This window comes from Leptodactylus fuscus, chromosome 8, assembly GCF_031893055.1.
Source record: "Leptodactylus fuscus isolate aLepFus1 chromosome 8, aLepFus1.hap2, whole genome shotgun sequence".
NCBI lineage: Eukaryota > Metazoa > Chordata > Amphibia > Anura > Leptodactylidae > Leptodactylus > Leptodactylus fuscus.
The window spans coordinates 9,473,627-9,545,715 of record NC_134272.1 but is presented as its reverse complement, the minus strand read 5'-3'; the positions used below and the strand labels follow the sequence as shown (position 1 = coordinate 9,545,715).

Below are 72,089 nucleotides of genomic sequence, written 5' to 3'. Positions count from 1 at the left end.
ACAATTTGCTCCATAGACTTACTGGAAATGGATGACTTCTATTCCTTTCCAGATGACATATACAATGACATTTGCTAGAAGAAGAGCGGAGACATGTCAGCATTACGCCGATTCGGAATCAAAGGAAGAACAAAAACTGTCAAAAGAAAAGAGCAGAAAATTGCAAGTCCTATTAAAGGTGCGCGTAGGTAATGAAGCCGGAAAGGCGAAACTAGTCAGACGCGACTCTGAGGCTTTCTACCGATATGCAAAGTGACGAGTTATACATTTGTAAGTTTTGCAAATAAAAGTGGAGAATCATTGTTAGCAGGTTGTACCCAGCGTCGGCTCGTTCATTCCTGTAATTCTTCTGCCAGTAGTATGGCCGTCCCATTGGAAACAAGTTTGATCTGAAAGATGTATCTATAGACGGACAGCATCTTTAAAGGGGTTGTCTAGGGGAGTTAAGATTACCTTAACTGATCTGGTGGGTACATGATGATGGACTTGAAGGTTCCAGCCTGGCTCCAACTCCCGGGACACTTGATCAGAACCAGCCCATGATCCCAGGTTGCTCGGCCCGGTCCTTCCCTTGGCGTGCTGGCGTCACTATAGTCAACGGGCCCCCTAGTACAGGAAATTTTGCCTGCAAGATAGGGTGCGAAGGGAGGGTAAGGATCAAACTGGATGATGGACTCCCAGAAACCAGCATCCGGGTTGATCCGTACCCTCTCTTCGCCCCCTATCTCACAGGCAAAATTTCCTGTGTTATAGGGCTAGTTGACTATATGTTGGTTCCCAGGAATCCACCATCCAGTGTCTGCTGGATCAGTTAAGGTACTTTTACTTCTATAGTATATAGCATTAGTATCATGCCATATCTAGGTTACAGCAATATAAAACAGTTGTCATCCTTCCCACACCTGCTGATCATGTCCCAGTCTACACAGCAAAGCTGACAAGTGAACTGCAGAAAACAGGAAAATGCCAGCTTATTGTGCGCTCTCTAGTGGCCAATGTGAAAACTGCAAATCTTCTAGACAAAAGCTAAGCAATTTCCTAGCTTTAAACAGGAACTGCCCAAATCCTGCCCATTAGGAATATACATGGTCAAAAACTGGGGACTAATGTCAAAATATATTAAAGAAGTTGTCCAGGAATGATAGGAAACTCAGGGACCTTCTGGTGACTCCTGGCATGGGAGAAAATGGGGACATGGAGTGAACAACAGTGCACCAGGGATGGGTATGACTTTTTTTGTGCTATACCCACCCTGTCTATCCTTAATTTCCTATCATTCCTGGACAACCTCTTTAATATTTTGACATTAGTCCCCAGTTTTTGCCCATGTATATTGCTGATGGGCAGGAATTTGGGCCGTTCCTGTTTTGCAGTTTTCACATTGGCCACTAGAGAGTGCACAATAAGCTTGCATTTCCTGTTTCTGCAGTTCACTTGTCGGCTTTGCTGTGTAGACTGGGACATGATCAGCAAGTGTGGGAAGGATGACAACTGTTTTATATTGCTGTGACCTAGATATGGCACAATACTAACGCTATATACTATAGACTCTGCTCTCCAGAGACAAACTTTACTCCATCAATACCTGGAGACTGTAATAATCCACTACATTGACTCCCATTCATTTGAGCTGCCTTAAAGGACCCCCCAGCTGTGCCGTCTATACAGTTACTGCAGGAGGCAAATCTGTCTCCAATATGGCTGCCAGTAATTGGATACTGTTATTGCAAGATCAATTCTGTTGACTTGTGAATCGGTAAATCTTAGCCTAATGTTTACGTCGCCTCTTGTCAGGCAATGGCACACCATTATTATAAATCCATCGCCGCTGAAGGCAAATTCCTCCCCCCAACATGGACAATTTTTATTTTTATGGTCTTCTTTATTTATCTTCTCCTTCCAAGAGCCATAACTTTTTATTTCCCCATAGACCTACAGTATCTATAGGAGGGTTGTTTTCCGCGGGACAAGCTGTAATTTTTAATGCCACCATTTAATGTTCTCGATAATGTAAAGACATAAGGATTTGTGGGGTGGAAAGGGAAAAATTGTGACAATTTTGTTGGATTTCATTCACTTTACATTAAAAAAAATAACATAGAATTTTTTTTTGTTTTTTTGTAGATCAATTACCAATATAAAATTTATATATTTTGGTTCTATTTTTTTGTTAGGTAGGTGTGCCAAGATGGTGGCCCCGGGGAATCTTTACCAGGCGCTCGGCGGCCTTGAGAATTGGTTGGCATCCCAAGACTTATGGTTTACAGTTACAGTTACTGTTTTCCTAACTACATCAGGGAAGACAGGTTTGCACATTCCAGTGAGCGCCCTCTATTGGTTTGAAACACTGAGGCAGCAGCTGACTTCCTAATTATATCATGGAAGACAGATTTGCATATTCTGCCCATGGCTTACAGTTACGTCAGATATTGGGAATGGGCTAAAGGGATTGTCTCAACAAAACAGAAGACGGACCCTTTCTAAGACAAACCCCCCCAGTGATCATCTGAATGCCATGTGTCCAGCTTCCCGTTCACCTTTTATATCCAGGAAGAGCTTCAACCAACCACACAGTTGACCAAAGACGGCACCTACTGGATAACCATTAGCGTTGGGGGGAGCTTGAATATTTGCAAGGTTTGCTTTAGCTTAGGTTCAGGGTTGGTGCCGAAACATGACAAAACAGTATCATGATGTGGGCACACGCCACTGACAGGCCTCAGCAATCCTCAGAAGCCATCAACATCATTCTGGAGGTCGGAAGAATCCCAAAGATGATGGAGATGATCTGCACCAGATGCTGCACCGAGCCCAGGACAGGGGAGTATGACTATTTGTCATGTCCACACAGCTCCTTCGTCCTCTGCTTATTATACCTGGCGAATACAGGATAGGTTGTGGTTGGTGAATACCAAACGTTTTTACCAAGTTTTTGGAAAATTTGTAGCGAACCTGGCTTATTACACACTGGTTTGCTCATCCTATAACCATGACATGGTAGGATCAAGAAGGGCTGTAGTGAGAAGGTGCAGGGGCATCGGTGGCATCTGGGATCTGGTGCCAAAGTTGGTCCAGATTCCACTTTGCCCCTTTGGTAGACATTTTGCATTGAAGCCAATGTAGCATCCGTATATGTAGCTATTATCAGTGACATATATTATAGGCAGGTATATTGCTCTATTATACATGCTGGGTCTGATCTTCACAGGGCATTGATTGGTGTCTTTATGTGATAAGTTTGTTACGACTTCTTGAGCGAATTGTTGGAGACTTTTTACATGATGGGAGTTGACATTGTACTACGTTCGGTGTCGTTCCATATCCTTAATGTACATTAATTTACCAGTGTAATATGTATCAGATGACGGCGGTGGTTAACCCCTTAGAGACACAGCCCAAAAGTGACTTAAGGACCAGGCCTATTTTTTCAAATCTGACATGTGTCACTTTAAATGGCGATAACTTTGTGACGCTTTAACTTACACAAGTGATTCTGAGATTGTTTTTTCATAACACATTGTACTTCATGTCAGTAGTAAATTTTCGTCGATATGTTTTGTCTTTAATTATGAAAAAATAGGAAATTTGGTGAAAATTTTGAAAAAAATGCAGTTTTCAAACTTTGAAATTGCAAGCCTTTCAAATAGAAAGTCATACTACCCGAATTTTTTCATAAATATAATTAACCATGTCTCTGATTTATGTGGCAATCAAATTTTAAGCACCCTTTCATTTTTTTCAGATATTATAAGGCTTACAAGTCAAGCAGTAATTTTCCAAATTTTCAAATTTCCAAAACACATTTTTCAAGGGACCAGTTCAGTTCTGAAGGGAACTTGAAAGGCCTCTCTAATAAAAAAAAACCCCCAAAAGTCACCCCATTCTAAAAACTGCACTCCTGAAAGAATCCAAAACAGCAGTTAGAAAGTTTCTTAACCCTTTCAGCATTTCACAACAATTAAAACAAAATGGAAGTCAAATTTACATTTTTCAATTTCTGTCACTAATATATTTATTTAGCCCTAGAATTTACACATTTACTAAGGTTTAAAGGAGAAACTGCACCCCACATTTTGTTACACAATTTCTCCCGAACACGACAATACCCCATATGTGCTGGTACCCTAATGTACGGGCACACGGTCGCTCTCAGAACGGATGGAGCGCTAATTGGATTTTGTAGGCCAGATTTTGCTAGAATATTTTTCAGGCGCCATGCCCCGATTGCAAAGCCCCCAAGGTGCCAAAACAGTGGAAAACCCCAAAATGTCACCCCATTTTGGAAACTATACCCCTCAAGGAATTTATCAAGGGGTATAGTGAGCCCTTGGACCCTACAGGTGTTTCACAGATTTTTTTACCATTGAGGTGTGAAAATGAAAAATTACTTTTTTTTATAATAAAATGTCACTGTAGCCCCAAATTTTTCATCTTCACAAAGGGTTAAAGGAGAAACTGCACCCCACATTTTGTTACACAATTTCTCCTGAACACGACAATACCCCATATGTGCTGGTACCCTAATGTACGGGCACACGGTCGCTCTCAGAGTGGACGGAGCGCTAATTGGATTTTGTAGGCCAGATTTTACTAGAATACTTTTCAGGCACCATGTCCCTTTTGCAGAGCCCCCAATGTGCCAAAACAGTGGAAACCCCAAAATGTCACCCCATTTTGGAAACTATACCCCTCAAGGAATTTACCAAGGGGTTTAGTGAGCCCTTTGACCCTACAGGAGTGTAACAGAATTGGCCCAACAAAAGGAAAAGTGACATTTTTTGCTATAAAATGTAGCTTTAACCCCAAATTATGCATTTCCACAAGGGGTTAAAAAAGAAAATGCACCCCACAAATTGTCAAGCACTTTGCCCCAACTACAGAAATGCCCCACATGTGGATGTAAAGTGATGTATGGGCACACTGTAAGGTCCAGAGCTGAAGGATCGCTATTGGGATTTTGAAGGGCAAATTTAGCTGAAATCTGTTTCAGGCACCATGTTGCATTTGGAGAGCCCCTGAAGTGCTAGAACAGTGGAACCCCCCTCCCCCAAAACGACCCCATTTTGAAAAATAGACCCCTCAAGGAATTTATCAAAGGGTTTAGAGAGCACTTGGACCCTACAGGTGTTTCACAGATTTTTTTACCATTGAGATGTGAAAATGAAAAATTACTTTTTTTCCAATAAATCGTCCATTTAGCGCCATATTTTTAATTTTTGCAAGTAGTTAGAGAATTAAGAGCCCCCCCACAGTTTGTTACACAATTTCCCCTGAACACGGCAATACCCCATATGGGATCATAATCTGCTGTATGGGTACATGTTGGGGCTCAGAATGGAAAGAGCGCTATTTGGATTTTGGAGGGCATATATTGCTGGAATAGTTTTGAGGTGCCATGTCGCATTTGCTGAGCCCCTAAAGTACCAATACAATGGAAACCCCTCAAAAGTGACCCCATTATAGAAACTACACCTGTCAAGGAATGTATCAAGTGGTATTATGATTTTGAGACTAAAAATGCTTCCCAAAAATTGAAATTTTTAAAGAAATATTCCATTTTGGTATCCAATGCATTGCACCCACTTTGTGTTGTCAGAGACCTGCACTCCTAAAACTATTAAGTGGGCCTTCCCGAGGGGCAAAAAAATTATATATGTGGGTATAAACTGCTGCTTGGGCGCACAGCAGGGCTCAGAAGCGAAGGAGCACTGTGCTTTTTAGCTTTTGGGGTACAGATTTAGAGGGACTTTCTGGGTGCCATGTTGTTTTTGCAGAGCCCTGGAGGTGCCAGTAAACTGGAATTCCCCAAGAAGTGACCCCATTTTGTAGGGGAAATTTTAGAGTCTCTGCAAAAGTGCCATGGCATCCAAAAACCAAACCGTCTAAGTCTGTGCTCCAAAAACCAAATAACCTTCTTCCCTTCTGTGTCTGGCTGGGCCCTAATATCAGTTTATACCCACATATGACATTACATATGTTATCCCGGGTACACCAGTGTCATACATGTGCCCTAATATCAGTTTATACTCACATATGACATTACCCCGGTTACACCAGTGTCATACATGTGGCATACACTGCAGTTTGGGCGCACAGCAGGGGGCAGAAGGGAAGGAGCGCGATGCGGCTTTTGGAGTACAGTGTCAGATGTTTAGTATCTGGACGCCATGTCATGTTTGTAGAGCCTGTAAGGTACCAGAAAAGTGGATTCCCCAAAGGAGTGAGCGCAGTTTGAAAACTGCACCCCTAAAAGAATTTATCAGGGGGTGTAGTGTAGTATTAGTATCCCAGACGTGACTGCACAGCGGATGGCGAAGAGTGAATATATAAGCGGTGCGGAGGACATTGCAGACACTAAATTCCCTACTATGTCCCAGTAGCTCCTATGATTGGGGGAGTCACTCTGGGGGTCACTTTGGGGGTCACTTCTGGTGTTTTTCGCTCATAAGCTGTAAATCTGGGGTGTCCCCTGATATTCGCTCGCACAGCTTATATATTCCCTGCCTGCCGCACCCAGTTGTGTTCTAATGATTTGGCGATTTTGCGTGATTTTGTCTTCACATTGGTAGAGGCTATATTTTCTTTATTTTTCTGCTGACGTGGCCATATAAGGGCTTGTTGTTTGCAGGATGCGATGTATTTTGTAATGACACCATCTTGGGGTGCCTAAAACTTACTGATTACATTTTATTAACTCTTTTTTTGCTGGATTTAAAAGAGAAAAAATCAATTCTGGTATTGAGTTTTACCTTTTACATTTTTCGCCATGCAGCGTACAGTATAAGTAACATATTATCTTTATTCTGCGGGTCGGTACGGTTACGGCGATACCTCATTTATGCTATTTTTTTATGCGATACTAAGTCTTCAGAACAAAAACACATTTGGAGACATAAATCAGTGATTTTTGCATCGCCATCTTCTGAGAGGCGTAACATTTTTATTTTTCGTTTGACAGTGTTGGTTGAGGGCTTATTTTTTGCGGGACAACCTGTGCATTTTATTGGTACTATTTTGGGGTGCATATGACTTTTTGATCACTTTTTATAGCACATTTTGTAAGGTGAGATGGCGAAAAATCACTACTTCCGGCGGGTTTTTTCCGTTATTTTTTACCGCCGTTCACTGTGTACATTAAATATTGTTTCAGTTTTGTTGTACAGGTTGCTACGGACGCGACAATACCAAATATGTATTGTTTTTATTAATTTTTTGTGTTTTTTTTTACATAATTCATTTTTTATAGAAAAAAGGGATTTTTGGGACTTTATAACTTTATTAATTGTTTTCAAATACTTTATTTTTTTTTTTACACTTTTTTTTTAACTTGTTCTTGTGTCCCTATGGGACACATGGATCAGTGATGATTGCATCACTGATTCTCTACTATAGAATGAGACACAGGCTGCAGTGACAGCCTGCACGTGTCTCATTCGAGAAACAGGAAGTGAGCTGTGCGGACGGCACAGACTCACTTCTAGAAGACGCCGGGAGCATCACCAGGTAAGTGAGTGCTCAGGGCTGTCTGGGGTCACTAACCAGACCCCAGACTACATATTACAGATACCGGCACCCCCCGATCTCGCCGCGGGGGGTGCCGGCGGGGGGGGGGAGGGGGGGGAGATCGCGGCACCCTTTGTTTGCGGTGGTCATGTTTGACCATCGCAATCAAAGGGTTAAAACCTCCGATCGGTAAAAGTACCGACCGGAGGTTATGGAAAAGGGTGATAGCTGTCAGTAACAGCCATCACCCAGTTCCGATTCCGCCCGCTCAGCTAGTGAGCGGGCGGAATCACCATGACGTACAATTACTTCATGGTGCGCGAAGTACCTCGCGTCCATGACGTAATAGTACGTCAAAGGTCGCTAAGGGGTTAATTGTAATGGCAGAAATATAACGTGAAGTTGGGTAATATCGGGAAGTGACAAAGTCAGATGGTTTTTGGCAGTGGAATATATAGTTTTAATCAGAATGGTTGGTGGCTTCTGGGTAAGGAGCAATATACGATCAATAAATAAGTCAAGATGTCTAGGGAAGGGAATGTGAGTGAGCGGAACCGTAGCTTGTATTTCCATTACCCAAACCATATATTGGAATACCCTGACCATGGTTTGTTGGACCTCCAGGGGTCGAGGAAACCCATCTAACCCAACACCATCATGCTACTCTTGCATTTTGGTTCCCATTCCAGAACAGAAGATTTTCTAAAACCTACCGGGTTTAGTAATAGATACCCCCCAAAACCCATTGACTTACTTCCCCCTTGGAGGACGACTTCTGAAAGGGATGATATGACTCCCGCACACATAGCCCTGACCTCATCATCATCCAGTCTATCTCGGATGACATGAAGAGACAGACGGATTGGAGCAAGCAACATCCACAGAAGATCTGGGCTTAGTTCTCCAACATGGCGGCAGGAACAACCTCCCTGCCCAGTTCTGCCAAAAACTGTCTGCAAGTATGGAGAAGATATGAATTGCTGCAGTATACAAGAAATATTGGATTTTCCCTACTAGATTTTCTTGCTGAATGTGAATGTTCTGTGAATTCCCGGACGTCTCGTTCACCTTTTCAAGGACATTTACAAGAAACATTTCTAATTGATTAAATTGTGATGACAATGTGGATGTTATACTGGTATCGACAGGAGTTGTGGCCGGTGACAAGGACCATCTACTCCGCAGAAGGGACAGAGCGGCCGCGCCCCAGGACTGGTTACTTACACCCACCTATGGGAGTATCTTCCCTTTACCAAAAATTGGATACTATGTATCATAGAGATGATTCTTACTGTAATGATTTTATCCATAGACACAGTTTTTGTATCTGACATTTTGATACATTTGACACAATTTACATTATTTTCATTCATTTTTAATATTCCCTTCATTTGGGGGTTTTATTCATACTGACACCATCTGAACAGCCCTGGTGATAAATCTGGGAGAGCTAAGCACAAGGCCGAGCCATGAGGAATAGTCTAATAAAAAAAACTTGAAAAATGAGTAACACTAAGTGCATCGTGTCTGATAAAGTGTCACGGAGGGTTCATGGATGTGGTTTTTGGCCCTAAATCCATATTTTTAAATATATTTATGTAAAATAGTGTTGTAGGTGTGAACAATAAATCAGATTATTTTTAATAAATGGCATTTCATATTTTAATAAGAGAAAAGTCCTAACGAAACATATAAGAGGTACAAGGATATGGCAAAAATGTACAAGGGCAAAACTAGGACAAAAACTGGAAATGTCTAAATGTCATGATGCTTGGCGTACCCATACAGAGCTGCAAACTGGATAGATAGGTTCCTAGTAGCCCTGACAGTGTTATACACTATGTATTATAGATATGTTCCTAGGAGCCCTGACAGTGTCATACACTATGTATTATAGATAGGTTCCTAGGAGCCCTGACAGTGTCATACACTATGTATTATAGATAGGTTCCTAGGAGCCCTGACAGTGTTATACACTATGTTTTATAGATATATAGTCCTAGGAGCCCTGACAGTGTCATACACTATGTATTATAGATAGGTTCCTAGGAGCGCTGACAGTGTTATACACTATGTATTATAGATATATAGTCCTAAGAGTCCTGACAGTGCCATACACTATGTATTATAGATAGGTTCCTAGGAGCCCTGACAGTGTCATACACTATGTATTATAGATAGGTTCCTAGGAGCCCTGACAGTGTCATACACTATGTATTATAGGTAGGTTCCTAGGAGCCCTGACAGTGTCATACACTATGTATTATAGATAGGTTCCCAGGAGCCCTGACAGTGTCATACACTATGTATTATAGATAGGTTCCTAGGAGCCCTGACAGTGCCATACACTATGTATTATAGATAGGTTCCCAGGAGCCCTGACAGTGTTATACACTATGTTTTATAGATATATAGTCCTAGGTGCCCTGACAGTGTCATACACTATGTATTATAGATAGGTTCCTAGGAGCACTGACAGTGTTATACACTATGTATTATAGATATATAGTCCTAGGAGTCCTGACAGTGCCATACACTATGTATTATAGATAGGTTCCTAGGAGCCCTGACAGTGTCATACACTATGTATTATAGATAGGTTCCTAGGAGCCCTGACAGTGTCATACACTATGTATTATAGGTAGGTTCCTAGGAGCCCTGACAGTGTCATACACTATGTATTATAGATAGGTTCCCAGGAGCCCTGACAGTGTCATACACTATGTATTATAGATAGGTTCCTAGGAGCCCTGACAGTGCCATACACTATGTATTATAGATAGGTTCCCAGGAGCCCTGACAGTGTCATACACTATGTATTATAGATAGGTTCCTAGGAGCCCTGACAGTGCCATACACTATGTATTATAGATAGGTTCCCAGGAGCCCTGACAGTGTCATACACTATGTATTATAGATAGGTTCCCAGGAGCCCTGACAGTGTCATACACTATGTATTATAGATAGGTTCCTAGAAGCCCTGACAGTGTCATACACTATGTATTATAGATAGGTTCCTAGGTGCCCTGACAGTGTCATACACTATGTATTATAGATAGCTTCCTAGGAGCCCTGACAGTGTCATACACTATGTATTATAGATAGGTTCCTAGGAGCCCTGACAGTGTCATACACTATGTATTATAGATAGGTTCCTAGGATCCCTGACAGTGCTCTACACTATGTATTATAGATAGGTTCCTAGGAGCCCTGACAGTGTCATACACTATGTATTATAGATAGGTTCCTAGGAGCCCTGACAGTGTCATACACTATGTTTTATAGATAGGTTCCTAGGAGCCCTGACAGTGCTATACTCTAAGTATGAAGCCATTTTGTGGATCATAATGAGCTTTTTCATCCTGAGACAAATCCTGAACCTCCCAAAAAACTAATCCTGAAAGGTTCGCTATCTCTAATAGTGACACAGAAAGGTAAAAAGATATATATTTAAAAATTCTTAAAAAATGTAAAATAAACAAATAAACTTGGTAAGTAATTTTTTTTGATACATTTAAGAACCCCACAGAATAGTCTAACTATAAGGGATTACCAAGAAATATCAAAGTACATGTATATGGAGAACTGCACCAGTGTCACCACCTAACTGAGATTATCATGCTCTCGCCCGTCATGGCCGCCGAATGCTTTTTCCCTCTATATCTGTCTGGAATCTAGTCACGATGTATGTCAGTATCCAGCGCCGCTGACATGAAGGGCATGCTAGAATCCTTACATCCCTAATTATAGATGTAGGTGTGAGGCCATGCAGCGGCCCAGGCCTCCCGGGGATGGATTGTCAGCAGACTAAAATCTCCTCCAAGTCTTCCATTTATTTTGCACAGCTGAGCGCTCTAGGAAGTCGTGGCCTGAACTATATCTACTAAATAATCCTATATGTGTCATCTCAGTCTTATAGGATTTCTGTAAATCGAGTCAATAGAAGATCTAAGCAGTGACATTACTGTGGGAATCTGAAAGCTCAACGGTCCTGACCTCATGGTGCTGCCTGTGACAAGTCCTCAATGTCCATCTTCAGGTGTTTTATTAAAATTTCTGAATTTTATTGAATTTTTGTGTTTTTTTTTTTTCAGTGATACAAATGCGCTGTAGAGGGCGCTAAGACATTATTATACTTAGAATAGAATATCATTGTAGTCTATACCCAGGCCAGTCCCATCTGAATGAGGTCAGGGTAGATCAAATAGTACCCTATGAACCCCACATCTACATACACAGATAATGGATGATTATGTAGATATGCTGTTTTCCCTTAGTCCCAACAGCGGCACAAGGCCCGTATTGTGCTGCTGGTGGGACGACAGGGAATGACTATAGCAGTAATGCAGCTTATATGTCTTGTATGTAATGTCTCCATATTACTTAGTACCCTCTACAGGCTGATGCTGCAGTGTTTGGGTTTGAACATTATCTCTATCTATCTATCTACTCTAACTAATGGTTAAATAAGTCATTATACCAGATACTGAAGCCTATAACAGGACATCTGCACAGAGCATTAGCATACGACCCAACCGTCCCAGTTTCCGCGGGACACTCACGCTTTCCTACCCCCGGCCCGCGCAGCTCCCTACATGTCCCTTTAATGATTTACTGATCAATCATTGCTCCGATCACCGCCTGCTCTTATAACAGATAAGAGGCTGCTGTGATCGGAGGAACGCTTTACGATGGATCCAGGACCTTGTGTGACATCACACGATCACGTGACTAGGTGGACGTGTCAGTGTCCCGGTTCTGTGTATATGTGTGTGTGTGTGTATATATATATGTGTGTGTGTGTGTGTGTGTGTGTGTGTGTGTGTGTGTGTGTGTGTGTATATATATATATATATATTTTAAACTACAGAACCTCTTAGCTGTAGAACACTACAGCGAGGTCCACAGGCCCAATGGTGGCGGTCTATGTTTGAACTGAAATGTGAACTACTGCAAAGACACTGCAGTGCGGTACTTAATGTGAACAGCTGCAAAGACACTGCAGCCTGAACTCAATGTGAACAGTGAGTACTGTGCGATACTCCATGTGAACAAGGTGCAACTAAAACCCTGCCAATTTAGCTCACTGGCCAGGTGCACCAGTACAAGTGAAACACACACAGCTGCCAAGGGTTAACACTCACCCCAGGCCAGCAAACACACACACTTATCCCTGCGAGAGCTAGGGGCCACCATGGAAGTTTAGAACACTCTCCTGCACACAGCTTGGAGTTACCAGGGGAGTTTGCATGCTCTTGCACACAGCTTGGAGAGACTGACCGTACTAAATTTAACCCCACCAAAACAAGCAGCTTCCCCTGATCCCACATAACAATAGTAAATAACACAGACACCGATTATGGATTAAATAATGGAGGTCGGCCACAGCTTTATTAAATGGAAATTGCACATATGAGCAGAACCTTAATAACCCCGATGATATATATGACGCGTCACCAGTATGCCCAGACACCGCTACCGGTGTGCATGTCGGAGATGTTTTAACGGGTGACGCGTCTACCTTCTCCTGATGACTGAGGCTAGAGGGGACAAGGTCCTGCCGATATGCCAGCTGTGACACCTATAAAAAAACCAAAAGAAAATTAATAACGCAATAAATATAAAACAAAAAACCCAGAAGGAACTACCAAAACCAAAATCACAAAACAGAGGGAGTGGGTGGGAGGGCCGCTCTCAACCTCGTTGACGCCGGCGGGGATCCAAAAGGGAAGTCCCCGCCCCGTGTCAAGGTATAAATAGATGGGGGTAGACTCCTCCCCCTTACCCATCAGCCCGCGGTAGGCCGGCCTCCGGGGAAGGGAAGGAGGAGGGGTGAGCAGCAAGCACGCCCAGTCAGCAGCCGGGTGACTTATACAGCCGCCCGGCATACACATCACACACCCATGCTCCTGCACACAGCTGGGAGCCATACATGAAGTCAGACAGTACACATAGGCTATCTCAGAAACCATACCTGCTACAGATCTACAAGCTGGAACGGCGTCTACCACTCCTAGCCCTGGTGTAGAGCTAACAGTTCAGGGTTTATAGGTCCTACCTAACAGCACCCAGGAGAAGCAGAGGAACCCCACACAGAGGCCTAGTCTGAAACCTGCCTGAGTACTGGAGCCTATCCCTGCAAACTACTGTCATTCACTCCGTGGACTTAGAGGAGATTTTAGTCAAAATGTGAGTCCCCGGCGGGTGTCGGCTCACACTCTTTAAAGGGAAGTCCCCGCCCAATAGGGGCAGTGGCCATGACCTCACCGCTCATGCTCAGTAGGGGAGAAATGGCACTTAGCTTGTGAGAGGCTCCAAAAGTCTGAGCATGCTCAGTAGGGTGAAAGCTGGATGGTTAGACTGACCCACAGGTGGCGCTGTGCACTATGATAGCAACCTGCGGGACCCAATCCTAACACCCATGCAATGAAGAGAGAAGAAGTCTGTAAGGTACTGAGAAGGGAGGGGGAAGGGGGGATGTGAGATGCAGGATGGAGAGAGAGTGTGTGTCTGTCTGTGTTTGTCATTATACTGGGAGCAGAGATGGAGGGGGACATGAAACTGGGGGCAGATGAAAGGGGATATGAAACTGAGGGAAAAATGGAGTGGGGGAGATGAAACCGGGGGCAGAGATGGAGGATGGGACATGAAATGGAGCAGATAAAGGGGGCACTTAAACTGGGGGACAACTGGAGAGGGCATTAAAACGTGAGAGGAGCTGGAGGGGGACCTATCTGCCTCTAGTTGCCCTCATTTTAATGTCCCTCTCCAGCTACCCCTACGGTTTAATGTCTACTTCTAGTTACCCACCGTTTAATGTTCCTCTTCATCTGCCATTTATTTATTGCCCCCTCCAACTACCTCCATTGCTAATGTCCCCTCCAGCTGATCCAGTTTCATGTTTAAACTGGGGCACCAGGAGAGGGACGTAATGCTGTGGGGCAGTTGGAAGGGGGACATTACAGTATGGGGGCATATAATGTGCGGGTGACTGTAGGAGGATTATACTGTGTTGGGGGACATGAAAAATGAAAGAGAATGGGCGGAGTCAACATAAAAGTGGGCAGGGCTAAATTTGGCACATTCTGTCCCTCTTTCTGTTGTTCAAAAGTTGGGAGGTCTGCATTAGTTTCTGACATTATTAGTAGAATATTCTGGATGTGACTCTTCTCTATCCGTCTCTTTTCCTGGCTGTGATATATTTTAGGTAATATTCCCTCCAATCTATTGGCCCCACATAGGCCCCCTCTCTGTCTCCCCTCTCTGTGTCTCCCCTCTCTGTCTCCCCTCTCTGTTTCCCCTCCAGATATTGAGAGTTTCATGTGCGGTGATTCCTAGGTGTCAGCTCTGTGAGTCACCACGTTACCTCCATGGCTCCGCCGCTCATTTGCAGCCCATTCCATTAGCAGATATCTTGTAGTAAAGCTAAAGCAATGTGCTAAGTGTTTGTATGGACAGCAAAGTGACATCACAGGATTATTTCAGGCTGCCATGGCTGCCGCTGCTCTGAGAACGTTCTAGAAACAAGTCTGTTAGTCCAGGCACAGCTGGCAGTAATGTGGCTGCAGGTTATGGCCGATGTGACATCTATATCACTGGGCTATCTGTATCAGAACTGAATATATGGGGAAGATGGAAAAAGAGCCCAATGGAGGCAATTACTATGTTTTGTACTAATTCTGTACTTATACTATCCTGTACTGTGACATCACTGTGTGTATTATCTCTGTACTGTGACATCACTGTGTGTATTATCCTGTACTGTGACATCACTGTGTGTATTATCCTGTACTGTGACATCACTGTGTGTATTATCCTGTACTGTGACATCACTGTGTGTATTATCTCTGTACTGTGACATCACTGTGTGTATTATCCCTGTACTGTGACATCACTGTGTGTATTATCCCTGTACTGTGACATCACTGTGTGTATTATCCTGTACTGTGACATCACTGTGTGTATTATCTCTGTACTGTGACATCACTGTGTGTATTATCCCTGTACTGTGACATCACTGTGTGTATTATCCTGTACTGTGACATCACTGTGTGTATTATCCTGTACTGTGACATCACTGTGTGTATTATCCTGTACTGTGACATCACTGTGTGTATTATCCCTGTACTGTGACATCACTGTGTGTATTATCCTGTACTGTGACATCACTGTGTGTATTATCCTGTACTGTGACATCACTGTGTGTATTATCCTGTACTGTGACATCACTGTGTGTATTATCCCTGTACTGTGACATCACTGTGTGTATTATCCCTGTACTGTGACATCACTGTGTGTATTATCCCTGTACTGTGACATCACTGTGTGTATTATCCTGTACTGTGACATCACTGTGTGTATTATCCTGTACTGTGACATCACTGTGTGTATTATCCCTGTACTGTGACATCACTGTGTGTATTATCTCTGTACTGTGACATCACTGTGTGTATTATCCTGTACTGTGACATCACTGTGTGTATTATCCCTGTACTGTGACATCACTGTGTGTATTATCCCTGTACTGTGACATCACTGTGTGTATTATCCTGTACTGTGACATCACTGTGTGTATTATCTCTGTACTGTGACATCACTGTGTGTATTATCCCTGTACTGTGACATCACTGTGTGTATTATCTCTGTACTGTGACATCACTGTGTGTATTATCCCTGTACTGTGACATCACTGTGTGTATTATCTCTGTACTGTGACATCACTGTGTGTATTATCTCTGTACTGTGACATCACTGTGTGTATTATCCTGTACTGTGACATCACTGTGTGTATTATCCCTGTACTGTGACATCACTGTGTGTATTATCTCTGTACTGTGACATCACTGTGTGTATTATCTCTGTACTGTGACATCACTGTGTGTATTATCCTGTACTGTGACATCACTGTGTGTATTATCCTGTACTGTGACATCACTGTGTGTATTATCTCTGTACTGTGACATCACTGTGTGTATTATCCTGTACTGTGACATCACTGTGTGTATTATCCTGTACTGTGACATCACTGTGTGTGTTATCTCTGTACTGTGACATCACTGTGTGTATTATCCCTGTACTGTGACATCACTGTATTATCCTGTACTGTGACATCACTGTGTGTATTATCCTGTACTGTGACATCACTGTGTGTATTATCCTGTACTGTGACATCACTGTGTGTATTATCCCTGTACTGTGACATCACTGTGTGTATTATCCTGTACTGTGACATCACTGTGTGTATTATCCTGTACTGTGACATCACTGTGTGTATTATCCCTGTACTGTGACATCACTGTGTGTATTATCCCTGTACTGTGACATCACTGTGTGTATTATCCTGTACTGTGACATCACTGTGTGTATTATCTCTGTACTGTGACATCACTGTGTGTATTATCCCTGTACTGTGACATCACTGTGTGTATTATCTCTGTACTGTGACATCACTGTGTGTATTATCTCTGTACTGTGACATCACTGTGTGTATTATCCTGTACTGTGACATCACTGTGTGTATTATCCCTGTACTGTGACATCACTGTGTGTATTATCTCTGTACTGTGACATCACTGTGTGTATTATCTCTGTACTGTGACATCACTGTGTGTATTATCCTGTACTGTGACATCACTGTGTGTATTATCCTGTACTATGACATCACTGTGTGTATTATCCTGTACTGTGACATCACTGTGTGTATTATCCCTGTACTGTGACATCACTGTGTGTATTATCCCTGTACTGTGACATCACTGTGTGTATTATCTCTGTACTGTGACATCACTGTGTGTATTATCTCTGTACTGTGACATCACTGTGTGTATTATCCTGTACTGTGACATCACTGTGTGTATTATCCTGTACTGTGACATCACTGTGTGTATTATCCTGTACTGTGACATCACTGTGTGTATTATCCCTGTACTGTGACATCACTGTGTGTATTATCCTGTACTGTGACATCACTGTGTGTATTATCCTGTACTGTGACATCACTGTGTGTATTATCCTGTACTGTGACATCACTGTGTGTATTATCCCTGTACTGTGACATCACTGTGTGTATTATCCCTGTACTGTGACATCACTGTGTGTATTATCCCTGTACTGTGACATCACTGTGTGTATTATCCTGTACTGTGACATCACTGTGTGTATTATCCTGTACTGTGACATCACTGTGTGTATTATCCCTGTACTGTGACATCACTGTGTGTATTATCTCTGTACTGTGACATCACTGTGTGTATTATCCTGTACTGTGACATCACTGTGTGTATTATCCCTGTACTGTGACATCACTGTGTGTATTATCCCTGTACTGTGACATCACTGTGTGTATTATCCTGTACTGTGACATCACTGTGTGTATTATCTCTGTACTGTGACATCACTGTGTGTATTATCCCTGTACTGTGACATCACTGTGTGTATTATCTCTGTACTGTGACATCACTGTGTGTATTATCTCTGTACTGTGACATCACTGTGTGTATTATCCTGTACTGTGACATCACTGTGTGTATTATCCCTGTACTGTGACATCACTGTGTGTATTATCTCTGTACTGTGACATCACTGTGTGTATTATCTCTGTACTGTGACATCACTGTGTGTATTATCCTGTACTGTGACATCACTGTGTGTATTATCCTGTACTGTGACATCACTGTGTGTATTATCTCTGTACTGTGACATCACTGTGTGTATTATCCTGTACTGTGACATCACTGTGTGTATTATCCTGTACTGTGACATCACTGTGTGTGTTATCTCTGTACTGTGACATCACTGTGTGTATTATCCCTGTACTGTGACATCACTGTATTATCCTGTACTGTGACATCACTGTGTGTATTATCCTGTACTGTGACATCACTGTGTGTATTATCCTGTACTGTGACATCACTGTGTGTATTATCCCTGTACTGTGACATCACTGTGTGTATTATCCTGTACTGTGACATCACTGTGTGTATTATCCTGTACTGTGACATCACTGTGTGTATTATCCCTGTACTGTGACATCACTGTGTGTATTATCCCTGTACTGTGACATCACTGTGTGTATTATCCTGTACTGTGACATCACTGTGTGTATTATCTCTGTACTGTGACATCACTGTGTGTATTATCCCTGTACTGTGACATCACTGTGTGTATTATCTCTGTACTGTGACATCACTGTGTGTATTATCTCTGTACTGTGACATCACTGTGTGTATTATCCTGTACTGTGACATCACTGTGTGTATTATCCCTGTACTGTGACATCACTGTGTGTATTATCTCTGTACTGTGACATCACTGTGTGTATTATCTCTGTACTGTGACATCACTGTGTGTATTATCCTGTACTGTGACATCACTGTGTGTATTATCCTGTACTGTGACATCACTGTGTGTATTATCTCTGTACTGTGACATCACTGTGTGTATTATCCTGTACTGTGACATCACTGTGTGTATTATCCTGTACTGTGACATCACTGTGTGTGTTATCTCTGTACTGTGACATCACTGTGTGTATTATCCCTGTACTGTGACATCACTGTATTATCCTGTACTGTGACATCACTGTGTGTATTATCCTGTACTGTGACATCACTGTGTGTATTATCCTGTACTGTGACATCACTGTGTGTATTATCCCTGTACTGTGACATCACTGTGTGTATTATCCTGTACTGTGACATCACTGTGTGTATTATCCTGTACTGTGACATCACTGTGTGTATTATCTCTGTACTGTGACATCACTGTGTGTATTATCCCTGTACTGTGACATCACTGTGTGTATTATCTCTGTACTGTGACATCACTGTGTGTATTATCTCTGTACTGTGACATCACTGTGTGTATTATCCTGTACTGTGACATCACTGTGTGTATTATCCTGTACTGTGACATCACTGTGTGTATTATCCCTGTACTGTGACATCACTGTGTGTATTATCTCTGTACTGTGACATCACTGTGTGTATTATCTCTGTACTGTGACATCACTGTGTGTATTATCCTGTACTGTGACATCACTGTGTGTATTATCCTGTACTGTGACATCACTGTGTGTATTATCTCTGTACTGTGACATCACTGTGTGTATTATCTCTGTACTGTGACATCACTGTGTGTATTATCTCTGTACTGTGACATCACTGTGTGTATTATCCCTGTACTGTGACATCACTGTGTGTATTATCCTGTACTGTGACATCACTGTGTGTATTATCTCTGTACTGTGACATCACTGTGTGTATTATCCCTGTACTGTGACATCACTGTGTGTATTATCCTGTACTGTGACATCACTGTGTGTATTATCCCTGTACTGTGACATCACTGTGTGTATTATCTCTGTACTGTGACATTACTGTGTGTATTATCTCTGTACTGTGACATCTTCTGTCCCCGTTTCCTCTTGATGTTTATGAATGTCTGTTTTTGTGGTTACACATTTGCAGAGATGATGCTCAGCGGTAAAATAACAGAACTGGCAGCAGATTTGTATAATCTGAACACATCGCCTATGAGTCAGGGCTGGGTCTGAGCCAATTCACAGCTGGTCAATGAGCCTATAAACACACTTAATGGTCACGAATACAGTGAAAACTGCGCTGAGCGGCGAGAGGATCAGTTATTACCAAATTGTGTTATAAATGGGATTTTGGAATATAAAACGGATTCTGTATATAAATCTGTCACATTCACCTGAGCTCAAAGTGTCCTATTATTATTCTCCATCTTCACATAGTATATTAGGGATTATATTAGGGAAGTCTCCTACCCCCGGCTCTCTAGATGTTGCAGCTCGAGCTCAGACTACAACACCCACCATGTATGGGCTGGAAGATTGCCAGAACTCCTATGCATAGGATAGGTCATCAGTATGTGATCTGTGAGGGTGCAACACCCAGACTCCCATACAGATCAGCTGTTCTGGGAGCCTCCAGGTGCTATCTATCTATCTATCTATCTATCTATCTATCTATCTATCTATCTATCTATCTATCTCCTATCTATCTATCTATCTATCTATCTCTAATGTTCAAGTTTGCAAGTTTTTAAAGTTTTCTCACTTCCTGTCTTATCTATTTTTTGGAGACGAGAGCGTATTTGGCCTTCAGCTTTTCATACAAGTCTTGTGATAAGTGACATTCTGGTTTGATAATATGAGAAATGTTGTCATTGTATTTCCAATACCTCAATATTCTCTATGAATTATGGCAGCCATGAAATATTTACGCAGCCTAAAGCTCGGATCATTCCAGTGATTTATGAATGACCGAGAAGAAGAAAATAGAAGATTTATATCCAGAAAATACAAAATGTTCCAGTATTAGAATTTCCCTTTTGTACTTCGTTGTGTTCTAAGATTCCATCTCTCTTTAGAAACGAGAAGTCAGACACCGCAATGTTCTCATGAAAGCCTCTAATCCTTGCTGGATAGATGAGAGGACACTTTAGGCCGCCATTTGCCGCAGTTTGGTCACAGGTATTAGGACTTGTTCGCTCGGCTTTTAGAATCTATCTTATGCCAATTTATTCTGTTACAAAGTAACAGAGAAAATTCAGTTTTTTAATGGATGCCTATAGGGCAGATGGCGCTAAATAAGCCAATCAATCTTTTGTTTCCTGGGGACAGAAAACCACATTTATACGACATGTCATCCGCACGATTGTGGCTCAGGGTGATACAAGAACATTACCTGTTTAAAGAGGCCTCCGGTGTCGGGTTTATCATGCTATAGGGATCCTGCACATATGGTACTTACAACTTTATGTATAGGAGTGGAGTAACAAATTGCCATTGTTGCCTATAACATTTATTGGAAGTCCTTACTGCAAACTGGTGGGGTTTGTTACGAATTTAACAAAAATTTCAGGTTCAGCCAAATCCACATTTTTTGGGTATTGCATCCTTCAATTCTAACTATTGTGATGTACGGGGGATTCAGAAGCTCTGGTTTATTTCCCAACAGCAGTCTTTATTGCAGCAGACAAGCTTACAGGTACAGGTAGGGCTGCTCAGCAGCTCAGCATGTCAAAACAAACAAATGAAAATAAAGACCTACGCCTCTCCGGCGGCATACTAAACGAGTTATTCCCTCACTAACCAGGGGGTCAGCCTACTGTTGACCTCCTAACAAACAAGGTTCACAAGCAAACAAGGGGTACACATACCCGGTCCTTTAACAGAGTCCTTTTTGGCAGAGCTTTCCCAGACTGGTTGAGTGTGTGTTTCAGTCTCTCTCTCCTCTCTCTTTCTAACCAGCACACCTGTGCTACTTACAAAGCCCTGCTGGTCGGTTCCCAAGACTGAAATGGATTGCCCTGCAGGACTGACCCGAACTTTATTCCAGTCCGGGACCTACAAGCTAAACGCCTGTGCATACTGCAACAGTCTTGGGGAAAAATAGCGGTTCTCCCACACTATACCTCTCTCCACTTCACACTATACTCTGGGGTCTCTTAAGATTTAGTGAGAGATACAGAAAAAACACCTCTCACCACTTCTGTTCATTCAAGCGTCCGGTGTTCTCAGGTATCTTCTTGCCTCGTGGTTGACATTAGTGGCCCCTGGGGACCACTGAGGCTTGTGATTGGAGGCCACATGGGACATCATGACAATTTGATGATACAAGTGTCTTGTTGTTGAAATGCCCAACAAAGGAGGAGGCTGCAAGAAACCTGAAGACGCCTGGGAATGAACATGCCAAGAGGGAGCCAAAGAGATCTCCTTGAAGGCGAGTATGGCCGATTATTGTTTGGCACCTTCTATGGAATCTTGCAAAGTCTGTTCATTTTTGATTGATCCATAGATAGATAAGAGGTGTCAGTGCTCCCCAAACAGCAGCTGAAAAAATGGCTGGGAACAATGCCTACCACATAAACCCCTCCCATGCTTAAAGTGCCCCTTGGGTCAAAATATACAGTAAATTTTGTAATAAATGCATAATACATAGGTAACATACTGGTTCCTTCCTTTCCATAGTCCCTCTGACTCAGTCCCTTCTTCATCTCTGTAAAATGGCCGCCAGCTTCTCAGATTACTCAATTTGGTGTCCTCATCATGGTCATGGGACCATCTTACCCTGTAATCTTTACCTCCCGAACACTAAACAAAAAAAACAATTAAGGAAATGCTTTTTTTTTTTTTTTTTAATTGAGTCTCCCAAAAACATAAATAAAATCTCATCTAAACATAATATTTACCACCCAAAATGACGCCATCTAAAAATTGAACTAGTCCCACAAAAAACAAGCCCCCTCTATTGACTTACATATATAAATGCAGCAGAGGCAAAAAGAATAAAAAATAAAGCAGTGTCCTGAAGTCCTTAATGGGTTAATATTTACGTAACCACACGTTGGTAATAAGAATATCGATGGGGCTCTACATTGCGGGGGGTGACTTAGTTTCTCAATGTAAATTATCTGCTAGTAACAACCTGTAATTAGTAAGCAGTTACTGTAATCCTATTGTATATAGAATGCCGATTTCACGGTTTCCGCCATAAATTTTCATGACAAAAGCAGCGAGATTGTTCTAAACTTGAGTGCTTCTACTTAACTCGAGGTATTCTCAAGTCAGAAGCTGAATTCCCAACCCCCGCTGCCAAACCATAACCGAAGCCCCGCTGGGAATGAAGACAATATAATTATCTTCTCCAGCAGTTTCGGAGTCGCACATTCCGTATAATTATTATTTGTTGCTTTTTACGCCTGCCTTGTTTTTTTCCACTTTACTGATATGTTAACCGTTACCTATAGAATCCATAGTAGGAGAAGGAAACAAAGTGATATCAATGATGGTATTCCATTAAAAAATTGGGGTGGGGTTGAGCCGATCTTGAGATTTCAGGATCGATCTTAAAATCCGATTTCCCATCATTTTCCAGTGGATCCCGATCTTGAAATTTGCTTAATCCCCGATCTTTTCCGATCCCTCAACCCTAGTAAGGGGGTGTTCATTTTGGAATTGGCCTTTTGGTTCGAAGTATCACAAGGAGCCCCAATGATCAGCTTTAAGACTTGGCAACCAATGTCCCCAACATAATACAATTCTCATTAAAATCAATGGGCCATCTGCAATGAGACATTCTTGTTAATCAATCCTCATATAGTGTATATCACCCCATAACTTGCCTAAAGACTATATATAATACCACCATACAGTACTTACTGAACTTTAATCTCCACCATACACCCCTATAAACTACTTGGTATCATCAGGTTTCTCTGGGGGTTACTGACCTCAGGGGTAAGTGATTTTTAACCATGTAAAATATATAGTCCACCGGAACTCCTGTTAAAAACTTTTAACAGGAGTTCCGGTGGACTGTATGTTTTACAGAATTGCTCAGTATTGCCAACACCTTGAATCTTCTGGGTCTAAACACAAACCCAAGTAATAAAGTCTTGTGATACAGATTTTTCATATGGGCGAGGGTTTTTTTGGTCCCCCTTAGGCACCCCTAGAGTTACATCCAGGGGTATAGCTATAAGTATAGGTTGGATATCAGGGAGAAAAAATTTTCAGCCCCCTATGGGTGTGACATACTGCAATGCTCCTTATGTGTGATGTGGGGACTAAATGTACCGACAAAGCCCTTTTTTCGGAATTGATTGACACATAAGTAAGGGTTGAGGGATTGGGATCGTAAAAGATCGAATTCTGATCGGCAATCGAGTAAATTTCACAGATCGGAATTCCGATCCCGATCCTTTCCAGCGGGATTGAGGTCGGAGGTTATCTCAAGATTGGCTCAACCCTTAGGCTGTATTCACACTGAGTAATGCTGGCGTTTTTTGTGCTTATTTTTGCACATAGCGCCGCGTTAACGGCGCGTATACGCCGCGTTAACGCCGGGCAACACCGCCGCAAAATAGCGCGGCGTTAATGCGGCGTACACGCGGCGCTACGCGGCGTTAACACGGCGCTGTGTGCAAAAATAAGCACAAAAAACGCCAGCGTTACTCAGTGTGAATACAGCCTTAAAGTGACTTTTCCCATAGAGAAGTATTGACTAGGGTTGAGCGATGGTGATCGGAAAAGATCGGATTCCGATTGGCAAATTTCACGGTCAGGATCGGGATTCGGATTCGGATTTTAAAATCGATCCTGAAATCTCAAGATCGGCTCAACCCTACACATAAGATACCCAAGTCACATATAAAGTTATCATCCAGGGGGCTCAGAGGTTTGCCTGATCTTTTGGCCTCCCAGAGCAGGCATGGCTATAGGGTGTGCAGAAATCGCAGTCAATCCTTGGCCTAGGTGTCGGTGCCTAAGGGTGGGCACACAGTCCCTTATGTCACATATGACATCACTATCATAACGGCCCTGTACACATTTTGCATTGGGGCCCAGAATCTTGCAATTACTGCACTGGTGACCTCACTTGCAGAAAAATATGAAAAACACAAATTCGGGATTTCTTTATAAAATAATTTATTCCATGCTCATGAAAAAATACCAATAAATATCTTCCACTGTAGGTTCACATTTCATACACTTCAGGGGAATTTCTCATTGCGGTTCTTGGAATAGATTTTTTTATTGTCTTGTTTGCAGAAACAAAAGCTAAAAATGATTGACTTCACTGTTGTGTACAATCAGACCCCCCCTATTCTGTGTGAAGTGGTTTGTTCCACAACAAACATTCAAATGGAAAACCCAACTGACTGAGTCACTGGAATAGACCAATACGCACTGAGAGGGGGGTTGTTGTTTATGAATGGGTTATTGGCATTACTTACCCTGCCTGTCCCCAACGCTGCTCACCAGGCCCATTCTGGTCTCTACTTCCTGGTCCTATGTCGACACACAGGCAATGGCAGGAAGTGACCGCTTGCCGATTTGGATCAGTGGTCTTTCGCAGCCAAGTAGAGACAAACAGAGACCTGGTAAGGGCAAAAATGGCGGTAATGGGGGTATTGGTAAAGTAAGTATTACTTTTTTAACCCATTCTTCTTCTTTTCTATAACATTTTGTCCCTGTGGACAACCCCTTTAATGAGAACCTATTATGGGGATATTTCATTTCTTTAGGATAGTACTGCAGCTCAACCTCAATGAATTGCATGGAATCAAGCTGCAACCCCTTTGGACCCCATGCAGAGGTATATCTGGGCTGAAATATCTGGTCCATACATTTTCCAGTTTTCCTGGCCCAAAGTCAGTCAGGAGCCCGGACTCCTCACATCATAGTCCCTGCTTCCTTGTGGCCGTACTGACTAAGGAGCCCAAGTCTCCTGACTGGTTTCAGGTCAGGAAATTGAGCTGACGTATGGACCAGATATGGTGGCCCCGATTCCCCTGTGTGGAGGGGGCCTTAAAGAGGACCTTTCAGTCATATCAGTAGCAGCATTGGTTGCTCAGGAATGGTGGGCACTAGGGAAAAAATTCTGATTGCAACAGAATCAGTGGCCTATGAAAGGATTTAAAGAACTTGAGGACCTCTTTAAAGGGAATCTTTCAGGGCTATTTGGGACACAGGTCCTTATGGACTGGGAGTTTAATGCCCCAAATTGCCCTGTTTTTACACAATCCGAGGTCACATTAAAAATAAAAGAGCTTTATACTCCCCCGCCGCTGTATCCCCCGCACCAGTGAAGCTAGAGGAGTACACCTTGTCTTCAGTGCGCATGCGCCGTACCTCCACCACTTGCTCAGTGAAGCCAGGGTGCACATCCTTGAACTGTCCAGGCGCCAGAAGCATCAGAGAGTAGAAAGACTTATTTTTTTTCTGAAATACTGACACAGATGGATATAAAACAGGGCGATTTTGGGCGCTAAACCCCCATCTATAAGGACCTGTGGCTGGCTTAGTGTTGGTGGGTTCCTTTTAATATCTTCTGGTTTGTACAACACTTGCCCATATCCATAAGAAAACCATGAGAAATATCAATAAAATAGCAATAGTACTCTTACTTTATAGCACGGGTTATTTCACATTTATATATAGTTACTATAGATATATAGGTATAAAAAAGTTCCTCCGCTTCTCATAAAATATGGCGTCCTCTTGACTTCTTCTGTGTGTGCCCAGTATAGATAGACTTGTGAATGGCTTCAGTGACCCCATATATTGTATAAAAGCTAAATAGAAGGATTTCCAATCATAAAAACCAGAACTTTACAGTACATGTAAAATACTGACATAATGCCCATATAGGATAGGAATAAATACACGGGATTATACATTCGTACTGTATGTAACATTGTGACGTAACGGGAGGAAAAGCCTTAAATATACTTCTCCCATGCAAGGCAAAGCAGGGGAATCCAGGACTCTGTCATGGTGCCTTGGTCCAGACCTGAACACCACCTGAAATTATGTTAAAAGGGTTCTCCTCTTTGGATATTTCCTTGAAGGGTCCTGCAACAAGACACTATTTATAGGGTATCCTGCAACTAGGACCTGAAAAAATGCTTAGGGATAAGTGTTCAACTTGCCTGCACTGCCTCCGCAGGGGAAGACAGGTATTACATGTTTTTTATTATAAAGCAATAGGCTGTCCATGTCATACATGGACATCCCAGATCCTCCAGTGCAACAGACACTCTGTTCTGACTAACAGACCAGGATTTCGAGTCAGGGAGAACCTAATGCCATAAATTCCCAGTAAGGATTTTAATGTCAGTTTTCTGATATGTGCTTTCTATTCCTTCTACAGAATGACCATAAAATATACCTCGGCATGGCCTACAATGCATATGTTATACCAATAGTCTAGACTGTCTACTACAGTGGTAGGGAACCTTCGGCACTCCAGCTGTTGCAAAACTACAACTCCCAGCATGCACACTTGCTCTGCTGTTCTTGGAACTCCCATGGAAGTGAATGGAGCATGTTGGGAGTTGTAGTTTCATAGCAGCTGGAGAGCCGAAGGTTGCTGACCCCTGTTCTACTATGTTTGCCATTCACTCTACTATTCAGGACCGTGGAGTCCGTGGAGTGGAGTGGAGTCAGAGTCGGGGCCAGTTTTGAGTCGGAGTTGGAAAAAGCTACCTTCAAAATAAATTGATTCCTTATTATAAATTATATTATACAATTAGACTGTGATATATTTCTTGTCTTAGGAATTCCACCATTATTTTTTCCGATCAGCATAGCTGTCAGCCATATATGAAGGAGTCGGATTCAGGCTATGGAAGTTGGAGTCGGTGGTTTGGCCTACCAACGCCCTAGCCTTGCCTCAATATCAAACCATTTGCATCTTAATCGGTAACTTTCTTTGATATAGTTCCATATGTTCCTTCGACCAGTCTTGAACTCCGGGCGTCTTATTAAGATGTCTACTTAGAGTTGTTGTCTAGGTAAATTAGTCACAATAATTGAAATACAATAGCAGAAGAAGCCAATGGATTGGTGATGAGATGTCACAATTGCCGTTCTTGGATCTATAATGCAAATGGCCGTCATTAGTGGAACCCATTATACAATCTATCTTTACAAAGTGAATGATGGTTGGCCCTCCCAGTTCGATAAGACCGTGCCCTAGGATAAAGAGTGGCTGCTTGTATCCGGTGTTTCGCTCACACTGATGCCAGGGTAGCAGTTTTCACATTTATCCTCCATCGATAATGGGTACTTTAGTTTGGACCTTTTGGTTGAACGCAAAGAGTTCTTGTAGGACAACAGCTTAGGTATGGATGACGGAGATCCATCCGAAAATGAGAAGCTGAAGAGGGAAACCATCCTGTTGTGGTACATACTCTTCATGTGTTTGGCTGACCGATACAGGTCACCAACAAAGCAATAACATATTGGATTAAGACTAGAGTTTGTCAATCCCAACCACTGAGCAAAGGGCCTCAACTGAAGAATCCAAGGCGACGGCGTAGCTTCTTGAGATGGTTTAGGGATACTAAAATCGATCCAAATGTCCATCAAGTACACCGGAAGCCAAGAAACGGCAAAAAGGGACACCAAGGCCACCACCATTTTGGCAATCTTCTTCCTTATCTTTAGTCGAGAGGCTGGTAAAGACTGATTCTTGGAGTCGCAGTCTTTGAAGTTTCCCGAGGAGCTCCATAATTTACGTATGGTGAAGAAGCAAATGACTAAATTGAATAGGACGGGTAAGCAATACAAAGAGCAAAAGAGGAGGAAGTTGTAGGCCTGTTTGAACTTGACATCGGGCCAGATCTCCGTACAGATCGACATTATTAAAGGGTATCCTGGTCCCGGCCCTATATCGATCTCATCTCTCTTATTCATAAATATTAGAGGTAAGCAGATACTGGAGGAGATGAACCAAACCACAACAATTGTGCCATAGATTTTCTTCTGGGTGAAGAAGGATCGAGCATTGAGTGGATTATGGACACTATAATACCTATTAACGCTGATGACCGTAAGACTGAGCACACTTGCCGAAACTGATACAGCTTGGATAAAGGGCACTGCCCTACAGAGGAAGTCCCCATAGACCCAGGCCTTGTAGATCAAGTTGCCGACCGTGATGGGCATACACACGCAGACCACCATGAGGTCACAGATGGCCAAATTGATAAGTAAACTTCTGGTGGCGCTCAAACTGGAGGTCCTGCCGGTACGTTTCCTAGTCAGCACTTTAATAGACATGATATTGCCGATGATACCCACGACGAAAGAGAGGATGTACATGGCGGTCAGACTGATAGTCACAGGTTCCTGGGCAAAGAAGAAGATCATTTTCTCCAGCTCCTCCACGTTCAGTTCCTTACTGTCATTTCCAAAGATGTTCATGGACAGATTGCCCTTTATGGTGAAGTCTAGAAGGGAATAGTTGTACATGGGAGTGTGTGCGGAGGAATTCATTGCTTCCTTTAGGCGGGTGAACAGGACGTTGATAATTTTAGCTCACGATTTAATTGGGAGAACTTGGCATCGCCTCCTGCTATTCTGCTCTCTTCAGCCGCTGTATATTGTGTTTGCATGATGTGAATGAAGACGTCCAAGTCTGAAAGAGAGAATGCAATAAATATGGATTAATCGATGATATTTCTGATGAAGAAGGTATTGTATATCTGATCTTATTAAAACATGAAAACGTGAGCTAAGTAATGGTGAAATCAATATAAGAAGTATAATAATAATAAGAATAATAATCCTACTAATATTATAAAGTTTGTTCCTCAATCACGGCCAAATGGCTGAACGGATTTGGCTGAGCTTTGACACATACGTAGATGGTAATCGGGAAGGAAACATAGGCTACTTGATATGCCGCACAATGTCCTGAAATCCCGAGCGCTAGCGGCGAACGTATGCTCTGGCTCAGCTGAAGGACCTGAGATGATGTCATCCCAGGTCCTTCAGCCGGGCACCGATAGGTTCACGGCAGTCTGTGGGCAGGCTGGTGGACAATGTGCGAGCCCCAATACGTTCGTGGCATTCTGTGGGCAGGCCGCTGGACAAAGTGCGAGTCGGAGAAAATGGTGGCTACTTGCAGCTCCGTAGCGACGCTGCCATGCCGCATGGCTGTGCGGGGCCTGACAAGTCAATCAAATGTGGACAGTCTGCGCCCCTGAGAAGATGGCACATACTCCCAGCTACGGAGCGATGCGGCCTAGCTCTGCGGGGCACGACAAATGTATTGTGTGTGCTGGCTGTGTAAGTACCCTGGAAGACTGTAGGGTGGGGGGCCAACCGTGGGGGCGCAGGAGAGGCGTTTAAGGAGCCATGGGGGCGTGCGGGAGTAGGGTGCACAGAGAGGGGTTTGGAGGGCCAGGGGGGCGTCTGGGGTTGCGGGCCAAAGGAGGCGCGGGGGAGGGGTTTGGGGGGTGCACGGGAGAAAGGGGAGCACAAGACGGCTTTGGGTGGCCTGGAGGGGTCCCGGGGAGAGGGCCCATGAGAGAGGAGTTTACAGTGTCCCACGGGAGATGGGTTTGGGGTGGACAGCGGGAAGATGCAGGCGCAGGCGGGTCGTCCCCAACAACGACACGCGGACAAAGTCATGGGCAAATGCTAGTAATAATATAATAATAAGTAAGTACTAAGTATCTATATATGTTTCGGATGATTCTCTATGGATAAATGATATATCAATATTTATTGATGGGCTTTCCCCAGGTCTGAGGGACAGCCGTGCACTAAGGTGTTACATACAGAAGACCCAGCCGTCCGCAGAGACAGGACATATAGAATTCCTATACACAAGATGTAATTAATGGACTGATGGGGGCAAGAAAAAAAAAAAAAGTTGCAGCTGCTCCAATTTACTCCATGAAGACTTAATTAACTTTCTGGACACTTCTCTATCAGCGAATGTAATGAAGCTTCACAATTCATTAGGAAATCAGAGAGAGACAGGGCTGATGTTCCACATCCTTAATGTACTGCTCCATCTTATGGCTGCGGAATGAACATCCCGCCCTACAGACGGGGCCGCCACCTTTATGGCTACCCATAGTCGCCCATCATCACGTGACTGCCGTATCCGGTGACTCAGCTGCTCAGACCACTTACTGGGTCTCATTGGTATTTGGTGCCACCCATCAAAACTGCAAGAGGTGCGAGACCTGCACCAAATGGAAATGTAACAATCTTTATTTAACATTTGGAAAAAATAACAACTGTTTTATGAAGGTTAAAAACATCATTAAACTGGTACAGTCCTGGTGACTGGATTAGGGGTTTGGGCAGGGGCATACAAATTTTCCAAAAATTTGGAGTTTGCTACCCACTAACCATTCTCTTCAGACCCCACGGTATAAATAGAGGAAGCCCAGGGGAGGTGATTAAACATAATAAACAGTTACTCACCTTCCCTGGTCTCCGGGAATGGTCTTCTGGCCTGTTCTAGTCTTAGAGATGTCCAAATGACCTCGGAGTCGTTGACTTGTTGCAATGATGTAACATCACTGGGTTACCCCAACGCTATTTTGCATCACGATGTACCGCTACACTGTTTCTGCAAGACCATGGGGATACGGAAAGAGCACAGAGCAGCTCTGTCCGCCTGTTCCCCTAAGACCTGCCCTAGGGGTCAGGAATTGGGAGCAGTGATGGGAATAACCCTTCAAGTTTCTCCATCAGAAATAACAATGTTTCACTGGTTTGTTTGCCTCCATATTGAAGCTGTATTATTTGCTTACGCTTTATCATGCCAGGATGAGAATCTACAACAAGACAGTGCAGTATAGAGAGGCAGTCTGCTATAGGGCAGATATAAATGGATATACTGCATCCCCCAAAGTACCAGAGGATCCTCCGGTGGGCTCAGGCTCTAACCCGATACCCAATAATAGTCAGCAGAAGACACCCACATTAGAAGGGTCCTATGGGGCTGTTGGGTGGTGGGTCCCAGAATAATTTTATCTTGTGGGCCAAGGACCCTGAGTCTGACACCGGGCATCTCTCACATCTCAGTACAGTTGAACTCTAGAAATGCAACACTTGCAATATATCAGTATAGGACAAAAAAAGAACATGACATTTTTGTGTGTCGGATCTAAGCGCATGAAATAAATTCTCACTTTCACAGGTAACATTCGGGGATTGGTCCACTGAGGAGGCTTCTACATATTAATGAGTTCCGGGTCAATCTAGTCCGTATCATAGGGATACGATAATTAGGAAATTGTTGTTACCTTCTTGACCCGCTGCACCTCAGACCTGTTTACCATTCTGCTTGCGTCATCCTGTTTTTTGGACACTTGAATAATTCATACGACTCTTTGCCCATAAAATTCAAGGTGATCCAGCTCTGCACTCATTACTTGGAGATTCAATGTTTTGAGGAAGTAACCCCTTGCACCCTGATGAATTCACTAGCTCACCTCTATACAAAGTGAAGGGCCTAAGTATAGGGAGGGCAAAGAGGGCAATTGTCCAGGGGTCTAGCCCGCCAACCACCATGGCTGCTGTTTTATACAACTATGTTATCCAATCATCAGTTGTCAGTTAACTAAGACATCCCAGAAAAAAGTCCAGAAAAGTAAAAACTTATTTGGGCATCCGTTTCTGGAGCTCTTCTGCGAGGATGACTTTTGGAATTTGAGATTAGCGGATAATGGTTTCTACTGAATGGCACCAGTAGAATGGTGACCCTGTTATAGCCAAGTCTATGTCCAAGGGCTTCCTGCAACCTTGATCTGGCAAGGTTTACCTCCAAAAATCAACTTATCTCCTCTCCACAGGGTAAGGGATAGACTGCAAATTAGTGTATGTGTGGGGGGGTCTGTTTGCTTGGACCCCAGCCATGCAGAGAACAGGGTTGTTTAGTTGGGCACCGCTTAGTTCTCATGATCATTGGGGATACCAGCGGTTGGTGTTCCATCAATCTACAACTTGTCTCCTATTCTATTGATAAGATTATTTAAGTGGCCATACACATAGGAAGAATATTGGCCCATTTAGATTGGGGATTGTGTATGGGGGAATCTAAGCTTTCTACCAACAGCAGATGTCAGGGGAAAGAATGAATGGGCTACGGTCAATGATTTTGTTCTACGGGGAGACTCAATGGGATGAGCGTGCACATATATGGGGGAGCAGTTTGGAGAAATATCAGTTAGTCAACAGCTATTACAGATATATGGGCGGTATATGGGTCTTTGGGAAATAAGGTTTCTCAGTGCATTGCCTGCCTGCTTTATAATATATATGCCGCCCCCTCCATTGCCTCTTTTGTTAGGTTTGCATTTGTATTTGGCTTATCCGCCTCAATAAACTTTGTATTTTTCCACCTAACCCATTTCATGGTCAGAGTAATGGTGGATTATGTAGATAATCTGTTTTTCCTTAGTCCTAACAGCAGCACAACATACGGGGTATTTTCTGCCCCTGTGTGCTAATAGGACAGGCAGAATTTTTAATTAGCATAAAAAAGTGCAGTCTAGCTGCCTATAAGAAGACCTAGAGCCCTCCCCCTTGCGTGTTTTTAACAAGTAATGTGATATATAATTTTAGCTAGGGAAAGCTTGTGCTGCTGTTAGGACTAAGAAAAAACAAAATTATCTACATAATCCACCATTCCCTTACGTCCACAACAGCAGCACAACATATGGGGATTTGACAAGTAATACCCCTAGGGAGGGTCCACTCATCTAACAGCTTCCAGAACGTCCGCCCAAAGGCGGTGGCTTCAGTAGTACGGGATGACAATCTGTAATGTCGCACGAACATCAGATGAGAAGACCAGGCGGCTGCCGCACAAATCTGTTCTAGCGGAAGGGCTCTACTCTCTGCCCAGGAGATGGCTCTGGTGGAATGTGCCTTTAGAAAGGACTGAGGAGGTTCCCCTTGAATCTCAAACTCTATCTTGATGGTCTCTTTAATCCAGCGGCCAATGGAAACTTTTGAGGCCTTCAGCCCCTTCTGTCTGCCGCTTGAATTTACTAGAAGATGTTCGGATCTTCTAAAAGCTCTGGAACGGTCTACGTAAATCTGTAGAAAATGTGCTACATCCAGCTTGTGCAATTTCTTCTCCTCTGGAGAGGAAGGATATGGAAAAAATGATGGTAAGACCACCAACTGGGACATATTCTCCACCGATGGTACCTTTGGTCTGAAGGTTGGAAGAAAGCGAACCTGCAGCTCGCCAACCCTCTTAGCCAGTGTAACGACAAGGAGAAAAGCCGTCTTGTACAGTACAGACCAAAACTTTGGACACACCTTCTCATTCAAAGAGTATTCTATATTTTCATGACTATCAAAATTGTAGATTCACACTGAAGGCATCAAAACTATGAATTAACACATGTGGAATTATATACTTAACAAAAAAAGTGTGAAACTATTGAAATCTGTCTTATATTCTAGGTTCTTCAAAGTAGGGTTGAGTCCACCAATAAAAGTTACAGAAGAATTGGCAAAATCTTCAAGGATTGGTGTCGAGACCATAATTTCAGTTCCATTGATCCCCCGGTATCGGTGATCTTGGACTTTCTTCAGGATGGCCTAGATAAAGGGCTATCTCCCACCACTCTAAAGGTTCATGTGGCCGCCCTTTCCGCCTTTCTGGGGAGGCGGTCATCGCAGCACTTAGTAATAAGTGTATTTCTGAAAGGAGATACAAGAATTAGGCCTGCAGTGGCTGCCCCAGCACAACAGTGGGACTTGGGGACAGTCCTATCTTCTCTATGTGGTCCTCCATTTGAGCCTTTGGAGGATGTAGACCTAAAGTATCTGACATATAGTACAGACCAAAAGTTTGGCCACAGCTTCTTATTCAGCGCACTGTCGGCTTTCCCGATCCGTGCCCGGTGTAAAGCGCTATTGGTCCCGGTACCGTAGCGCTTTAGTGTCAGAAGGGCGTTTCTGACTGTTAGCCAGGAACGTCCTTCTGCCTCGCGGCGCCTATCGCGCTGTACTGTGGAGCAGGGAGGAACGCCCCCTCCCTCTCCTTATAATACTCGCCTATGGACGAGCTGTGTGAGCAGAGGGAGGGGGCGTTCCTCCCCGCTCCACTGTACAGCGCGATAGGCGCCGCGAGGCAGAAGGACGTTCCTGGCTAACAGTCAGAAACGCCCTTCTGACACTAAAGCGCTACGGTACCGGGACCAATAGCGCTTTACACCGGGCACGGATCGGGAAAGCCAATAGTGTGCTGAATTCAGCGCACTGTCAGCTTTCCAGCAGTATATAACACTGCATGTGCCCAGATATGGTGAAAGGTCCTCTTTAAGAAGGGCTTAAAAACCAAGGCCATCAGGAAGGGGAATTTTGCATCCCAAACACTCCCAGTGCTTTCTTTTGGATGGACCCTTCCTACCCCTGTGAACACCAGGCGGGGTAGTGGATGAAGACATCTGAAGAAATACAACAGCTTTAAGATAAGATAAGATAATCCTTTAATAGTCCCACAGTGGGGAAATTTCAGTATGTTACAGCAGCATAATAGTACAGGTACAGGATAATAAAAACTGTAATATATTATGGAAGTAGATACACATATGCTGAGAAGAGAAGATATACTAGGAGTCTGTAGTAGCTAAGGAACAGAGGTTGAGAGGAAGGACCTCCGATAGCTCCTTCTCACACTTGGGGTGAAGCAGACGGTCACTTACAGTGCTGCCAAGTCCCATCAGGGTCCCATACATGGGGTGGGAGTTGTTCTCCCGCATGGAGGTCACCATGGACAGTATCCTTCTGTCACCCACCACCTGTACTGGGTCCAGGGGGATCCCCAGGACAGAGCTGGCCCTCCTGATCAGCCTGTCAAGTCAATTTCTGTCCCTGGTTGATATACTGCTCCCCCAGCAGGCCACACCGGAAAAGATGGCTGAAGCAACCACAGAGTTGAAAAAGGCCCTAAACAGTGGCCCCTGGACTCCGAAGGCCCTCAGCCTCCTGAGCAGGTAGAGTCTGCTGTGGCCCTTTCTGTGCAGCGCCTCCAGGTGATCAGCCCAGTCTAGTTTATTGTTGAGGATCACGCTCAGATACTTATAGGTCCTGACTATCTCAATACATGTCCCTTGGATCTCCACCGGGATTGGAACACTCCTCTGCTTACTGAAGTCCACCACCATCTCCTTGGTCTTCCCAGCATTAATCCTGAGCTGGTTCTGCTGGCACCATTCTACAAAGTCCCGGTTTAAGTCTCTGTATTCCCTATCGTCACCATCAGTGATAACGTCTACTATAGCAGAGTCATCGGAGTACTTCTGTATGTAACAGCTGGATGAGTTGTGCCTAAAGTCAGCAGCGTACAGTGTAAAGAGAAAAGGGGCAAGAACTGGACCTTGTGGTGCCCCCGTACTACAGATCACAGTGTCAGACACACAGTCCCGGGCTCTCACATACTGAGACTGACAAACAATAATTCGATTGCCAAGTAATACGCATATACAAAACTAAACTCACCCGCAGCACAGCGGTGAATTAAGGTATACACTTCTAGTGAAAGAACCAAAGGTCAGAACCTGACAAGGTAGAAAGTCAAATCAGATGCCACTTACCCAGCTGGACACAGGCACTCACAGATGCAAACCTCACCAGAAGCTAAGATAAGGAAGGAGAACGAAGTTCCCAAGTCGCAGAACGAAGTTCCCAAGTCGCAAGTGCAAACTCACACAACCTAGAGGAAGTGAGTGAGCTAGTGCAAACTAGTAATACGCCAAGAACCTGCCTAAGTAAACAAGGCAGTAATTGCACAGACTGAGATCTCGGGAGCAGGAGAGGGGGGGGGGGGGGGGCAATGGCAGCCACTAGCGATCTGATCTGTACGGTCTGGGCGCTGCTGAATTCATCATGAACGTGTAGTAGTATATAGTCCAAGTGTGAGGCCGCGCTACTCACTGTATACACAAGAGGTGCTGTGAACTTGATGACAGATATATTAGTGTAAATGATGAATGAAATAATTGTTGCCCTCGGGTGTGTTACTTCTGTATGACAATGGCTTCCGCGTTGTTGCTGGTGTATGACAATGCCCTCCGCGTGGTTGCTGACAATATGAATTACTTGGATAGTTTGTACTTGGAGACTGTGAAGCATCGAGCCTACAGCCCTGACTCGGCACCATCTGATATTCAGCAATACATTGGAGGTTTACACTTTCAGACAACATCACAAAAGTCAGTAAAGGGCTGTGCGAGCGGGATGCAATGGGATGCAATCTTTTTCCCCAGCAGGGATCTAATTCCTTGGCTGACCGCTTTAGCAAGCGCTTCAATAAAGAAGCCGATCATGCCGAAAAATACACTAAATAGGTGTTTAGTAGATGAGTAAAAATTCAATAAAACCTCTGTATATAAAAAGTAAAAGCGGGGCGCTTCAGGCCTCGAGAACACGACCACTGGAAAAACACTAAAAAACTGATGAAACCGTCCGTTTTCCATCAGTGTGTTACATCATTTTCATCCACTTGTAATATCTGTTTTGCATTAGTTTGTCTTCAGGTTTTTAATGGTCTTTTTTTTTTTTTTTTTTTTATTTATTTAAAAAAAGGAAATAAAACAGATACATTAGGCAAAAAAATCCTAAATGTTAAAAAAATGGAGCCATGGAATTATATTGCAAGGGTCAGCAACCTTTGGCACGCCAGCTGTGGTAAAACTACAACTCCCAGCATGCATACTGGCTCTGTTGTTCTTGGAACTCTCATGGAAGTGAATGGAGCATGCTGGGAGTTGTAGTTTCACAGCAGCTGGAGAGCCGAAGGTTCCCTACCCCTGACCTAGAGGATCCTCTGTGGGCTCAGACTCTATCCATATGCCCAATATTAGTCAGAAGAAGACACCTACATTAGAAGGGTACGATGGCCTATTACCTAGGGGTAATTTTGTAACATTGGGTCCATCAGGCCAGAAAAAATGGACAGAAATGGGATCTGTCCTATTTGTTAGAATAATGGACCCCAAAAATAGCAAACACAAAAGAATCCCGAGGGACCCCTTTCACTATAATAGGGTCTGTTGGGTGTCCATTTTTTTTAACTAAAATCGGCAGGAAAAAGTCGGGCTTTCAGATGGATCTGGACAGATGTGTTCAGACATGTTATCATAGCTTTAGTTTAAGAAACCCCCCAGATATACTGTAGGTATGGGAAAGATTATGAGTATGGGTATGGATATGAGTATGGGTATGGAAACAGATATAGGTATGGGAACAGAAATAGGTATGGGTATGAGTATGGGTATGGGAACAGACATAGGTATGGGTATGAGTATGGGTATGGAAACAGATATAGGTATGGGAACAGAAATAGGTATGGGTATTAGTATGGGTATGGGAACAGACATAGGTATGGGTATGAGTATGGGTATGGAAACATATAGGTATGGGAACAGAAATAGGTATGGGTATGAGTATGGGTATGGGAACAGACATAGGTATGGGTATGAGTATGGGTATGGAAACAGATATAGGTATGGGAACAGAAATAGGTATGGGTATGAGTATGGGTATGGGAACAGACATAGGTATGGGTATGAGTATGGGTATGGAAACAGATATAGGTATGGGAACAGAAATAGGTATGGGTATGAGTATGGGTATGGGAACAGACATAGGTATGGGTATGAGTATGGGTATGGAAACAGATATAGGTATGGGAACAGAAATAGGTATGGGTATGAGTATGGGTATGGGAACAGACATAGGTATGGGTATGAGTATGGGTATGGAAACAGATATAGGTATGGGAACAGAAATAGGTATGGGTATGAGTATGGATATGGGAACAGAAATAGGTATGGGAAAAGACATAGGTATGGGAATGATTATGAGTATGGGTATGGGAATGGGTATGAGAATGGGTATGGGAATGGGTGCACCCAATGACTATCATTATTCTAAAAACAGATACATGACAGACGCATCCGTGAGCCCTTACTTTTTGACTTCCCCTTCTACTAAAGCCTCATGTACATGGCAGAGCCTGTGCTGTCCACATAGGGTATATATGGGTTTATGTTACAAAGCGGTGAACACTCCATATACAGTATCGCTGTATGGTACCTCATAGTGGGGAAGAATACCTCCATAATATGGCTTGAGATGTAACGTGTCCTTATATCATCATTTGCCAGTCATGTTTGTCGCATCAAGATCCAGAAACATCCAACTTTTTGGTTCTCCTTATCGGTATTTTTGCAGTAGTAAAACACCCTCAGAACTCTGTTTTTGGCCCCTCACTCCGTGCCCCTTCCTCGCCTCCATATCTCTAAAGAACACTTTCCGCAAAGACCAAATGATCAGAAGCGTCTTCAGTAATTTCATCTTTTAGAAGAATAAGCCAAAGCAATTTCCCTAAAACGAGAGCCCTTAAGATCTTACCTTTCAGCTCAAGTAACTTTACTCTATCCAATTCTGAGGGCCGGAGATAAGTGATGTGTTTGTAGTTGTAAGAAATCTTCGCTCATGAAAGGAAATAATCGGAAACGTGACGCCTTTTGTATAATCCATATACATTGCCACTGTGTTCACTCCATGTTTAGGGATTACGTTGTGCAAAATATATTCTACGAGAGAAAAATGTCCAAAAATGTTCATGGTGTGCGCGCGTGACCGCGATCCCGTCATTATTTACATAGCACATGTTCACTTGTATAGCATGCGACTGGAATAACATCGCATGGTCCTTTAAAATATGTACATAGTGAAGGGGCCGCAGCGCTTGGTCTCCCTTCGAACAGCTGATCAGCAGGGGTCCAACACCTGAACTCTTTTTGATGACCGATCCTGAGGACAGATCATCAATAACAGGTAAGACTAGGTTCACACCTGAGCCCGGTCTATGTTTGGGGTTTCTATCGTGGCCTATCGTGGCACTTGCTACTTTCCTAAAAGGGGGTTTGGTGCGTGTGAGGCCACTGCGCCCTGCTAGGGGTATGATCATTTACGCCAGTCTACTGTATGGATTGGCGTAGATTTCAGCACAGGCCTCAGTGTAGGCCATGCCCGAGGAGCCGTGTACCTACAGATAAATGAGGCACTCCCTGCCAACTCACGAGATATGTCGAAAACGCCATTCTTTGTAAATCTCCCCCTATGTGTTCACTAGCAATACCCGCGACTTCGTCCGCAGCCCCTTCCCACCTGCGCAACACACCTGAAGTGCGCCCCCCCCCTATTGCCCTGCGGCCGCCGCGACCCTGGCCTCCCCTTTACCCCCCCCCCCACGACCACGGCCCCCCCCCCCCGAGACCCTGGCCTCCCCTCCCCCCACAACCGCGACATCGGCCATCCCTACCCCCACCTCCATGACCCCGGCTATCCCTCCCCTCATCCCCGCGACCCCGGCCCCTCCCCCTCCACAGGCCGCGACGAGTAAGTTTGTATTTCTGAGCCCGGTCCTGTCTCCCATAGATGCCGAGTGTGACTGTGACCCTACGACCAGGTCATCGACCACAGAACCATCTCTGCTATACTTTTATGTTTTACCACCGTAATAATCTGCGAAATGTTCCCTCATAAACGTTGCGAGTTATACTCAGGGATATGTGGCTAAAGGCTAGCCGAAACCCCGAGGAATCATTTTTGCTGCATTTTGCTATAAAGTTTTACCAAGTCCTATTAAAATGTTATAAAAAATGCAACAGAAAAGGTTCCTCGGAGAAAAAGTCACCTCTGAAATATATTAGCTTTATTAGAGTTACAGTCTGCGGTGTCTTAAAGACGCGGCCTGCGGTGACCTGAACAGCTCAGCCAACGTCTTCTTTCATTCTCCTTCGGAGAGGTTAATGAGGTTACCGAAGATAAAAGTCAATCCTATTTTTAGTTGTCCATGGGCAATGTCCGGTATTGTAGAGGATTTCTGAAGACCAAGAGCTGCTTCTTGCCACCACTTCTGGTAGCTTAAAGGGCTTGTCCAGGACCTGAAGGCAGGTATACAGAATAGGCCATCACTATCACTGGGGGTCCAATACTCAGATACTCCTGCAGATGAGGTATACAGCCAAAGGAGGTATATGGCTTACAGTGGTTGAACGTGCAACAGGGCCCAGAAGCCAAAGGGGACCATAGGTCAGCCTCAACACACTAGTGCTAGGCAAACTTATTTAATCTCCTTTCTGGTTTCTTTTGATATTTGGAAATACGTGCATCATAAATGTATTCCCCCTGCCCTCTGCTGCACTGGAGTGAGAAGATTAATGATACACAGCCTGCCACTGTCAGAAAGGAGAAATGCAACCATTTAGTGGCAAAAGTTGCAACTGGTCAGCATATAGTTAAGTATTATATGGCAATGATGGGAAGCTTGTGTGCACAGATATGTTGTGAACAAATCTTCAGGGTGGACTGAAGGAAAGGGGAATGTAAATGGTGCTAAAATATACAGATGGAATGTGGATGTGTAAACTGTGCAGGGGGTCCAAGCTGTGTGCCATATACATACATAGTACATACCTGTACCTTATAGATAGATAGATAGATAGATAGATAGATAGATAGATAGATAGATAGATAGATAGGAGATAGATAGATAGATAGATAGATAGATAGATAGATAGATAGGAGATAGATAGATAGATAGATAGATAGATAGATAGGAGATAGATAGATAGATAGATAGATAGATAGATAGATAGATAGATATGAGAGATAGATAGATAGATAGATAGATAGATAGATGATAGATAGATAGATAGATAGATAGATAGGAGATAGATAGATAGATAGATAGATAGATAGATAGATAGGAGATAGATAGATAGATAGATAGATAGATAGGAGATAGATAGATAGATAGATAGATAGATAGATAGATAGATAGGAGATAGATAGATAGGAGATAGATAGATTAGATAGATAGATAGATAGATAGATTAGATAGATAGATAGATAGATAGATATGAGAGATAGATAGATAGATAGATAGATAGATAGATAGATAGATAGATAGATGATAGATAGATAGATAGATAGATAGATAGATAGATAGGAGATAGATAGATAGATAGGAGATAGATAGATAGATAGATAGATAGATAGATAGGAGATAGATAGATAGATAGATAGATAGATAGATAGATAGATAGGAGATGATAGATAGGAGATAGATAGATAGATAGATAGATAGATAGATAGATAGATAGATAGATAGGAGATAGATAGATAGATAGATAGATAGATAGATAGGAGATAGATAGATAGATAGGAGATAGATAGATAAATAGATAGATAGGAGATAGATAGATAGATAGATAGATAGATAGATAGATAGATAGGAGATAGATAGATAGATAGATAGATAGATAGATAGATAGAAAGATAGATTGGAGATAGATAGATAGATAGATAGATAGATAGATGATAGATAGATAGATAGATAGATAGGTGTCACGGGATGGTTAGAGTCTATACTATAGGCAATGTGTAATATATATTTCATGTGGAATGTATTCTCTAACCTGTTGTAAACATCAGTGTGTAGTTGGCTGATTCGGGTCTAGTGTGTTAGCACATTGTATGCAAATACCTCTAACTAGTGAGGACCAGTGAGGACAATGGGTGGAGATAATCTGATCAGTGTCTCCAAGAAGATGTTGGATGGTGCATTGTCCATAGTAGACAGGGAGTCTGCTCTCCTTGGCATAGGTGAGGGGGGAAGGATCTGTGGCTCAGCCCTTCCCACCCCCAGGTATAGGTGTAACAGTTTAGTATATAGTATATAGCTAGCAGTTAGTATGTGTTAGCCGGCCTGTGCACAGCTCTGCAGAGAGCCAGAATTTAGTTACAGGACCAAGGAACCAAAGCTATCATTGGATTGTGACTTCTGTGGACTTATTGTTATTACGGTTGATGTGACCGCCGCCGGCTACTAACTTTGTGGATTACAATAAATTGCTGTTGTCTCCCGACCTCTTGCGTCCCTGTTGATTCAAAAGACCATCCGGAGGAAGACGTATACCTTTGCTCCGTGACAATAGGAGATAGATAGATAGATAGATAGATGATAGATAGATAGATAGATAGATAGATAGATAGATAGATAGATAGATAGGAGATAGATAGATAGATAGATAGATAGATAGGAGATAGATAGATAGATAGATAGATAGATAGGAGATAGATAGATAGATAGATAGATAGATAGATAGATAGGAGATAGATAGATAGATAGATAGATAGATAGATAGATAGATGATAGATAGATAGATAGATAGATAGATAGGAGATAGATAGATAGATAGGAGATAGATAGATAGATAGATAGATAGATAGATAGATAGATGATAGATAGTACTAGTTACAACCCTCCTACGTCTTCCTCTGCTCCGCTCCATGGACTGTTTGGACTATATACACACCAGGTAACTTGCCATTGGTCAGGTCAGGCCATTCCTTCCATTATGACTATATCACAGTATATATCGCCGTATACGGTGTCTATTTATGGCCATTGAGGTCAAAGGGAACAATATCTTTACATTTTATTAAGTGAGTGGGAACTAAAGTGACAATAAATCTCCGTTCCCATTCGTTGCGATGACATGAGCGCTAAGTTACCTTTAGATTTATATGTTCTGTTTCAAGGCTGAACTTCTACACAATACAACCCTGGATTCTTTATATGTGCAGTCAATAAAAACAAAGCAAATTCAGATCTGTGCTGCGTATACCAGAGTACTATATACTATAAGGGCTCTGCTCTATAAAGCTGGAAGGATTCTGCTCACTTATCATATACGATTAACACTATCCCTGCCAGAGGCACCGCCGTATCACTACCAAGATCCCAATCTCTTCCCCGTCAGCGAATACTTCATTAGGGCCAATGTAACTTCCTATTAAATCTCAATCATACAGTGCGACGCATAAGATGAGTTATTAATGAGTCGTGTTATCGAGAGGGATTCGCACGTATCATTAAACCGGTCTATATCGTCAGCGTTAACCCTTTGCTGGCGTCCCGCTCTAACAATCCGTCACAGCACATCATAATGAGGCATTAATGGCGTTGACTAATGTTGATTCCTCTATCACAAGATGCCTTTGGGCAGCGCCGCACCGAGTGATTCATCCATAATTTAGAGTATGTGTGATGTACCTAAAATGTATTCGTATCCGCCTGGCTGCGCTAATGCAAATTACGTTAAAGAAACCATCATATATCAAGAAGTAAAATTGCCCTCTTTTATCATGAATCCATAGTGGGGAGGATTAGAGGCGCCACGCAACGTCTCCTTCGGGATGACTAAACATACAACACATTTCCAGGCAGATTTGTTCTTTGAGAGTCCGAAGTGTGAGCAAGTTATAGGAAGGTGTTGGCTGTATTACTAAGACGCGAGGAAAAAATAGCAAGAAATACAGTAACCAATGCAAAATGATCAGTATGAGATAAGTGCTTAAAAATACGCACGAAGAGGCAATAATCTGGTGGTGTGAACTCCACCTCCACCAACTCAATCTCTTTGCATCATTTAGGTGCGGCTCCATTGATTTTGGCACAGTTGGAATTTTTTCTCTAGCCCCCACCGTTCCTGAGCAATCAATTCAGCATCCAATATGCTACAATCATCTGCGCTCAGGGGTAAAATACCGCCTGTTCTCAGGATGTGTGAGGATCTCAGTGGTCACACCCTCTAGCCATTTTTTGAGGCATAATCCCAATAAAGGGTTTGTCCATTTTGAAAAGACTCTTTTTGATAAGAAGCAGATTCCAGGTCAGCGCAATCTCCAGGGAGTGACTGGCAACAAGTGTCCAATCCTGCTACAGCACCTCTACAGGAAGAATGAAGAATTACACATCACTGATGGAAATCACCCCAGCCCTGCAGATAGATAGGTTACTGTCACCAGAACCAGCATATCACCCCAGCCCTGCAGATAGATAGGTTACTGTCACCAGAACCAGCATATCACCCCAGCCCTGCAGATAGATAGGTTACTGTCACCAGAACCAGCATATCACCCCAGCCCTGCAGATAGATAGGTTACTGTCACCAGAACCAGTATATCACCCGAGCCCTGCAGATAGATAGGTTACTATCACCAGAACCAGCATATCACCCCAGCCCTTCAGATAGATAGGTTACTGTCACCAGAACCAGCATATCACCCCAGTCCTGCAGATAGATAGGTTACTGTCACCAGAACCAGCATATCACCCCAGCCCTGCAGATAGATAGGTTAGTGTCACCAGAACCAGCATATCACCCCAGCCCTGCAGATAGATAGGTTAGTGTCATCAGACCCAGCATATCACCCCAGCCCTGCAGATAGATAGGTTAGTGTCACCAGAACCAGCATATCACCCCAGCCCTGCAGATAGATAGGTTACTGTCACCAGACCAAGCATATCACCCCAGCCCTGCAGATAGATAGGTTACTGTCACCAGAACCAGCATATCACCCCAGTCCTGCAGATAGATAGGTTACTGTCACCAGTCCCAGCATATCACCCCAGTCCTGCAGATAGATAGGTTACTGTCACCAGTCCCAGCATATCACCCCAGCCCTGCAGATAGATAGGTTACTGTCACCAGACGCAGCATATCACCCCAGCCCTGCAGATAGATAGGTTACTGTCACCAGAACCAGCATATCACCCCAGCCCTGCAGATAGGTTAGTGTCACCAGAACCAGCATATCACCCCAGCCCTGCAGATAGATAGGTTACTGTCACCAGAACCAGCATATCACCCCAGCCCTGCAGATAGGTTAGTGTCACCAGAACCAGCATATCACCCCAGCCCTGCAGATAGATAGGTTACTGTCACCAGACCCAGCATATCACCCCAGCCCTGCAGATAGATAGGTTACTGTCACCAGACCCAGCATATCACCCCAGCCCTGCAGATAGATAGGTTACTGTCACCAGACCCAGAATATCACCCCAGCCCTGCAGATAGATAGGTTACTGTCACCAGGACCAGCATATCACCCCAGCCCTGCAGATAGATAGGTTACTGTCACCAGACCCAGCATATCACCCCAGCCCTGCAGATAGATAGGTTACTGTCACCAGGACCAGCATATCACCCCAGCCCTGCAGATAGATAGGTTACTGTCACCAGGACCAGCATATCACCCCAGCCCTGCAGATAGATAGGTTACTGTCACCAGACCCAGCATATCACCCCAGCCCTGCAGATAGATAGGTTACTGTCACCAGAACCAGCATATCACCCCAGCCCTGCAGATAGATAGGTTACTGTCACCAGGACCAGCATATCACCCCAGCCCTGCAGATAGATAGGTTACTGTCACCAGGACCAGCATATCACCCCAGCCCTGCAGATAGATAGGTTACTGTCACCAGACCCAGCATATCACCCCAGTCCTGCAGATAGATAGGTTACTGTCACCAGAACCAGCATATCACCCCAGTCCTGCAGATAGATAGGTTACTGTCACCAGAACCAGCATATCACCCCAGCCCTGCAGATAGATAGGTTACTGTCACCAGGACCAGCATATCACTCCAGCAATGTAGATTATCTCTTTGGAGCAATGACAATGCCCTTGTTGCTCAAAGAGCTAATTTGCATACTTATAAAGACAGAAATATCTTGGCAAAGGAGGCAATGATTCACAAGGGGAAACAACTATTTGATTCAGGTGATCATGGTGACAGTAACCTATCTATCTGCAGGGCTGGGGTGATATGTTGGATCTGGTGACAGTAACCTATCTATCTGCAGGACTGGGGTGATATGCTGGGTCTGGTGACAGTAACCTATCTATCTGCAGGGCTGGGGTGATATGCTGGTTCTGGTGACAGTAACCTATCTATCTGCAGGGCTGGGGTGATATGCTGGTTCTGGTGACAGTAACCTATCTATCTGCAGGGCTGGGGTGATATGCTGGGTCTGGTGACAGTAACCTATCTATCTGCAGGGCTGGGGTGATATGCTGGGTCTGGTGACACTAACCTATCTATCTGCAGGACTGGGGTGATATGCTGGGTCTGGTGACAGTAACCTATCTATCTGCAGGGCTGGGGTGATATGCTGGTTCTGGTGACAGTAACCTATCTATCTGCAGGGCTGGGGTGATATGCTGGTTCTGGTGACAGTAACCTATCTATCTGCAGGGCTGGGGTGATATGCTGGTTCTGGTGACAGTAACCTATCTATCTGCAGGGCTGGGGGGATATGCTGGTTCTGGTGACAGTAACCTATCTATCTGCAGGGCTGGGGTGATATGCTGGTTCTGGTGACAGTAACCTATCTATCTGCAGGGCTGGGGTGATATGCTGGGTCTGGTGACAGTAACCTATCTATCTGCAGGGCTGGGGTGATATGCTGGGTCTGGTGACAGTAACCTATCTATCTGCAGGGCTGGGGTGATATGCTGGGTCTGGTGACAGTAACCTATCTATCTGCAGGGCTGGGGTGATATGCTGGGTCTGGTGACAGTAACCTATCTATCTGCAGGGCTGGGGGGATATGCTGGGTCTGGTGACAGTAACCTATCTATCTGCAGGGCTGGGGTGATATGCTGGTTCTGGTGACATTGTCTTTTCATGGTATCCCAGACAGACTGGATGATGATGATGAGATCAGGGCTATATCTGTTGGGGCCGGATTGTCACTTCCAGGTCTCCTCCCCCCAAAGGGCAAAAGTCACTGAATATTGATGAGATTGGCATTTCTATTTTTTCATTCAATTCATTTCAGTAAGTGACAAAATGAAATTTCTGATTATGCTGCATCTTCCCCTATATTTGCCTAAAACTTTTGCACAGCGATGTACACCGTACAGGTCATTCTGCATCGGACTATTTATTTTCCATTAGATTTGTTGGGTGATCACTGGTATTATTATTATGCTATCATGTCCTTCAGAGCAGAAATCTGAATCTGTCCATATCCCTATCTGTGAACCAGAGATCTCCTACAATTTTTCAACAGTCCTGGATAACAATCCAGAACACGGCAATGTAATGAATGACATGAAGTCTACAGAAACCCTGAAGTCATCTGAAATATCTCCCGACCTGAGAACTTCTCCAGGCTATGTGTGAATTATATAGATGGGTCTTTGAGGGGTTAACCCAGACAATATCCCACATATTGTTTTAGCCATATACACATACAATATCTTACACATTATCAATGTAGCACCAAGACAGAGTATCATACCAAAGGATTCCTTACTGTAAGAGCATTGCATGACACAGGGTCTATAGTTCTGGGATCCTATATCTAGAAAGATAGATATCCCATAGCTGGAGAGTGTGCAAAAGAAAATCAGCCAAGTAATAGTAGACCGCACTACTAAGACAGTACCCTACAGGACAAGACGATAGACTTCTCTGCCTGGGCTGACCTTAGGTGGATGGCGCCCCCTACAGGACCTCACATTGCACTCCACCTTCCTAGTGCACCCTATTAGCCTCCTTCCACTGCTTGACCTATACACTGACATGTCCTACAGACAAAGACACCTTCACCACTGAGTCCGTCCTGATAAGTCCTATAAGATCACTTCTTTGTCTGGAAAAAATTAACAGATACCCGATGAACCCCGTTATAGTCAATGGGGGGTCCCTCACGATCCATCCACGTTCGGGGCAGAGTCCGAATGAAAAAGTCCTGAAAGCCCAACTTTTTGGTTTGGTGATATCAGGGAAGATTAATGGATACCCGACTGACCCCATTAAAGTCAATGGATCCCTGTCCATCATGGCACACATCAGATGCATTTTTCTGGTCCTACAATGGAGCATAAGAACGGGTGAAATGACGCAGGTGTGAATGTTCCCTAAAGGATCGTAAATCCTTAAAATCAGAGTAGAGTCCAGAAAAACAGGATCTTCCTATATAATAGAAGTGAATGGTCTGGGCTCTGTCCATGGTGCTGAAACCTCCTTCCCTACAGCGAGAACCTCCAATATATAATGTCATGAAATCCCAAATCAAACCGTAAGTTTTGCAAAGAATAAGACTTACCTGCTGCAGAAATAAGGACCTGTCACCACCGTGCATGGACGATTCACCGAGCTCCCTGGTGCAGCCCTGTATACTCCGCTATATCCAGTAATACATAGACATACCCTGCTGTATACATCCCCTGCTTCACGTCAGGATTCTCTGCTGGAACTCTCCTTGTGCAAATTCTCTTCTCCAATAAAACATTCCCATCCAGCTTCACTGCTATGTCTCTGCAGGTAAGTTGCTGCTGCCTGGATCTATGTCTGTAATCCCTCATCTCTCCCCCTGTGCTGGGAAAAGTAAGAGCTTGTCCATACAGAGCTTGTTCCTGCTGCTTTCTAGTGTCATCCAGAGCAGCAAAGTGAAGATTTCATGGTTAGAATCAAAAATTGCCTCTCCTGGCTGGAGGAATGTGCAGCGCAGCCAGCTCCTATAGGCAGCAGCTCCTATGATGACTCCTATAGGCAGCAGCTCCTATGATGACTCCTATAGGCAGCAGCTCCTATGATGACCCCTATAGGCAGCAGCTCCTATGATGACTCCTATAGGCAGCAGCTCCTATGATGACTCCTATAAGCAGCAGTTCCTATGATGACTCCTATAAGCAGTAGCTCCTATGATGACTCCTATAGGCAGCAGCTCCTATGATGACTCCTATAGGCAGCAGCTCCTATGATGACTCCTATAGGCAGCAGCTCCTATGATGACTCCTATAGGCAGCAGCTCCTATGATGACTCCTATAGGCAGCAGCTCCTATGATGACTCCTATAGGCAGCAGCTCCTATGATGACTCCTATAGGCAGCAGCTCTTATGATGACTCCTATAGGCAGCAGCTCCTATGATGACTCCTATAGGAAGCAGCTCCTATGATGACTCCTATAGGCAGCAGCTCCTATGATGACTCCTATAGGCAGCAGCTCCTATGATGACTCCTATAGGCAGCAGCTCCTATGATGACTCCTATAGGCAGCAGCTCCTATGATGACTCCTATAGGCAGCAGCTCCTATGATGACTCCTATAGGCAGCAGCTCTTATGATGACTCCTATAGGCAGCAGCTCCTATGATGACTCCTATAGGAAGCAGCTCCTATGATGACTCCTATAGGCAGCAGCTCCTATGATGACTCCTATAGGCAGCAGCTCCTATGATGACCCCTATAGGCAGCAGCTCCTATGATGACTCCTATAGGCAGCAGCTCCTATGATGACTCCTATAGGCAGCAGCTCCTATGATGACTCCTATAGGCAGCAGTTCCTATGATGACTCCTATAGGCAGCAGCTCCTATGATGACTCCTATAGGAAGCAGCTCCTATGATGACTCCTATAGGCAGCAGCTCCTATGATGACTCTTATTGGCAGTAGCTCCTATGATGACTCCTATAAGCAGCAGTTCCTATGATGACTCCTATAAGCAGTAGCTCCTATGATGACTCCTATAGGCAGCAGCTCTTATGATGACTCCTATAGGCAGGAGCTCCTATGATGACTCCTATAGGCAGCAGCTCCTATGATGACTCCTATAGGCAGCAGTTCCTATGATGACTCCTATAGGCAGCAGCTCCTATGATGACTCCTATAGGCAGCAGCTCCTATGATGACTCCTATAGGCATCAGCTCCTATGATGACTCCTATAGGCAGCAGCTCCTATGATGACTCCTATAGGCAGCAGCTCCTATGATGACTCCTATAAGCAGCAGCTCCAATGATAACTCCTATAGGCAGGAGCTCCTATGATGACTCCTATAGGCAGCAGCTCCTATGATGACTCCTATAAACAGCAGTTCCTATGATGACTCCTATAGGCAGCAGCTCCTATGATGACTCCTATAGGCAGTAGCTCCTATGATGACTCCTATAGGCAGTAGCTCCTATGATGACTCCTATAGGCAGTAGCTCCTATGATGACTCCTATAGGCAGTAGCTCCTATGATGACTCCTATAGGCAGCAGCTCCTATGATGACTCCTATAGGCAGCAGCTCCTATGATGACTCCTATAGGCAGTAGCTCCTATGATGACTCCTATAGGCAGTAGCTCCTATGATGACTCCTATAAGCAGCAGTTCCTATGATGACTCCTATAAGCAGTAGCTCCTATGATGACTCCTATAGGCAGCAGTTCCTATGATGACTCCTATAGGCAGCAGCTCCTATGATGACTCCTATAGGAAGCAGCTCCTATGATGACTCCTATAGGCAGCAGCTCCTATGATGACTCCTATAGGCAGCGGCTCCTATGATGACTCCTATAAGCAGCAGTTCCTATGATGACTCCTATAAGCAGTAGCTCCTATGATGACTCCTATAGGCAGCAGCTCCTATGATGACTCCTATAGGCAGCAGCTCCTATGATGACTCCTATAGGCAGCAGCTCCTATGATGACTCCTATAGGCAGTAGCTCCTATGATGACTCCTATAGGCAGTAGCTCCTATGATGACTCCTATAGGCAGCAGCTCCTATGATGACTCCTATAGGCAGTAGCTCCTATGATGACTCCTATAGGCAGTAGCTCCTATGATGACTCCTATAGGCAGTAGCTCCTATGATGACTCCTATAGGCAGTAGCTCCTATGATGACTCCTATAGGCAGCAGCTCCTATGATGACTCCTATAGGCAGCAGCTCCTATGATGACTCCTATAGGCAGTAGCTCCTATGATGACTCCTATAGGCAGTAGCTCCTATGATGACTCCTATAGGCAGTAGCTCCTATGATGACTCCTATAGGCAGCAGCTCCTATGATGACTCCTATAGGCAGCAGCTCCTATGATGACTCCTATAGGCAGTAGCTCCTATGATGACTCCTATAGGCAGCAGCTCCTATGATGACTCCTATAGGCAGCAGCTCCTATGATGACTCCTATAGGAAGCAGCTCCTATGATGACTCCTATAAGCAGCAGTTCCTATGATGACTCCTATAGGCAGTAGCTCCTATGATGACTCCTATAGGCAGCAGCTCCTATGATGACTCCTATAGGCAGCAGCTCCTATGATGACTCCTATAAGCAGTAGCTCTTATGATGACTCCTATAGGCTGCAGCTCCTATGATAACTCCTATAGGCAGCAGCTCCTATGATGACTCCTATAGGCAGCAGCTCCTATGATGACTCCTATAGCCAGCAGCTCCTATGATGACTCCTATAGGCAGCAGCTCCTATGATGACTCCTATAGGCAGCAGCTCCTATGATGACTCCTATAGGCAGCAGCTCCTATGATGACTCCTATAGGCAGCAGCTCCTATGATGACTCCTATAGGCAGCAGCTCCTATGATGACTCCTATAGGCAGCAGCTCCTATGATGACTCCTATAGGCAGCAGCTCCTATGATGACTCCTATAGGCAGCAGCTCCTATGATGACTCCTATAGGCAGCAGCTCCTATGATGACTCCTATAGGCAGCAGCTCCTATAATGACTCCTATAGGCAGCAGCTCCTATGATGACTCCTATAGGCAGGAGCTCCTATGATGACTCCTATAGGCTCGGCAGGTCCTATGATAACTCCTATAGGCAGCAGCTCCTATGATGACTCCTATAGACAGCAGCTCCTATGATGACTCCTATAGGCTCGGCAGGTCCTATGATTACTCCTATAGGCAGCAGCTCCTATGATGACTCCTATAGACAGCAGCTCCTATGATGACTCCTATAGGCAGCAGCTCCTATGATGACTCCTATAGGCTCGGCAGGTCCGTGTGCCCTGTGTTCTTCCCACCACTTAAGGTAGGAGCTTCACCACCGGCTTTCCATACAGGAGATCCTATTATTTTTTGGAATGCTTCATCACAATTTAATTAGTATTTTCTCTACATGGCTGCATTTTTTTCACTTGTTCTTTTAACACATGGAATTAATTCATTTCAGAGAACGATAGATTTCATGAAGCTGTGAAGAGGAAAAAAATTCTTTCATGTTTATTTATGGCGGAGTTGTGGTTTTCGGAAACAATGATCCAGAACTGGCCAAGAAAGTTTAACCCCCCCGAATCCTAATGGGATATGGAAGACCTAAACGAGCCATATGAGAGAGTTACCATTCACCCCATATAGAGAGGAAAAAGGGTTCCAAATATGGCCATAAGAATAAATCTATGACCCATCGCCAGTAGCTAGTGCCTATAACATGTAGTCATCTTGTAGCAGAGTCAGGAAATTCTGCCTGCCTGCTGTCACCACTAGGGGGAGCTTATGCGCTTACTGCATACAGTGGTATTATTCAGCTGTCAGCTTAAGTTCTCCACCTAGTGGTGGCTGCAGGTAGACTCTTATCAGCCAAGGGACTTGTATGGGAATCAACGTGTTTATTGTCTTCCTTTATAATTGTCACAAAGTAAGTATCTGTAAGAGCTGTAGGACCTTGCATCACCTGAACTACGCCACAGCATCTTCTCTCTTAGTTCTTTCTGTAGTTGGGAAATTCAAGGTGCTTCAGATTACGATAAAGATCACAAATTCACAATGAGAAAGTAATTATTTCAGATAAATGCAGAAGTGTTGTGACAAGAATACGGGCGATGCAGCCCAAGGACGCTCCAAGATGAGCCGAACTACTGCAAGTCTTACACCAATGACTATTACAGAAATCCTCCGAATGGCTTCTGACTGTGAGTACGGGGAGTGCGGGTGGAATACAGAGAAGCTGAGGCTGGAGGGGTCACATAGAAGACTTCTACCTCATACAGGTACCTGTGGGTCTGGTGTCATGTATAAGATGAGATTCTCAGCTTTCATTTGCCACCAAGGCTGCAGTTCTACCTTTATTATTTCCAGAGACGTCACCAGTTGAGAACAGACAGGACCGGCTGATTTATCCGCAGCTGTATCTGTCTCCAGATTACTAGTGATATCTCCAGAAATAATAAGGGTAGGACTGACATAGATGAGAATCTCCTCTGTCATAGGACACCAGAACGCAGTGCAGTGTTCTATAGCACTTGAGATATCAGGGTATGAAGTCACCCCCCCCTCCCCCGCCGAGCCTCAGCTTCTCTGCATTACACCTGTACTGAGTCAAACTCACAGTAAGAGGCAATGGCACAGGGGAAAGAAAAGAGAACCAAAATCCATGATCACAATATTAATGTGACATATACTGGCAGAAAATCAAAAGGATTAAAACGTCAATAAGTTTCATCTAAAGAATGTATAGCCTTTGACAGCTGAAAAACAGTGTATGTGTGTATTTATGTGTATGTATGAGTGTGCGCGTGTTTGTGTATGTATGTGTGCATGCATGTGCGTGTGTCTATGTGTGTATTTGTGTGCATGTGTGTGTTTGTGTGTCTGTGTGTACGTGTTTGGTTTTGTGTTATATTTCTGTGTATGTGGGTGTTTATGTGTTTGGGTGTGTGTATATATGTGTGTATGTATGTATGTATACATACACATAGTGACTGTATGTATGTGTGTATATATGTGTATATTTGTATGTGGTGTGTATATGTGTGTGTATTTGTGTGTATATATGTATGTATGTGTGTATATATGTGTGTGTATTTGTATGTGGTGTGTGTATTGCGTACCTGTCCTCTCTGTAGGTGGTGGCAGTAAATTGTATATATCAATTTGCAATCTGAGTTAAAGGTCAGCGCAAGATTGAGTGAAAATAGATGAACACCTTGCAGTTGTACCAATGTCATGTACTATGAAAGGTTGTATATACCGTAGATATGTCTCTATATATATATATATTATGTATAGCTATAGCTTGATATATAGTGTTTGTGTATAGTATATATATCTGCATACTGTTGTGTATGTTTTATATTGATATATGAATGTATCAATGTGTATTTGTATCTTTGTCTATATAGTGTATGTGCATACTATCTGTATATACCTGTGTTTTATATCCCTTTGTATCCCTATAGGTCTGTATATGTGGATCCTCTTTGTATATGTATATAGAATATATGTCTATGTCTGTGCATTATGGATTAATATATTATACAAGTCTGAGAGGAGTTATATGGCCATGTATACCCTGATATACAACAAGTGCGATCTTTCATGTAACACAAGCAGACAAAGGCGCACGTGTACGAGGGTCCTTGATACTGCGAGGACCTAGATGGGAAATTCTCTCATCTACCCTGTGAATCCACGTAAGTGTCTCCCGGCAGGTGACTCTTCTCATCTCGCTCCCCGTTCTTGGGATTGGGATAATTTGCACCTTTCACAACAATTTCATGTTCTTCTCCGAGTCCTTTGATGTGTTTGTTAAGACGCTAGAAAAACATTTAATTCATGCGAGAAGATGAACCGTCCTCGCCTAATAAATCTGATTTCCGCGATTACGAATCTAAGGACGGCGATTAACAGAGAGAGGAAATTTCAATTATATGTAATTGTAGGGCTTTATCTTATAGGCTTCATGCAAAATTACACCAAAATTTGTGACTTTTTTTCAGTTGTTCACCCATAGGCTGATCTTCACCACAGCCCTTCCTGGACCTTTCGCACAGTGCGGTTACAGATTAGCTGCCGTCACCATTTTTGCGGCAGCTCGCTACGTGCGCCCTTTTATGTATTGTATGAGGTTACCAAAAATAGTCTCCTGAATTTTTTCAGAACCATTGTCCATGGGCTGCGGCTCATATTGGAAATCAGCATTTTACTTGAGTTGCAATACCAGATTCTGCCCATGGTAAAAAGTGGCGCTGTTTCTGAACAAAACTACGATCTCAAAGTATTCCATCTCAAGATGTCTTTATGTCAGACAGGACGCGACACTCCTTGTAAATGGATCATATATTTGAGACCTTGACTTGCCGTCCTGCATCTATAGGGGATTCCGCTCATCACAGACAGACCCGCTGCCATGATTGTTTCCATTGCAGTGGATACAATAACTCTTCTTATTCGATGTCTTCAGCCGGTGACACTACAGCTCCTCGCTGACACCTTCACACTTACATGTGCACGCACAGAGCCATTACCCTTTCTGGTAACATGGACACAACTCATGTCCCTATACGTCATGTGGAATAGGCCCTAATACATATTTATCATGACTTTACACCGTCCTGGTGACAGCTGGGACAGTGTGAAAAGAGCAAAGCTCATGGAGTAATTGTGTGATCCTTCTAATGCAACATGAACGCCAGGCGAGGAGCCCGGAGAGGGAAAGATGGGAAATTAACCCAATCCTGGCCCTCCTTGTAGCCAGTGCCAAGATGCCATTAATATAATTGTCTAGTCTTAAAGAAATTCATGCAGGCAGGAGGGGAGGGCTATGAAATAAATATGCACTTATACTTATCACACCTCCCCCCACCGTTCCTGCATTGGGCCATACATCACCTCCTCTGCAGATATAGGACCCAATGCACATTGACATGATCACGTGATGTCACTGCTGTAGCAGCGAATATAATGGCTGACCCAGTGCAGGATCAGAGCGGAGAATGCAGGGAAATAGAAGTGCATAATTATTTTATAGCCCCTCCCATCTGACTATGTTATTTTTGTTTCTTCCTGGACAGGACCCCTTTAAGGACCCCTACTACTCCTCAAAATGAAGGGTCAGTTTTTCTGGATTACTTTATCTCTCACCGTTTCTGAGCAATTGGTTCTGTTCGTTTTGACATCCGGTATGTTAATCAGTCTCTGCTATCAGGAGGACGGTCCAGGGTAGAAGCAAATTGGTGAGGATCTAAGTGCAGACGCCCAGTCAAAATCTATGGGATTGACAAAGACATCCAAGCATTATATGCAACGATCCCCATAGACAACTGGTATCATTCCTGGCTTCCGCTGACCCCATACAGAGCACATGGGCCCTATATTGGATATTTGTGGGAGCGGCAGTGGTTGGAACTTTTCCAGGGGCTTAACTTGAGGGGGTGCAGAGGGTGCAGTCACACTGGGGCCCTGGAGCTTTAGGGGGGCCCATAAGCACTGGCATCAGTGACATTGCAGCTTCCATCTAGCCCATAAACCAAGGAGACCCACAGATTACCCAAACTGCATGAAGGTGGATTAAACTCCTTAGCACCCGTAACCATCACTATCAAGAATTCACTGTAGGGATGAGATAAGGGGCCCCGGACAAGAGATTGCACCGGGGCCCACAAGACCTTAGTCACGCCATTGTTCTTTTCATTTCGAGTTCAGGTGACTCAGATCCCTGATTTATTTCGGGTCCAACAAGTTCGGGGTTCACAATGTTTTCCACTCTCATGATCAGTGCTGATGGTCCTCGGAGGGAGGAGGGACTTGGACAAACGTCCAGTTTGCCATCCCATAATGCTGGCCCTGTATATATGTTACATCTATAAACCCTGTATATACAGAACTGGCACAGTCAGAAGAATAGCTCATATTCCGATCAGACATGTAAAGTGCAGAAATCTCAGTCTCACGTTCACAGCTTAGAAATAATAAAGGTTGAGAGACCCGGCGGCCATTGAGGACGCAACAAACGGGATGTAAATGAGGCCTCGATTATGGTTTTGGTTCTTGTACTTTCCTGCACTTGCTTTAGGCTGGACTGAATTGCAGAGAACGATAGTAATAAGAAGTAATAAGTAAGAAATTCTGCACCTCGGAGAAAAAATCATTTAGGTTGTTATTTATTTTCTGTGTTTATGGTTTTCTTAATCTTGTGGTTTTTTTTCCAAGATTTCAGGCTCAGTTCTGAAGCTTTGCCCTTCAGAGGTCACACATTCAATATTGGACTGAGGTTCTTTGGGTCCGGCAGGGGGGCTGATGCAGAGATTACAATGTAATTACTAGTAGATGACAATGTATCACTTAAGTCAATCTATTATCCCTTCCTTACCGTAGACCACCAGGAATTGTATCCTTTATATCTTCAATGCTGTATTCCACCAAGGATGTGATCATCATCCCCCCTCGCTACACTAGATCACAGGGGATGTTAACATGATACCTTTAATACCCCAGACTACCCGGGATGTTAAGACTGTTCATCTGTGTTGATACAAAAATTATTCTGTCCAAGTAGGATAAGATGTAATGTGCAGGTATCCTGGGGAAAGGATGGCAAGGACAGTATTCTGTCTCTATTCACAGTCACAACCACTCTGTGTGTACCTGACATTAATGCATCACCTGTGTGTGCCCTGGGATATAATGTAACAAAGCCGTGTGTTTTCCTGCAAGCTTCATACATTTGCAATTATAGACAGTCATAGTAATGCAAGTACAATCTACCTGGCATATGTAGGACACTCAGAATAGTTGTGGTTCTGGATAAAACCAGGATGCTGGAATGGGGAACAGGAAAGGGTTAATATTACAAGCAATTCACAATGAGGAGGAAAGCAGTGCTTGTGACTATGACAACAAAAGTTCAGCCCCCACGTCCTGTAATCCATCTCGGCATCTCTGCTGATCAAGACAGACTTCACATGACAGCAGGCAGGGGAGAGCAATTTGGAGAGAAGGGGAAACTCCTTTATTGATATATACAAATATGTATTGCAAATATATTGAAACTGTTAGCTGAAATTTTTTGCAAAATCTATTTTGCACACGTTTGATACATTTGCTGTGGCATTGTTCCAACCTTCTCAGACCTCGGGCAATAATTACGTAAATTCAGTGATTTGTATTTTCCACAGATGTGCAATTCACACCAGAAGTGGTTACTTTAAGTCAAGTCGACATCTCTGTTAGATGGATAAGATTAACCGAGATTAGACTTCTAGGAAATTTTTAACTAAAGTCTGCAAAAAACGCCCGTGTACGAAGCGTCGTGAGACTCATGGTCGGACAGAGCCGAATGGACCTGTGGGTTTGGCTAGATCAGGTCCCTGCAGTGATGAAGAGCAGCATGGTGCTACCAAGGACGACATCTTAAAGGAGTTTGCATGATCTCCTTGTGTTTGTGAGTTTAGATTGTGAGCCTTATGTGAACAGTGACTGGTGATGTTGGTACAGCGCTGCAGAATATGTTGGTACCCACAAAAAGGACAATAGAAGCCCATAGGTGATCTCTGATCATGAATGATAAGACATGTCCACGCTGGTACTGAGAAGATGGCTTTCATCTTGTCAGATTTTAGACTTTCTTCCAATATTGGCTCTGAGTGATGATCTAAGATCAGAGAAGACTAAGGCTGAGGCCCAAGATTGCGGAAACGCTGCTTTTTTTGTTGCGTTTTTTTTTTTAGCCTAAGCCAAGAATGGCTTCTAGAGGAATGAGCAATATATAGTAAGTGCTTATACTTCTATCTTCTACTCAACCCACTCCTGGCTTTAGCTCAAAAATCTGCAACAAAATCTGCTATTTCTGCAACAGAGGACAGAGCAGTGTATGACTTCAGTGTTAGACTTAGGATCCTTGGGCCACCATATAAAATGATTTTGTGGGCCCATTCTCCAACATCCTCTAGGACAGGGGTGCCTAATACGTCGATCGCGATCTACCGGTCGATCGCAAAGGATGTATGGGTTGATCACGTGACGCAGCCAGAAGAAGCAGCAGCAGCTCTGGGGATGACGCGCTCCCCGCTCTCCAGTCTGACACAAAAACTAGGCGTGGCTGACAATGCTGCGGCCCAGGCCCCACCCTCACAGCAGATCGCACCCGGAATATCTTGTCAGCTCGGCCGCCCTGGTGTAAAGTTTCCACCACAAGCTAGTAATCCACAAGTACCAACACGTCGGCAGGCAGGAATCCTACAGGTTGTCAGTGCCACAGGATGCCAGTGCTAAGCACCCAGCCCTGGAGCCATGCATGCTGCTACCTGGTGCCCACTGACGTCCCACTGCCCTCCTGTCACATCCACAGACCGCACCCTCACCTGCCCTGCCCAGCACACCTACCGCTTCTTAGGGATGGAGGGAGCAGCCGGGGCCTTGCGCTCGTTTGCAGTCAGGGCTGCGGCCTGCAATTGTCCGGAGATGACTCTCAGCCTGCGCTGTGAACAAGCAGACACCGGGGATCCCTGGGTGGCCACCATGCTTCCGTGTTGTGAGGCGGAGGGCTCTTCATGGCTTGAAAAAGCGCTGTTTGCACGAAACGGCTGTTGCCTTTTTTTCTTCGCCTTGGTGTAACGTCGTTCTTTCCCTATGTTTTTAAAGAATGTGGAATAAAGAAACTCTTTTATGAAAAAGTGCCCTGGTGAGTGCCCTCATTTTTCTCTTTTCATATATAGTAGATCATTTTGACTTGGTCATTTTATAAGTAGCTCGCATGCCGAAAAAGTGCAAGCCCTCCTGCACTAGGACATAGACCATGGTACCCTTCATATCTGGGGGTCTTCTACGGTTATATTATGATAGAGCCTGAGACCACCATTGGTAGATCCTTTGATACACTGGTGGGCCAGTCTGATACTTATAGCCTTGACGGAATCTGAGTCAGATGACATTTAACTTTGGAACGTTGGGCATCATTGGTCTACTCTATGTAATCCGTCATATTGTTTCCTATTGTACGATATTATATTACATGACTCTACCCTCGGGGTTTACAATGATACTTGACGTAACAATCAATGATAAACATATAATGTGAGATATTACTGTAATGTATCCCGGATTCCAGGGGCAATTCTTCGAAATTTTATAGAAAATCATTAGGATACTGTCTTCTTTATGTGTGAACATATCTTACCAATGGACAGTAACCGTCTCGCTGTCAGCGCACAACCCCCTGTAGACACATCCTGCATTATTACACTAAGAAGAGCCCGGAACGTCCCAAAGTCATAAAAGATCAGGTTAACCCTTACTGAAATACAGTAATACTAATGTTATAATGTAACACTGTAGGATTTGTATCCTGTCCCTTTAATGCGTAGTTGTCAATGCTGGGAGGGAGGGGGCAGAATTTGGATAAATTGGGTCCCCAAAAAGTGGGCACTTATGGGTGTACCCAGTCGAGTTGTGGTTGGGTCGGGGGACAGAAAGGTCTCTTGGAATTTCATTGGTTACTATTAGAGTTGATTCGAATAGTATTGGAAACATTGTTTCGAATACCTTGCTCCCATAGGAATGAATGGAAGAGGCCGAACAGCAAGAGGTTAAGCGCCGGCCGCCGGCGCCGGCTGCTTCCATTCATTCCTATGGAGCGAGGTATTTGAAACTATAGTTTCGAACACTATTCGCTCATCTGTAGTGACTATGCTTTAATGGTGATATCGCTTGTCCCCGCTCACAAACCGCAAGTTATGAACGATATACGGCCGATCCCAAGAGACCCTTCTGTAAACGTCCCGGGTGGTTAAACACTATTTAATTTTTTAGCCACAAACACGGAAAATATTGAAATATAAATCGTCGTCTGTTTACAAGAGTAAAACGCCGGGCGTCTCAATACGAGGATTGCGGCTAGGGGAGCGCGGCCCGCTAAGTACTCTTAGGACGTCTGAGAGATTGCTTTTTCCTGCAATTTAGTGTTATGTGATACAAGTCATCGCCAAAATGCATGCATTTCACTGAACGCTTATTGATTTCGGAAAGAGGTAATTTCAGTTGACATTACCCTGATTGAAGACTATTGATCGGGTCGGGGCATTTACTCTGGAGGAATAACACAGTTAAAAATGAATTAGGTGAATAAAGAGCTGATACAATCCTCCACTACAGACCCCAATCTACGTCTATGGTGTATATCACTCCTATGAATTCTGCAGATGTAGACGTCACTGTCACAATACAATGGAATCGGGTTATGGCGGAACTCCGCTTTCACTAATTTTACTGGCCGAGTAAATTTCCTGACTTTATAGACGTCAGGACGTTTGGATCGATGCTGTTTATTGGGTTTATTCACAAATCAGATTTCTCGGCAGATCTAAGCCCGGCCATACAAATTGGGTCATTTAACGGTGGGGACAGATGAGGTGAGAGCCGAGATGTCCATAATGTGGTAGAATCATCGTCACCATGAGACACCTTATTTATTTTATTCACTGCCCAATTTGTAAGCGGAGTCTCCACAAAGGGCTTCGATGGAAATAAATGGTGTAATACTTCATTTGCCCTGTGGAGGAGCTGCAGGGAGAATGAACACTGCGCAGAGTACCGAGAAACCTTGCAATGCCTGAACAAAACCAACAATGGCGGTCTTCCAAAGAAGGAAGGAATCATCTTAAAGGGATTATTGTTAAGACAACAATTCCCCAGTAGCTGCTGAACCCTGGAGGAAGGAGCACAAGAGACAGTGAGCCCTGGTCTGAGGCCCCCCACTGTCCCTTCCTTCTTGCCAGTCCTATCTTAAGTGATAGGCGACAACTTGGAGACGATCCCTTCCTATATACGTGACACAAAAAAACACAGATGAGACAAACAACAACAAAGGGTCAGTAACAGTCGAGCAATGCAGTGTCAAAATCGATATCCAAAAGAGTAGTCAATAGGGAAAGCCAGAGGTCAAGAATTAGAATACAAGAATAAACAGCAAGAGAAAAGCCAGCACGCACAAAGCAATAGCAAGCACCAATGTGAATAAATAGGGAGGAAGAACCCGCCCTGAACCTGATAGGAAGGCCGGCTGTCAATCACAGGGCAAAACAAAACGCAACTCTTAGAGGAGCAGAGGGAAATGAAGACGAAGGAGAAGGGTGTGGTGGAAAATCAATTAACAAGGTGAAGGAATAAGACAGTGTTCAGACCATGCAACCAAAAACTCGAAGCAAGTTATCAAACTGCACATGCCTCCTGCGCCGCAGCATGTGAGCAGAGGGTGGCGCAGAGACTGGAACAGGCAGAGATGTTACAAATATCTTGCAAAATGAAGTGAATGAAGAAACAGAGAAATGTAAATCCTACCAATATTTGGTGTGACCTTTGCTCTTTGGAGGAGGAGTCCTGTAAGTGATAATCCGGCCCCCACAGATATAGCCCTGATCTCAGCATCATCCAGTCTGTCTGGGATGACATGATGAGACAGACGGATTGGAGAAAGCCTATATCCACTGAAGATTGGTGCTTAGTTCTACAAGATGGCGGCCGGAACAACCTTCCTGCCCAGTTCTGTCTGCAAGTACCGAGAAGAATTGATGGAAGGCAAAGGGCAAAGGTCACCCCAAATATTGATGGGATTTACATTTCTCTTCATTCCCTTATTTTGCTCATGGATACATAGATAACCGGATAGAACATTTAACATACCATAATATTTATCTCTATCTACTGTATACTGGGTCCGCATCGCCCAGTCGTAGCCATGGAGCAGGATCGTGAGCGCCCCCTCTCTTCTGTGACTAGTCCTCACCATCTGACATCCCTTACAATGTTTCTGAAGTAGTTTTGGGTCTTTTCTCCGCATTGCCCTTGGCTCTACATATGTTCTGCGTGGAACCGTACAAGGTTGCTCCAATTCTGCCATCAGTATTTTTAGCACATTTGGCTGTAGTTGAAAAATCACATCCCAGACTGCGCTAAATTTAGGTGGGAGAGGTCCTGCTCCTGGAGACAGCAGACCTGTACGGTCCCCGCCCTGGTTGGATGTTCGGACACAGAAGGAGCACTTACATAGAAGCCTCCAGCATTTGATGAGTTAATTCCCTTATAATCAGCCTTGTGCTATTTTTACATTTGTATTTCCAGCGTTCTGCTGTACGGCAGATGTTATGCAGAAATGCAAGGACACAATATATTGTATATGGGTGCAAATGACGATATTAAAGCACGGACATCACTCACTATTACAGGAATGTCCACCCTGCGATGCCATGTCGTTTTCAGCTTTTATTAATGCATTTATTGAAACCTCCTACTTGCCTCCAAATCCCATCGCCCCCGACCAGCCCCTGAGCAGTAATCATAGTCGTCTGCTCACAGTGTCTTGCCTTATCCTGCTTTCACCTTCTTCAAGAAGTCAAATGATCTCAACGTGACCGCTTTTTTTCTAGCATGGGTTGCTGTGCAACTAGGAAGTCTCTACAGCCAGCAGACACTATTAGGAGCTCTCACTACCATCTACCTCCTTTGCTCAGTATAATCTTTTCCTATTGCTCTCCTCTCTCACAGCCAGGTCTACATGCCCCCCCCCCCCATTACCAACCCCCGCTAATACTGCGACTGATAAAACTACAACTTAGTTCTGTGTTTTCTGCAAACACAACTGTAATGGAGCAGATGGTTGGATCACGTTTATGGTTTATTCAAAGAGATAAATGATTATTACAATTCCTTGTATAAAGTTTATTTCACCGCAGGATTTAAAGGGAAACCTTAGGGTAAGTTCACACGGGATTTTTCTTTTTTTTGGTCAGGATTTTGAGGCCGTAATCGCCTCAAAACCCTGACCAGAAAGATGGCTCCCATTGAAATCAGGAGTGGAAGAAACGGCTCCCGGGAAAAAAGAAGCGAGGTCATTCTTCAGGCCGTTTCACCTCGTGATTCGACCTAAAGACACACCGTCCTCCGGACTAGTGCCATTCATGAGGCCTAATCCGGAGCGGAGTGCGTGGCCGGATACCGGTGCAGTGCAACGGCTTTCAGTCGCGGCGACCCGACTTTTGGACCGGAACCTGAGGAGGAGGCCGTCTCAGGTTCTGATCCATAAAACTACGAGTGAACTTACCCTTATAGGAGAAGAACATGACAGCTTTTGTGGCTGGTGCTGTTATTGGGGTCCTGTTATGGGGCTAGCTCTACAAATAGACAATGTGACCACCATTGTGATAGGGACATTGTTATGGGGAATCTGTGGTTCACACTTGAGAAAATGAACGTCACTGATGCCGCTGTAAGGACGCGTGGTTGGTGCAGTTGTAGGGGCACTCTGGTAGGGGGACACTGGATGGCATTGTGTCTGGCACTGTTATAGGGGCACTACTGCTGCTGCTTTTAGGGGAGCGGTTATGGTGTCGTTGTGGCATTGTAAAAGGAGAATGTGACTTGCATTGTTATAGGGGAATTGTGGCAGGTTTGGTTATGGGGCACTGTGGGGATACTGTGACTAGCACTATAGAGGGAGATAAGGACCAGCATTGTTATGGGGATGATGTAATGGGGCACTGTAATGGGGATACTCTTTCTAGCACTATAGAGGGAGATAATGTTATGGGGGCACTGTAATGGGGACACTGTTATGGGGACACTGTAATGGGGATACTCTGACTAGCACTATAGAGGGAGATAAGGACCAGCATTGTTATGGGGGCACTGTAATGGGGATACTCTGACTAGCACTATAGAGGGAGATAAGGACCAGCATTGTTATGGGGGCACTGTAATGGGGATACTCTTTCTAGCACTATAGAGGGAGATAATGTTATGGGGACACTGTGGCATTATAAAGGGATATAATGACTGGCAATGTTATAGAAGCAGTGGCTGATGGTATTTTAGGGCCACTGTTATGGGGACCCTTTGATGGGGATTCTAAAGAAAAAAGCAGACCAATATCCAGTAAATCAGGAGAACCTGCACCTTGATGTCTCCTGGTAAAGGTTAAGCGGTGTTCGGTCGCTTTCTGCTGAAGGTCATGGATGTGACACGCGTACACGCAGAATTAATGGGTGACATGTAAGTCAGATTGGGTGGCCGCCATCTGCCGCAGTTATCTGAACTAGACATACGGCAGATAATTAGAATTTTTAAGCATTTTGTGCTCTTATCATATAACACCATGCACTGCATTCCAAATCTGTCATTTCTTCCCGTCAATCTCGGCCTGAAAGACATTTCCTAGGAATAAATATGGATAATCCCTTCCGTCCACTAGTGGGGAACCGAAATCTTGTATACTCTACTGCCACCACCTGGAGAGACTGAGAAATGCACCTCTGCAATGAATTCAATGGGCTGCCATGTGCGCCCTGATATCTACTGGGGTGTCCAGTCTGGGTGTCATTGGATTCATGTCGGGTGGGACGGGCCTGGTTCTCACTCATTCATCCGACCCAATGTGTTAAATTTACTACACGACTGCAGAAATGGGGAGAAGATTATTAGATTCTGGGGCAGAGGGGTAACATAAAGTTCCTGGGCCCCGGTGCAAAATCTGTACCAGTCCCAGTTATCAAGTATGGTTTATAGTACTGGTCTCCTTATATTGGGAACAGACACCTTACAACCCTCTAAGTCTCCTGGGCCTGGTGCTTCTGCCGCTAGTTGAGCTTTCTACTATGGAAAATTTCCCCCAAGCGCTCCATATCCCTGCAGCGCCCCCACAGGGAAAATGAAATATTGCACAGTTCCCTTTTAAATGGGTAAGTTGTCCGTGTACATTGCCAAGGTGCTGGGTCCTGCAGCGTGAGCGCCGCTCTTTGTAGCCACTCTTTACTGAGACTAAAAAGGGCCCTTAAATGGGAACCCCCATCTCGATTAAAGGGGTTATCCACCTTCTAACATTGATGGTCTATCAATATAAAATTTGCATGGTGCTAGGATAGGCCATCAGTATTAGTTCTGTGTAGGTCTCACATCTGGGACCCCCGTAGATCTGTGTAGTGGTGAGTTTAGGTACTGCAGCCTTCCTCTATAGACTTCAATAGAAACATAACTGAGAGCTGATCTGCGGCGGTCCTGGCGGTCAGACATATACAGATCTAATATTGATGGCCTATCCTAAGGACCTGTCATCAATAGTAGAAAGTGTTGAGCCCCTTTAGCTCCCTAAATAGGAATCCTGTAAAGTTATTACATCCATTTGGTAGGGCTAGCAAGACCCCCTTTATGTACCCCAATACCAATTAACATGGCGGTACGAGGAGTTCTCTGATCTTCTTCGCTTCTCCTTAGACAGCTACTTTCTATAGAAGAAGAGCCGAGTTTTCCAATGTGACGAGGAATCCTTGCGCGTTTTTTGCCGACGTTGCGATTCGGTTAATTCCTTTGATTTACATTAGAGGAATCCTCGTCACCGTTAAGTAGAGCCGCTCATTTACGGCGATTCATCCATCATCCGTGTAATGATGGGATCCCTGGGGACAGACAATCCATCTCCGCTCCGAGGGATCAGATAAAACAGTGGGGTGTGTTCATACCGAGGCAGAATAATGAAAGGAATGGAAATCTTACAAGACAAATGTCACGAAACGCACGGAGAAGATGGGCCCGGAACGGAGAATCTGACTCACGCAATGTTCTTTGTCGCTGACTCTTTATGGATTCTTCTTCCTTTTTATCCTAAATGAGATTTTGCAGTGTCGGATTGATACAGATCACTCGGCGCCCACATCATGGGCTCAAATGACTTCGACAAAATTTGCATTTTATGAATGAGAAGAAAAGAAATGTTTGATATGAAAAGGTTAAATTTGGGCTGAAATTGTAACTGTCAGCGTTCCTTGAATCGGTAAGTCTCGGGAAGAAAGGATGGAAGATATTACAGGAACCGTATCAGACAGTCCCTTTGTATCTTCCCTATTACGGGGGTGGGCCGAGAATTCGGAGGCTAAAAGGACCTCTTAGTCTTTTTTCCATTTGACGAGTCCCTTGACAATAAACTGATATCAAATCGTCCTGTGATCCTTAGTGATCGACTCTGATGAGGGATTGAAAGAGTCTTCCATTTCTCTACAGTGCCACCACTGGGGACAGGAAGTATTGCACAATTTCTATTGAAATAATCTGTATAGGTCATTCATGGTGCCAGGGGCTTCGGAGAAAGACATTCTTTATAGTCACCCTACAGCACAGGACACAACCCCTTAAAGCAAAGTTATCTAATAGATTATAGAGGCATAAGTTTCCTAAACTGAACCACCCCTATGTGAGCCATCCATCCAGTTGATCCCTTCGTTGTTTGATAGAAGGGGTGATGCATTAGATGCCTCTACCCATATACTGCCCTCTCTCCTGCTTCCCTGAGTGAGAACCTGCAGCTACATCCCCCTCCTCCCCCTCTTCCCTGTCTTTTATTTACAGTTTTACACTAGATGGATTGCATTGGTTCCTGAGGAGGTTTCTGAGCATAGACAGGCTGACCTCTGCTGGAGAAAAGTGGAACTGAACCATTGGCCATTCCTCCCTAATGATCATTCAGATAAGCGCATTTCCATAAATAATGACGGATGTAATTTTATTAGTATTTGCATTTCTGTGTATGACATGGACAATTCATCATTCGCTGAGACTGTGACTATATCCCTAAGGACCTGTTTACATCTGCGTTCGAATTTCTGTTTGGGGAGTCCAATGGGGGACCCCCCAAACAGAAACCTATACACATAGAAAAGTGGTTACCTGAGAAAACACGCAGACCCCATAGAGTATAATGGGGTCTGTGGGGTTTCCGCTTGGCTTCCACATGATCCATACGGAAGGAAAAGTGCTGCAAGCAAATGCAAATAAGTTTCCAATCGGGGGTCCCCAAGTGGACTCCCCGAACACAGATGAGAACCGGACCTAACACAGAATGGCTGTATTATATCTATGCAGGGAGCCTAGGAAACATCTTCATCATCATCATCATCATCATCATCATCATCATCATCAATAGGGCTATGCTGAAGCCAAGGCAGTGAAGAATGTAAGAAGCCACTTAAGGAAGAAGAAATATGATGTAATTATTGTTTAGATCTTGTCATTGACTACTCGTACATCTCTCGTCTCGAGATCTCCACAGATGAAATATTGATGTCATTGAGAATCTGCACTTTGGTTATGGCAGAAAACTGCTTCATGCGATGCCGGTACTGGATGATCTTACTGTCATCTACGAAAACCTGGAAATGCTCTCTGTCTGAGTAAATCTCAATCTAAAATAAAAAAAAAAGATTGAAATTGGTAAATCAAATATTCCAAATAGGTCAATACTGTAAGAAGTCCTGCAGATGGATAGGTTACTGTCACCAGACCCAGCATATCACCCCAGCCCTGCAGATAGATAGGTTACTGTCACCAGACCCAGCATATCACCCCAGCCCTGCAGATAGATAGGTTACTGTCACCAGACCCAGCATATCACCCCAGCCCTGCAGATAGAGAGATTACTGTCACCAGACCCAGCATATCACCCCAGCCCTGCAGATAGAGAGGTTACTGTCACCAGAACCAGCATATCACCCCAGTCCTGCAGATAGATAGGTTACTGTCACCAGAACCAGCATATCACCCCAGCCCTGCAGATAGATAGGTTACTGCCACCAGATCCCAGCATATCACCCCATCCTGCAGATAGATAGCTTACTGTCACCAGAACCAGCATATCACCCCAGTCCTGCAGATAGATAGGTTACTGTCACCAGAACCAGCATATCACCCCAGCCCTGCAGATAGATAGGTTACTGCCACCAGATCCCAGCATATCACCCCAGTCCTGCAGATAGATAGCTTACTGTCACCAGAACCAGCATATCACCCCAGCCCTGCAGATAGATAGGTTACTGTCACCAGACCCAGCATATCACCCCAGCCCTGCAGATAGATAGGTTACTGTCACCAGGACCAGCATATCATCCCAGCCCTGCAGATAGATAGGTTACTGTCACCAGAACCAGCATATCACCCCAGCCCTGCAGATAGATAGGTTACTGTCACCAGAACCAGCATATCACCCCAGCCCTGCAGATAGATAGGTTACTGTCACCAGACCCAGCATATCACCCCAGTCCTGCAGATAGATAGGTTACTGTCACCAGAACCAGCATATCACCCCAGCCCTGCAGATAGATAGGTTACTGCCACCAGATCCCAGCATATCACCCCAGTCCTGCAGATAGATAGGTTACTGCCACCAGATCCCAGCATATCACCCCAGTCCTGCAGATAGATAGCTTACTGTCACCAGAACCAGCATATCACCCCAGCCCTGCAGATAGATAGGTTACTGTCACCAGACCCAGCATATCACCCCAGCCCTGCAGATAGATAGGTTACTGTCACCAGGACCAGCATATCATCCCAGCCCTGCAGATAGATAGGTTACTGTCACCAGAACCAGCATATCACCCCAGCCCTGCAGATAGATAGGTTACTGTCACCAGAACCAGCATATCACCCCAGCCCTGCAGATAGATAGGTTACTGTCACCAGACCCAGCATATCACCCCAGTCCTGCAGATAGATAGGTTACTGTCACCAGAACCAGCATATCACCCCAGCCCTGCAGATAGATAGGTTACTGCCACCAGATCCCAGCATATCACCCCAGTCCTGCAGATAGATAGGTTACTGCCACCAGATCCCAGCATATCACCCCAGTCCTGCAGATAGATAGCTTACTGTCACCAGAACCAGCATATCACCCCAGCCCTGCAGATGGATAGGTTACTGTCACCAGAACCAGCATATCATCCCAGCCCTGCAGATAGATAGGTTACTGTCACCAGAACCAGCATATCACCCCAGCCCTGCAGATAGATAGGTTACTGTCACCAGAACCAGCATATCACCCCAGCCCTGCAGATAGATAGGTTACTGTCACCAGACCCAGCATATCACCCCAGTCCTGCAGATAGATAGGTTACTGTCACCAGAACCAGCATATCACCCCAGCCCTGCAGATAGATAGGTTACTGCCACCAGATCCCAGCATATCACCCCAGTCCTGCAGATAGATAGGTTACTGTCACCAGAACCAGCATATCACCCCAGCCCTGCAGATAGATAGGTTACTGTCACCAGACCCAGCATATCACCCCAGCCCTGCAGATAGATAGGTTACTGTCACCAGGACCAGCATATCATCCCAGCCCTGCAGATAGATAGGTTACTGTCACCAGAACCAGAATATCACCCCTGTCCTGCAGATAGATAGGTTACTGTCACCAGACCCAGCATACCACCCCAACCCTGCAGATAGATAGGTTACTGTCACCAGACCCAGCAGATCACCCCAGCCCTGCAGATAGATAGGTTACTGCCACCAGATCCCAGCATATCACCCCAGCCCTGCAGATAGATAGGTTACTGTCAGCAGACCCAGTATATCACCCCAGCCCTGCAGATAGATAGGTTATAGGTTAAGCAGAAGACTGTTCTCAGACTTGGGGGCAGATTGGTTATGCCTCTGTTCTCTACAACACAACTTTATTTCTCAAGTTGTTAAAGGCAAGCAGGAGACAGTCCAGCCTACAGCAGTTGTACGTGGGCATTGCGCCCCTTAGTGCCGGGCATACAACCGAGGCGCATGTCTGGTGCCACCACTATTAATGCCAAAGAATAAACCATAGACTCACGCAAGTCTAATTTTACCTGGAAAGGATCATTGGCTTCCATGGGAAATGTATCAGTCCGTTCCTCTTGTCCCCAGTGGCTCGACAAGAATGAATTGCAGACAATGCTGCCCTCAGAAAAACGAGGATTAAAATGGAAAGCAATCTGGTCCCCGGAGTCGCTGAGGAAGTTGATTTCAAAGCTGTTTATGAAGGAAACAGAAGTAAAATTCTACATTGAGAGGATGCGGTGATATTATATTGACTACAATGACCCCCAAAAGAACAAGAAACTACCTGCAAAACAGATATATTTGGCCATCTTTCTACCTTGCATGTGTATCCCATATACTCCAAGCTGCTCTATTCAGTTTTGTGCAAAATCAGTAACAGAAGTTTCCTAATGGGATAGATTGTAGCCAAGTCCAGTACAATGTAAGGGGAAGATCATTTAGAGCAGATCATAGTATAATATAGGGGGAAGATGATCTACAGTAGAATATAGTATATATTAGGGATCGTATACAGCGTTCATAGTACAGTATAGGGGGAAGATGGCTCCAGCATAGGGGCACATACCAGGAAAGCGACAGTACACTGAATTCAGCAGTGTCCGCTTTGTAGCGGTATATAACACCGCATATACATGAGGACTTGAAAAGTTCTCTTTAAATACATTTTCAGTCCTGCTGTATATGACTACGGCGGCATTGATATGATGAAGCCATTACCATCTATTAATTCATTTTTGATCTATGAAGGATGGAAAGTGACCGATAGACACAATGACGTAAAATATCCATAAAATGTCACATAAAGGTGAAACGTTCTTACTCATTGTCAGTGGAACTCGTCTCGCCCTTTACTAATAGACTCCATCCAGGACACAATCCGTGTGGACAGGACGCTTCAAACTACCGAGAAAGGAAGGTTAGAAAATCAAAACTGTATCCCCGGGTGGCGCCATTCTACTAGTTTCCCATTTAGAGGATGGAGTCACCACCAACTTGCCCACAGCACCATGTCGTTGGCACACCGGACTACTGGATGGATCCTAGAGGAGAAGAAGCTGATAGGTCTCCGATACAAGAGCTGGACAGAGAAGGGTCATGGGCATGACTAGGCCAGGGATGGACCCTGTTTGGCAGAAGAAATCCCTTGGGTCTGACCCTTTATCAGGCCATGTAGCATGACTAAGATGGCACCAAGGAGAAATCCGTCCAAGAGCTAATCTGTATCTCCTCCGAGGAAGCAATACTGACACTATAAGACCCCTATAC

The 72,089-nt window shown here is 44.2% G+C and overlaps 2 protein-coding genes across 2 annotated transcripts in view; both read right to left on the bottom strand.

Annotated features, from left to right (window-relative positions):
* Positions 1-28,012: 28,012 nt before the first annotated feature.
* Positions 28,013-48,912, bottom strand: LOC142216691 (QRFP-like peptide receptor). The gene is made up of 2 exons (XM_075284713.1): positions 48,793-48,912; positions 28,013-29,459 (listed from the first exon to the last, which is right to left on the bottom strand). The coding sequence occupies exon 2, from the start codon at positions 29,315-29,317 to the stop codon at positions 28,013-28,015; it is 1,305 nt and encodes a 434-aa protein (XP_075140814.1). The 5' UTR covers positions 29,318-29,459; positions 48,793-48,912.
* Positions 48,913-68,106: 19,194 nt separating this feature from the next.
* Positions 68,107-72,089, bottom strand: part of GRIFIN (galectin-related inter-fiber protein) — a 6,784-nt gene continuing 2,801 nt past the window's right edge. Inside the window, 3 exon segments of the mRNA XM_075284760.1 lie at positions 68,107-68,412; positions 70,850-71,012; positions 71,644-71,754. Coding sequence (XP_075140861.1) covers positions 68,245-68,412; positions 70,850-71,012; positions 71,644-71,754 — 442 coding nt within the window. The 3' untranslated portion in view covers positions 68,107-68,244.

What these genes read in the sequence shown, in the direction of transcription:
- LOC142216691 (XM_075284713.1), bottom strand. Translation starts at nt 29,317, where the DNA reads ATGAATTCCTCCGCACACACTCCCATGTACAACTATTCCCTTCTAGAC.